The 68,276-nt window shown below is 41.9% G+C and overlaps 1 protein-coding gene across 1 annotated transcript; it reads right to left on the bottom strand.

Moving 5' to 3' along the window:
• Positions 1–26,756: 26,756 nt before the first annotated feature.
• On the bottom strand, positions 26,757–57,595 carry CYYR1 (cysteine and tyrosine rich 1; the record flags this gene model as incomplete). The annotated part of the gene is made up of 4 exons (XM_084201065.1): positions 26,757–27,029; positions 30,955–31,112; positions 55,165–55,270; positions 57,508–57,595. 4 exons carry the CDS (start codon positions 57,593–57,595, stop codon positions 26,896–26,898), a joined length of 486 nt encoding a protein of 161 aa, XP_084057191.1. The 3' UTR covers positions 26,757–26,895.
• Between the last annotated feature and the right edge of the window lie 10,681 nt (positions 57,596–68,276).

Below are 68,276 nucleotides of genomic sequence, written 5' to 3'. Positions count from 1 at the left end.
CCAAAGATTAGTCACTCTCAACAAAGACTAGAAACAACCACTGTAGGAACAGTGCAGGTGTTTTATAGGGGTCTGTCAAGTAATGCTGCCTTATGTAAAAGTGTCCTCCAGCATCAACAGGAAACTGTGGTATGCCTTTCTGCCTGGCTTGAAGGACTAGTTTTGTAGCACTATCCTGTGCTGGTGCTTTTAAATTTAAATCACATGCAAAGCTGAGTGCTCTCTGATGATTAAGAGAATTTCCTTTCGAGTTCATAAGTTCATTTCATTCCAGAACAGGAAGCTGTTCTATTTACTTGTTTAATACAACACCAGCATGATGAGCAGAACAGCTTTCTAGCTAAAAATGGAAAGGTTCAGAGAACAGCACTTTTCCTGAATGGCTGTTATGGCTCATATACCAAACAGCCCTGCACAGAGATGCTGGAGATGGTTCAGACCTTCAAACTGTAAAACTGTGTTAGCTCAGATGGGTCTCATATTTTATTACTACAGATAAAACATACAATTTAACTAAACATGCACCTATAAAATGTAAGCTTCAGTTAACCCTCAGCTTTATTTTAATACAACCTACCCAGGTAACTATTACAAAAAACATTGTGTAAAGAATTAATAGCTTTCAAGTCTTAAGACACGTTGGAGCTGTGTAGTTTTCTCAATTTATAACAGCTCCAGTTTGGAGCTCAGTCTCTGCTCAAATCATCACTTAACCCTTCATCTTCTGTGCTCTTTGTCACTTGTCTCTGCAATGTATGTTTAGACCCTCGAATAGATCTATTACCAGAGATGTTTTCTGTATAATAAATGAAAGTGAATTTCAGCCTGTATACCTCCAAAGCCAAGGCTGAATTTTAAATAGGGGAGATACAATATTTAAAGAACACACATCAAGTGTTACAGTCAGAACATTAAGAGCAATGAAGCCAATAAAAGTAAATATTTGTCTGCTTTTTGCATAGGTGTGTATTCGAAAATAAAAGGAATTGAGCCACAGGACATTATTTTCCTGTGTGTAACTAGATGCCTCAAGGATTCATCTTTTACCTGGGAACCCAGTGATTTTTTTTAATTAATCAACAAAGTTGGAGTAGGGTGCTTTTCATCCTGATGCTGATATGACTTTCAGCTTCGATCGTCAAAATCTAAAGCATTGCTGTTTTGCAAACATATATTTGCATCCATTTAACAAGGTGAAGAGACTTGATCTTCACCTGGGATGAAAAAAAAGAAGAAAATGAAAATGCTACAGTTGTTTTGAATTAAATTAAGTGACCTGTCCAAGATACTATTCCAAACACCTGTACTATTACCCATCCACCACACATTGAAAGTACTTTTCCTGAAAACAAGAAGCATCGGCTTCCCTTCTCCAAGACATTGCTTTTCTTGGATAAGGCAGTCTTAGACTATCCTCTTTCCAGATCCTCATTCTTCTGCTTTTTCTCCTCAAAAAACCCAATATTTAAACTACAATAAATAATATTGGATGGTGGAGGTTTTTTTTCAAGTAAACAAGTTAGTCTGAATTCGTGGTTTATGGCTTTTTTGACAGTGGAATAATGCTGATTGACTTGAAGGACAGGTCCTCAAATATTTTTCTCAGCAGTAGTCCCTCAGACTTCCAGTTAATGAAGATGTTTAATTAAGTTTATCAGAATCAGACAATACAATTTCTATGATGAGAGAGATTACTGCATTAATGAAAACATTTTAATTGGCATTTGACAGATATTAAAGGAAACTCAGTCCAAGGCTGTGTTTCTATCCTGTAGAAGGACCAGGCATTAAATTATCTGACTTCAATATGACAGCAAGAAAAATCTATATGTTTACAACACAGGAACTCATCATTTCTTAACCATAACCTTGAAGGCACATAAAAATTTTTTCCCAGTCAAAATAAATGGCCAATTTTGAAAGTCCTGTCCAGAACAATTTTAAAAAAATTAAAACCCCCAAATTTTTTTCACAAGCAAAAAAGCCCCCAAAACAACAAAAAAGAGGGTTCCCACTGAATTTTGGTTAGTGAAAAAATTTTTATACAAAACCTGATTTCTTTCAGTATTTTATCAGTGTTTAATTTCAAACTCGTGAAAACAGCTTTTATTGATTTACCTTCCCTCTGGTGTGCCTTACAAACCAATCATCCACATCCAAGCACACAATCATAGTATTGGATAAAATCAGTGTTTTTCTTGCCCTCTGCTGCCATTTCTCACCAGGCCCTCCTGATCCACCACTGTCCTAGGGGATGTGGGAATTAAAACTGGCTGGGATGAAGGGCTGATATAGATTTTTCCACCCAAACAGAGAATAAATTGTTAGAATGATCCCAAAGGAGAAGAGGATTCCATGAGAGAAGCAACTTTTTCTCCCTCAGTGTTTCACATGGAGAAACAACATTTTCAGCCAGTTCAGTCCTAGCGTGTGTATATTTAGAAATAAATTCAGTTCCTAGAGGCCACCTACCCTCAAGAGCTTCAGTTTTAGGGTCAAGAGGTAGTAAGACAAAATACCTAGGGACAGGTAGAACCTGCAATGATCACAATCACTTTAATGAAAACAAATGTTTTATACAGCATTTAAATGGGCTGAAAGAATTTGTACTCCTAAATTTGGCTTAGGCTTTTGTTTGAATATCAATAATATTCTAAAGTTATTTAATTTTAACACAACTTAGGAATTTTGGTTTTTATAACTGCAGTTTGAAAATGAAAGACACATTTATGCTTCATGTGTTTAGAGAAGGACTGACACTGAAATCTTCTCCAAATCTTGCTTCTAGAATAGGGCCAAACTTTTCTGGGGTTTCTGGTGTACAAGGCCTGTGTCCATCCTTATTCATGCAACACCTGACTGACATTTTTAGTTTGTTTTGCAAAGAACAGACTAAATCCTATTTCCTTTTGGACAGAACAGAAACAGCAAGAGAAGGACTGTATTTTCTGAAAGCTATAGCATAAAGTTCACAAAGTACTGCATAAAAAAAATTTATTGTGATCTCAACAGCTCTGTATTTGCTGTAGAATTGTTTTTGCTTTTTCCTATTTTCATCTTCCTGCTTCCTCTTAGAAGAGCAACTAGGATGCTGCTTGAAGGCTACCATTTTTATCAAGATTTCCTAGAAGTTCTGCATTTATAGAAGCCCTAACAAGGTCATATTCGAGGAACCTTTCCTCTCTCTGCTATCCCTTTCACATACATATTTGGCATTTCATAGCATGAACAGAGAGATCATCAGCAAGGTATTTTAAAACTTACTCTAAGAAAATGTCCAAGAATGTAAGACCTTTCTAGCAACATCTCTCTTTTCTATTTGGCTGTGCAAAACTAGTTTTATTTTCAGTTGGACAGTGGGAGCAGCAAAAAGTTGCATGCACACATAAAGAAGATAAAATTTAAGAACTTGAAGTATTTTCTTTCTGGGAATGAAAGTCTTCCACGGTACATTTAATTTCATTCAAAATATGCTACTTGACTCTGTTGGAATCCCTAGACATCCAGGCTTGTTTCCACTGACTCTGTATTACCCAGAAGCACAGGGTTAGATCATTCAGAGGGAAATTTGTTGCACTGGAGGGAAAGGCAACACTACTATTCCCTTGAGGTCCGTTGATTTAGATCCTTTTTCTATTTCCGCCCTTCCCTCCTCCTACCCACCCTGAGCAAACTATTTTGATTTGACCATAATGCACAGCTCATTTGGGGTAACAAAAGACCAGGATTTCACCAGATGTATTCTTCTCTGGAAAATATCCAGCATCTCCTGAAGAGAGTGCCCAAGAGGGGCCTCCAAAGATGCGATGGCTTAACAGCTCAAAAATGTGAAGGCGTCAGACACAAGCAACCCTGATCTTCACTTGATCAGCCTATACCCGTGGAAGAAAAGAAGTGACATCTTTGTGTTGTTTTATGGAATTCTTCTTCTCTTCAGCCTTATGAGCACTGCTGGAAAAGCTGAATTATGATTTTGTTGTTTTCCAGTTCCTCAGTGTTTTCCCTTTTCCCCAGAGTCATATTACTTGTAATCAAAATCCATGAGAGAAGCCCCTCAGTAAAGCTTACACTGAGAACATGCAGGTTTGATTCCTGCAAGTCTTTCCATAGGCATCACTCCCTCCTGCTGAGCTCGGGAGGGAGACATAGTCAGTGGAAAGATTAATGTTCCAAGAGATTTTTTTTTTTTAAAAAAAGGAATAAGGCAAGATATTGGCACACATTTTGTATCTGTTTTGGTTTAACAATTAAGGTAAACCAAACGAAGGCTTATGGCACCATATGCTAAAAATAAAGAAATTAGCATTAACAAAACAATACCATTTCTAGTGGGAAAGCATATCCATTGCCATCACTGCATTTTATGCATGCAGATACAGACAGGTCTCATCAGTGGCTGAAGCCATGCTGTGTCAAAGACTAAAATATTACTTTTGTTCGATTCCAGGGATGCAGCAAAGGCAAGTTTTTCTGGGAAGTTATTTTATAACATCTTACAATGAAGGTAAGAGTTCCCTTTTCTGTGCTCCTACCAATAATGCTTTAGAAGGATTAAATCCTTTGTAACCCAAACACTGAGCTATGCTGTGAGTTTGATGGCAAACCTGGCTCCAAATGTGGTGGTTTTGTATCTCAGTATCACAGGGTCATATTTGTAACTCTAGCTTTAGTATTTCACTGCATTATCTTTGTTCTGACATTAAAGAGAAGCTGTGGGTTTCCAGATGTCTGACAGCCATTTAAAAGTCAATTTGCCATTGTTAATGCCTATTTCACTAGAGTTGTTCCTCACAGTATTAGCAAAAGGGACAGCAACAAATGTGAGGCAGAGCATTCTCAGTGGCCCATGAAAGGGAAGCGAAGGGAGATTCACAGGTTGTGACCAGCCATCCTGCATTTCCACTTGGCAGGATGTGGACACACACAGATGAATTCAGTTGTACATGGGGCAAAAACCACAGAGAGCTGGACTGGCTTAAGATTCCCTGGAAGAAGATAAAAATAAATTGGTGCCCTTGATTTATCCCTAAGACTTATTTAGTTGTTTTACTTACTGTATTTCAACACTTCCACATTATTCTCCAAACTGTTGTTTAGCCACTCCCATCTACTACACTTTACCTTTTAGGGATGAATTGAAACCAACATCTCTGCCTCTTCCCCTGCCAGTAAAATAAAACCACAAAGTAAAAAAAAAAAATAAAACATATATAAGCAGTTTTAACTGAGCTTTACCTATCACATCCTTTCTGTTCTGCAAAAAGACACTGCCATTGCAAAGGCTGGCATAACACTGTATTCAGTTTCTTTTATGATAAGAATTCATGTTTGTAAAATTTACCACAAGATCCATTTTGCTTCTTGCCAAAGGAATACACTCTATGATACAAGCTGGCTTTTATTTTAAGCTGTTTTTCTTGTTTACACAGTATGAAGTAAAGTTAAAATGGAAGAGTATAACTGGATGTAATGATTCTGCTGAGCTTGGTAGAGAGGCCAAAAAAGGCCTATGGTAAGAAGCAAGGATTGACCAAGTCACTTCAGGAAGTCAAACAGATCATTATGGACAAGTTATTCTAGTTTTAAATTATCCTTCAGTCTCTTTCCAGGCCATGTTTGGCTATTCAGTGTTTGATTTTCACACACAACCAAGTGCATTGTCCATATTTTGTGCCTTTTAGCATCACCCACGCAGCCCATGTAGGACACCATGTAACACCAACACAGAAGAGAAGACAAGATAATTCTGCACCTCAAGAGAAGAATGTGGGAGACAAGAAATCCTGTTCACTCTTGCTCACCAGAAAGCCCTCTGGGAAAGGTCCAGCTAACAGAGAGGTAAAAACCAGGTAATGTAACCAGAGAAGAGGTTGTATGGCTGGCATGTGCTTGCCTTGTGGGTGAGACAGTGATGGATTGAGGACTGGCTGATTGTGTAAAGGGACGCATGAACAGCGACACAGCAGTGGCAGGCAGCCAAAGAGTGCTTGTTTGGGTTAGGTTTAGAACATAAAAGGGCTCAGTTGGTTGCAACCAGTGATCTTCTTCAGAGCAAGGAAGGAGGTCCATGTGGTTTCCTTCCCCATTCCTACAAAGAACGTCTCAAAGCAGTAAGAAATACATGTACATGCATGCAGACCTCCCTGAACCCACAGGCACATGGACCCAGAGCACCTGCTGAGCTCTAGGGTTGGATGCACATCCCATTTCCATTCCATGTCCATCAGGTGCATTAGATTCCAGTGTAGATCCCTGAGAAGAGCCTAATGTGTTCATGAGGACAAAAAGATCAACCCCTCTGTGCTCTGTTCCTCATTTTCCTTGAGTGAAGCTGCAGAGTACAACTGTACCACATACTGACATAGTTCTAAATTTCCTCTAGGTAAAAATATATTAACACATGAAAGTCAGAGGATGTCCTCCTATTATCACCTCCCAATAGGTTGATCAAAATAAAATACAAAAAGCTTATAATGCTGGAGTGGTAGAAGCAAACTTTTGCAGAAAATAAGAATATGTCAAGTGGATTAATATGAAATATAAGTACATATAATGTAGCACTATGCTACACATAATAAAAGATAAGGCAAATCAGTCATTAACTAGACATATTCCATGATTATTGAGGACAGCATCTAGAGTCCAGCAAAGCCTGGGTTAATGACTCAACAGTTAATCAAAATAAGCATTACATACACCATGCTCAATTTCTGGCCTGTTCATTGAAAACTTTAAATCAGAAAAGTTGACTGGCAGTCTTTGGGAGAGGAGAGGGTTGGCTGATACAACACCAGGGGTACAAAAGGCAGAGCAGCCGTTTTGTGGATGAGCTTCTGGTGGTTGGCCACACTCCCAGCGCTGTCCCTTTTCTTTATTCAGTCACTGATGTGTTTGCTGAGGTTTAATAAACCTTTAAAATTTTACAGTGAGAGGTTGTTTCTCACAGAGAAGAAGCGTGCAGTTTGCTTTCAGAAACTGCACTTGCTCCCCCACATTTTTCCCTCTCTCTGCAACATGGACAGCAGGAGAGAGCTCTCCTTTGCTGAGGCAGAGAAGCTCCCTGGATGATGCCTTTTCTTTTTCTTGCCCCTGATTGGCCTTGCTCTGGACTGAGAACCTAGAAAAACACCAGGAACTCACACCTGTGGCCAACTGGGGCCCGGGACACAGCATTTTCCAGTGCTGGAGGGACTGCTAAGAGACTGAGCAAGCCAGGCTACACCCCATGAAAAGGACTCTGAATTTGCCATCTCTTCAGAACAATGAAAGGTTTTATTGTTCAATATTATTCATTTTTATGCTTGTGAATACTTTGCTTGTTAAATAAACAGCAAGGTAAAGATTTCTCCAAGGAAATCTTTTTCCAAACTGGTGGGGGGAGGGGCTGTTTGAATCTGCTTTCTAGTGGGACCCCTTTGGAAATTTCCTCCCAAATTTGCCTTAAGCCAGGACAAGGCAGTATTGTTCTCTTTCAAGCCAAGTATTTAAGTCAAAGAACACTGACAGGATAGGATGTCAGACATCTGATATACATAATCACTTCTGTGGCCTGGCTTCTCTTTCCATCAGTACAGTTTAGGAAACATGACAGATTTAGCTTTTATTTGTTTTCTTGTTTGTTTTCATAGCACAGAGTTGCCACCTTTATGAAGATCATTTCAGTGGCATTAAGAAAAACACACAGGCAAGAGCAAAGTCTCAAACTGAGAGCAAGGTCTCAAATTCCTGTTTCCTGAACAAAAGGCAGGAACCAATTATTGTGTTACCAAGTATCAAATTATATTTTTGGTACCATGCATCCCCAGATAACCTCAAATTTTGTGGAGAATTTCAAACAAAGAAGTGAAACAAAACTATTTATTCATTCAGTGCATAGAGATACAGATATATATATATAGAGAGAGAGATGTGACCACCACATTGATGGACAGCTGAGGAGGTGAAGAGGAGCCAACCTCAGCATTGACCCCTGGTGCTGGCAGGACCATGCCTCATGAGAGCTCCACATCTGCAACAGGAGCAAGGGAGCTCTTGCAGGAGCATCTGGAAACTGAGCAGTGAGATTTCTCCTGAGGAAAATGAGGATCCAGTTGTACCAATGGTAGAGAGCTGTATTGTGGGGAAACAGGAGGTTCTGCACAACCTGAGACTCAGACTGGCACTGCCCAAAATCTGCATCGGCGTTCCGACATCCACAACTGATGGGAAGCCAGCAAAAAACCCCCACAGATGCTGTCTGTGCTCAGAGATGACAAATTGAATGACGATTTTAGAGGGTTAAGATTTTAGCTGAGGCTTAGAACCAATTCATATTGAAGTTAGGTATACCGATGATAGGTTAATGATCATTAGATGCTTAAGCTAAAGCTAATTGTTAGATTATGAGCTCATTTGTAAAAAGAAGTGGAGCAAGTGAACCATTATAGGAACATGTTGAAACCATTAGAACAATGCCCAACACCTGGACTCTGTTTTAATCCATCACAAAGCAGGGGGCCTTGGATCATGCTAGAGGGTCACAGAGACCTGCCAAAGATGTTCCTGACTTCATCCCTGGGACCACTGACCCAATTCAAGACCACTGACCCAACTGAAGAGAAGAATTGCACACATGTGAAGGACTAATAACCTCATTTTAATACAAAGTGGGGGTGAGAGGTGCTGGGGTTATGCATACGTATTATTTTGGGAAATAAATAGAAGGCAGAGAACCTTGTGTGGTGAGGTCACACATTTTGGGGACGATTCCCCCCTGTGCTGCCCATGGAATAATAAACATACTGCTTTCTGACTTTAACTTTTTAGAGAGTCTTTGTCCACAATCCTCGGTTTTAGCAATTCAAAATAAGATTAAAAAAATTTAATTTTGAATTAAATCTGTGGCTAGTCTGAAGAAAGATTCACATTTGTCTTCAATATTTTATAGAAGTGCTCATATCTCAAGAGACCTTTGGGTTGTTTGAAGACTTTTCATTAATCTTTCTCTAGCTTCTCCTGTTTAACATTAATAATCCCAGCTCTGGCTACATGTGAGCACAAGAATACAAACCTAGCCAACAAAAGATTTTCATGGGTGGGAGCTGTACTGACTGATTTTCTCTTACTGAAATTGGGATTTGGGGGCAAATGCTGGCTATTAGATGAAAAATGCTGGATGTGTTTAGCAAATATGATGCTTTATTTAACCATGAAACAGCCAAGAAAGAGCCAGTGTTATTTTACAATAATTATCTCAGAATCCAGAGAACCACAATGTTTAAGACTGATGCCTTCTCCTATAAATGTGGAACCATTTTCAGAAAAAAGGCCCAGTTTTTTTAAAGAGACTGTACAAAGCAAAGGCTGGCCATAAGAGCTGTCGGTTCCTTGGGCTGTTTGTTTAAAACAAGGTTTACAGTATAAAGCAAAATACAAAAATACCTATGTTTGGAAAACAACTTCAGGGAGGACAGGGAACAGCAGGATTATTTCTGATATTGTTTCTTCTTTATATGTCTCTTCAAAAATATAGTAAAGAAAATCTCTAGTAAAGATATCCTATATAATTTCTTTCTTGAGCAGCCAAAGGAACAATTTTGTGTCATAACTTCCCGGATTTGTTACAACATTCCTTAGTAAGTAAGTTGAGACAAGGAGAGATATTTACCATGATCCTACTCTTTTGGGTTCCAAATAATTTGTTTATCACATAAGCATTTCTGGCTGAAAAAAACCCTAGATGTTGAAATTAAATATTTTTGAATATAGCACGGTAAATATAAATACACATTTTGATCACAAGCTGACACAATGGATTGCCTCTCTGAGAAAAATTTGGATATTAGACTTATATATGCTTGCTCACCCTCAGCCCTATAAAAAGTTAAGCTACTTAATATAATTAGCTTCCAAAATGGAATTTCCTGAATCAGACAAGACAGGAAAAAATGAGGAAACAAAGTTTTCTTTACTACTGAATGCTACAAATCCTGTGTGTCATTTTGGCTATGAGAAACTGAGTTTTGTCTAGTTTTAATTTATGGCACAAACAGAAGTCACATAAACACTGTCTTTCTCTTCAGATGACAGTTCAAGTGACAGAGTTTAAGCAGCTCAGGTTTAGGTCTGGTTTATGGGAAAATATTTCATCAGCTCTACCACAGGCATTGTACAGAGACTGAAAGCTGTCAGTCAAGGTTCCTGAGCTGCTCTAACCAGGTCTGTGTCCTCTGGATCCACAGAGATAAATCTGAGACCTGGCTTTTAGACCTGGTTTAGTGTGAGCCAGGATCTTCTTGTCTGCCTGCCTTTCCATACAGAGGTCAAGAGCCTGGCTCTCCCTGTGTCCCCATGAAAGCAATCTTCTCTTCACAAAAAGACTGACAAATTATAGTGTAAGGTTCATCAATTTCAGAGAGTCCAGACATGACATTTTTTAATGTAAAGAAACCTAAAAGTCTTTCAGGACTGATAATTAAAAAACAAAAAAAAAAAAAAAAACCAAAAACAAACAAACAAACAAAAACCACCAAAAAACCAAAATAAACAAACCAAGAGGACCATCATTAACTACAGCCACTTCCATTGGCAGCACTGCTATTAATAAATGTTGCCAAAACATGAAACTGCAGTCATTAAAAAGTTGCAAATGCAGCTTCAGTGCAGGCAGGCAATGCCCCGCTCAGCTGAGCTTTTAGTGGTTTAACCTTCATGCAGCACAAACATACAGCTGAACCATTAAGTGATGCTCAGGTTAACAAGGATCTAAAAGAGAAGGAAGAAGTTGGCTTCTTTCCTAGTTTTATGGGGAAGATAGCCTTTGGCATGGAAAGGATGGGGCAGACCTGCACTGGGAAGCAATTTAGCTGTGGGGACATCAGCTGAGCCACACAGGTCAGGGACAAGGAAGGACATTTTGTCCTCTTTTGAAGACAACTGATAAAAAACTAGCAGGAACACAAACTTCTGGAATCCCAGGAAAGAAAGATTTTTGCAAATATAAGCCATGTTTTGCTTAGAATTAAGCTGCTACAATTATTTACTCCCTGCTTAAACTGTATGAAGAATTATGCCAATAGAATAGAATCCACTGTAATGCAGTTTTCCTGTCACAGTCTTTTCTCTGGGGGCTGCTTGTGGCAGGAGCATTTCAGGTACTTGCACACTTTAAAAAAAAAAATTATTCCTTATTCAGTTGAGGGCAAATGGGAGGTCAAGGATACATGGATGCATAATGATCACAAATTTCCAGGAAGGCTTCAACTTTATCACTTTTTCTGGGGAAGGCAGAAAACAACCCTTCATTTTTACCAACCCAGATATAATTATTGCAGTTCTGTTCATACAGTTTTCATGGAAATTCCTTTGAAAATCTCAGTAGGAAGGAGAAGAAAAATGGCCTTTCACCAAAATCTAGGAGAGCCTGAAAAAACCTGCATAAAAAGGAATGCACTGTTCAAGAGAAGTCTGCAAGCTGGCCTCCCACCTCTTTGAGCCTAATTTGGTAGCAGAGAAACAGTAAAATAGTGGTCCTTGAAAACTCAAAAGAGTTCAGATGATTACACCAGTTCTGCCTACCTTCCACAACTTCAGACTTCTTGGTAAGAACATCCTCCTTGGAAATGTTCTCCCGTGGAATTTATGCCAACCTACGTGGCCAAGTGACTTCCTGTGGGTGGGACACATCTCAGCAGCATTGCCTCCCTCCAACCTCTCCACCAACCAAAAACCAGGCTGTGCAAAACCAACACACAATCTTATGGAGAAAGGTCATCCCTGCCAGGGAACTGAAGCATGGCAAGGATTAGCTGTTGAAAATCGCAGCTGTAGCAGAGTTCTGAGCAAAGGCAAATCACATCCCAGCTGATTGTCCTATTCAGTCAACTATCCTATTAACAACCACATTTTTGGTGGGGAAAATGAGGGTCAAATATTGAGGGAAGGAGATAGTAATGGAAAGAAAAGGACCATGGAAAAGAAAGATTTATCATCAATTTTACTGTGTAAAATTTTACTGTTTTTACTGTGGAACCAGGCAATTGCTTTCCATTTTACCTGCTTGAAAGTGTCCCCTGATGCACAGCTAAATTGGCATTTGGGGCACATGTTCATAATTTATTACTGCTGCAGTAAATGGGAGTTATTTGGAAATGGGAAGTGCTGCTTGAGGAGGGAGAAACACCTGACACAGAGGACAGTGAGACAAAAACCTCTGGGTATTGGTTTGGGAACCTGTCCTGTAAATAGGGCAGACACTGATCCCTGGGCAGCTGCTTCTGAACACTGTGAGCATTTGTAGCTCCAGGCACTCCTTAACTCAGACTGAGGCTCTGGGACTCAGATTTTTGTCCTGGGGAAACAGCTCACAGTTTCAGGCACTTAGGTTTCAAAAACTCAGGCCAACTCAAATAGAACACACACACAAAAAAAAAACCAAAACAGAAAAGAGGAAAAGGAGAACTGGCCATCCTGCAAAAGGAACTAGAGCCACAGTCCCTTGGGTAACTCATAAATAGGGTTATCAACAGACACCTTTGAAACCCTAAAAAAAAAAAAAAAAGCAAGCTGTGTTTAAATAACTATATTAATTATATTTTTAATAATAATAATTAATTAGACTGTTCCTGCTCCCATTTTAACCAAGTTTTCTTTTGCAATAAACCCCAAAAATCTAGACATTTAACTACCATCTTCCAAGAGAACACTATTATTATAATATAGAAAAAGCAGATTTAGAGAGCTAATAATAATGTATAACCTATGTTTTCTTGAGCAAAAAGAAGAACTTCATAATATATTGCTCACAATAAAGAGTAAGTTTCCAATTTTGTGCTGCAGTATTAATTACTGAGGTGAGAGGATTAAAGCAATCATGTGAGATTAAGATTCTTCTGAATCACAGAGAAGATAGAACACATCTGAAAAAACAAATTATTTTACAGGCAGTAAAATGAGCAGGAAATCTTCAGTGATGCCTGCTTCTAACAGTTCTCCATATGACTCCTTGTATGCAGGCCCAGGGGAGAACAACTGATGGCAGTGTGATTATTTCAACTTCCCATATTATTATTCTGCAGCCTTTCCAGGAGCAAGGGGATATTAACTGTTCCATCTCTTCTCTGTGCTGCAGAGTAATTAGGCTTCACATCACCATGTAATACATATGTAATTAATAATTTTTTATTGCAAAAGCCTATTTGATCTGAAATGCTGAGAAATGGCATGCTGAAGAGAAAGGACTTAGTGTATTACTGCTGGGGGAATTATAATTTCAAATAATTGATGTAAAATAAAATTGCTATCAAGAAAGCAATGCAATAACCATGGATTCTCATCGATGAAAGACCAAGGTGAGAGCTCTGCCTCTTTCATTGAGAGCATTTCCACCAATTTTGGTGGATTGTGCCATTTTCCTGTGCAGATCAGGAGAGAGCACAAGCCAGTGTTACCAGAGCTGGGCCATTCTGCTCTTTGGATAATACTGCCTGTTAGGAGCCAGTTCTTTAACATACAAACGTTTTGCCCATAATGGAAACAGTTTGTGAAGGCCCTAGGCTCTGGAGGAATTTGCTGCAGGCTGCCTCAGGAAAGTTGTTTTCTCTGAGGTGGCAATAAAATTCATGTCCATAGTGCTGACACCTGTCAGTCTGCCCGTGCCTTCCCAAGCCCTTCCTAAAACCAGGAACAGCCTAGTAGTGACTCCACCTTCATGCCTCTGAATCCTCAGCCTTGACTTAACACTCTGGTCTGCTGAGGAGAGCAAAGGAATGGATCAGAAATCCTCAGAGGGGTGATGTTGCTGAGACATGGCCTGTGTAGGATGGGTAACCAGGAGGATTGCTGGTCTTGGAGCAACTGGTCTTCTCTTAGCCCAGCACCAGGGTAAGAGAAGGGGGGAGAAATGAAGGACCCCTCTGAGGATGGGGTGCCACCTGGGAGCAGAGACACCATCAGGAGTAGGAGCAGGCAGGCAGCCCCAGATCTAATGCCAGAGAGAAATGTTCACCCCAGAGCCATTACGGATCAGGAGATGAGCACCACACCACCAGCCAACTCTCATGCCAAAAACTTTTGTCCTTGTGGGCCTAGTCAAGGAAAGCTTCATTAGCAGTTAGTTTCTAAGAATCCCTGCTATCCTAGAAACATTACAAGGAATCAATATTAAAAAAAATTTTAAAAGGTTCTGAAATACTAACTTTCCTTCCAAAATGCAGGGAGGTGATAAAAGCTCATGCTTTCGTGGCATTCACAAGAAATATCTCTCTTTTTCATTAGCTGAAAAACTCTTTGTTTTGCCAGGCTCTGCAGAGATCCTGAAATGTGCCATTGTTATCAGGTGACAAGAATAGGGTCAAGCATGAGAGAAACTCTTCATCCTCTGAATTTCAGAAGTGCTATTTTTCAAGTCATGGAGCTAACTGTCCCTCCTAGAAAGATTAGTAAAATAAACATACTGGTTTTTATTCAGACCTGGGAGGTAGACTGTGCTGTACAGCATCTGTTCCCTGCCCTGCAAAAGGCACTCCTTCCATTCCCCTGTGGTGAGCAAGGCTGGCCTGTGCCCACTTAAAACACAGAGCTTCTGCTAGGAGCTTCTACTTAGCCTTGGTGTTTCTCCAAAGTTTCATACAACAGGGAAACAGCTGCTGCCTAGAGGTAACAACACAACATTTTGCTCTTTGGAAAATACCAACTAATAAGAATGTAGGTACTCCTTGAAATATGTTAAGAGAACATTCTTGTTATTAAGAAAAAATAGATATAAACTATATCATAATTATATTTAAATTCTTATATTATGCTTGCTGCGGTGCCTAAAGTTGTGTTTGGGGACAAGATCTCATCTGTCATATCAAATCAAAGCCACTGGAGGCTGAGCTGTCTCTGGAAGAAAAGATCATAAAATCAGAGAATAGCCTGGGTTGGAATGGACCTTAAAGATCATCTAGTTCCAATAACCGTGTGAATTTGAGCTGCAAACAAGACACGTACCTCTCCAGAGGAACAGAGGGATTCTACCCACTCTGGTACTTGGCTTTTGCCCTGGCACTACTGACCCTCACCAACCTCCCCACAGCACTGGGAATGGGGAGCTTACACATTAAAAAAAGCAGGAACAAATTGCTTTTAGTGACAACAAATACAGTCCTTTGTTTCTGAAATTCTGTGAGAGTTCCTAGTTATTTCTTTACTGTTTTCACTAGAAGAGCTAAACAATGTTTAAGGCAATGAATCATAGAATAACCTGGGTTGGAAGTGACGTTAAAGCTCATCTTGTTCCAACCCCCCTGCCATGGGTAGGGGCACTTTCCACCAGACTAGGTTGCTCCTAATATCTGATCTAAACCTTCTGTTTGTCAGTTCAAAGCCATTCCCCCTTGCCTTGTCACCCCAGGCCCTTGTAAATAATAGTGTCTCCACCTTTCTTGTCAGCTCCCTTCAGGTACTGGAAGGTCACAATCAGGTCACCCCAAAGCCTTCTCTTCTCCAGGCTGAACAATCCAAATTCTTCCAGCCATTCCTCATAAAAGAGGTGTTCCATCCCTCTGATCTACCTGGTGGCCTCCTCTGGACTGGCTCCAACAGGTCCGTGTCCTTCCTATGCTGGGACCTCAGAGCTCTCCTTTGATTTATAACTGCTGGTGAATTAACCCCCTATGATATGAAGCAATATGCTCCACATACTCCAGTGCAATATATGATAATCCATGCTCCACATACTCCAGTGCAATATATGATAATCCATGCTCCACATACTCCAGTGCAATATATGATAATCCATGCTCCACATACTCCAGTGCAATATATGATAATCCATGCTCCACATACTCCAGTGCAATATATGATAATCCACGCTCCAGTGCAATATATGATACTCCACACTCCACAGTCCAGTGCAATATATGATGTTTGAATTAGCCTGGAGGTCTTACGCAGAAGACCAGAGACTGCAAAATTCAAGAGTCTTGCAGCAGGACCCGTGTTTTGAGGCACGGATATGCATGTGCTTCAACAGACACTGGAGGTATCTGCCAGAGGTACCTGCATGCATGAGGTACCTGCCAGATGTGTCCATCCTACCCTACGTCCTGCCCAGGAGCACAAGCAGCATCCTCCTGATAGCTCCTCAGTGGTCATGGTAGGACCATGTGTGAACAGAGATAGAGGCAATCCATCAAGGGCAGCTGGCACGGGCATCCAGGGTGTTTGCCAGCAGTGCAGACTGGCACTACCATCTCCCAATGGCCCAGAGTCCCTCACCAAATGCCAGTGACACCTTCACAGGGTGTGAGGCACTCAGCACTGTGCCGTGCTGCTACAGTGCAGCCATCAGGATCCATCCCGTTCACTGCATAAAAATTGAAATTGCAGCTTCAGGTTTAGATGCAAAAGGAGCTCTTCCTTTCTTCAGCTCAGCTGATTTTAAAAGACTGTGTCTTCATTCTGTGAAAAATGGGAATTTGCCTATGTTTTTAATCTGTGAGATCCCTAATTATTCCACTGAAAAATTTTGTGTGTGGGAGTAAATGCAGTGGCAAAGTGTGGTTCAGGAAAGGGAAGCTGCTGTCAATATTATAACAAACAATTCTGACTTTAATTTCAACTTCGTTTTGCACTAGGACCGGTTATTAGCTTAGTCTGTGGTAAAATAAATTATTTTTTTCATCAACCTTTACTTTAGCCTGGTGATTTCCCAAACAGATGTATTATACAATAAATCTGAATTTTCTGGAAAGCTCTGCAAAGATGAAGTAAATCTCCTTCAAATGCAGGCACAGCACTGGCCTTCCAAATTAATTTACCACAAGGAGCAATCTCCTCTGAGCTGACGACCCCTCTGCCCCCTTCCCAGACCCATCAGTTCTGTGGATGTAAAGGCAGACACAAGGCAGGATTTCAAGCCTCGGACTCTTGCATGGTGCCTCAACAGGCCTGCTGCAAATTCCCAGGAAAACTCTAGAAGATCCTCAAAATCTGCCTTGGAAAAACCTTCTGGGTGAGTGAGGAAGATAATAGGAAAAAACTATGAAAGCTTGGCAGGCCTCAGAAACAGCAGAACTGCAAAGAGAGCTAAGTGGTAGCCATAAGATTTGTCAGCAGAAAAGTTACATGAGATGTAGAAAGCAAGGACAAATAAATAAAACAATGGTCTGTGTATTAATTCTTGTCTAGAATAACTCCCTAAGCTACAGAAGAGTTTATCTAGTGAGATATTAGGAAGTTCTAAGCTTTATAATGGAGCTCTGTGCATTGTATCTTAAGGCTTACAAGCAGGTATTGTATTTGAAATAAGCAATTTGAAATAATTTTAACTGAAGGTACGTGTAGTTATAGTTGTTGGATAAACTACTGCCAATATGCTTTTGCTTTGTGTGATTGGTTAAAAAACTTTTGAAGTAAATTGTAACACTGAGTTCTGCAGCTGCTGCTGAGGACATGAGCTGCTGGCATCTTCCCATTGTCATAACCATGTAATGAGACTGATGCTGGAAAATAAACAAGATGCATTCCACAGCAGTCCTGTCTCATTCATGATTTTGTACATAAATCCATGGCTGGCATTAAATGGTGCTCCTCATTTTTGAGGAATTATAGATTAGAGGAATATAAAAAATAAAAAAAAGAAAACCGTGGACAGTTCCAGTGTCAGAGACCCAGACTGCTAAAAGGAGGAATGGACTATCCCCTCTCTTGTCTGTAGCTGATAAAAGTAGAAAATAGCAACTTTTAGGGGCTCCTGGGTAACAATATATCTAAAGATGGGATGGGAGACAATATATCTAAAGCAGGATGGGACATCTTTTGTCAGCTTGAGACAATTTCACAGGATAAAGGACATTCAGACATCGCAAATCATGAACTAAAAGAATCTGGGTAAAAGTGAATTCTCAAAATACAGACTAGAAGTCTGCTTTCACCTCTGATTTCTGGGACAAGATAAACTGGAAAATTTACATTCTAGTCTCTCTTAAAAAGGAAGAGACTTCAGTCAAACAAATGCCTCCAGAGCTTTAATGGAGAGCTTTAAACAGACTGATGGCAACAGAGACTTTCTCAAACAGTGAAACAAACTACCTACTTCTGGGTGGTGCTGAGCCTTTGTCCTCCTCTGAGGGGCTCTCGGATCTTGCTCAGGGTTCCTTCACTTCTCCTGGCATGCCCAAGGTTTCCCCAGGCAGTGCAAACGATGCCCTGATCCCCAAAAAGAGGGAATCAAATCAGCTTCCATCTTCGGTTGTGTCCTCTGTTTCTTCCTGGGTCCCCTGTGTCACTGGTGCTGCGAGTCCTCCTCTTCCTCCGTGGAATCGTCCACCCCAGACTTTTTGGGAATGTGTTCGGGATTTTCATTGCGTTCCAAGAATTTGGGGGGTCAGCAGTCATGTTCTGGGGAGGTTGGCAGTTGAACAGATCCGGGAGATGAGAGTTTGGAAAACCTTTGGAAAATAGGGGTTGTTCCTGTGTCCTGCTCCTTTTCTCCTGCCGGTGATGTGGCCAGATCTTGTTCTGAAGTTGTGCAGGTGGGATCTACTGAGGGGGCTCTGGATCCGCTCAACCTGGCCGAGGGGCTGTGGGGATCACCCCTACCACTGTCTCCCCTTCCCACTGGTTCAGAGCAGACTCAGACTGGCAGTTTACTTTGCAGTACACTGAGGACTTCTTCTGTACAAATATTCCTCTGCCAAGCCTCTTTCAGGGTTTTCACCACTTCTAGTTCCCCGGCCGCTGATGGGGGGGGCTTTGGATTTGGCTCTGCCTGCAGGGAAGTGGGCAGGGGGGTGGACAGAGGCAGCATTTGGCAGTCAGGGTCAAGAAGGGCTGAGATGGTTCTGCCCAGAGAGTTGGATAGGGTGCAGGCAGGAGAGCTCAGGAGAGTTTCTGTGGAGACACAGTTCATTTAGAAGCCTGTCTCATTCACTGTTGGGGGGAAAAAAGCATGCTGAGATTGCAGCTCAGAGCTGAGAGTTTTCCAGCTGAGTCCCCGCAGGCAGGGGCACAGTGGGGAACCTGTAACAGTCCATTGGAAAGTGCCACAGATTTGGGATTTGCAGTGCGCAGGCAGCCCAAACTGACCAGATTGCGAGGGGGAAAAGTTGATCCCAAAAAGATCCAGTGTAGCAAACTGAGACACAAACTAGCAGGCTCTGGCTTTCTTCCCGTTTCCAAGGCAACACATTCCTCAGGTGCTCCCTCCAGCAAGGGAGGCTATGAGGAATGTGGAGTTCTGCTCTCCCACCCTTCTTGGCAGGGCTCCTGGGACAGCTGGTTACTGTGACAGCACTCCTTTTCCCTCTGTCAGATGCAGCAGTGGTGAGAGAGAAAAGCAAAACACAACCTAAAGCAGAGGTAAATCCTCCGTTTCCACTAATTAATTGGTCTAACATTGATCAAAATTTAGAAAACAATTTGGAGTCAAATGAACAATTCCTTGCCTTACCTGTATGATATGGTCGTAATGATGTAAATCCACGATATGAAACTCACTCTCACCATGATACACCCAAGCAAAACAACTTTCCAGATATCTCAATCATGTCTGTGCCATTTGGAACCTCAGATCCTGAGGTCTTTTGGGTGCAATTTTTAGACTGCAACCAACCAAAATTGACTTGCAGCCTGAATCACTGTGGTAAAACGATTTACATTACAGTCATGCTGGATACTGGTGCAGATGTCACACTAATTTCTTACATGCTTTGGCCCAGTGATTGGGATTTGGTAGCTCCTGCAGGTTCCCTCACAGGGACTGGAGGTGCTACTGTGTGTTTGCAAAGTGCATCCATGATTAACATGGCAAGTCTTGAAGGAAGGACAGCAATGTTGCGTCCTTTTGTTGTTCAGAAGCCTCTCACCGTCTGGGGGAGAGATGTCCTGTCACAATGGGGAGCAAAACTGGAAGTGGGCCTGTGATGGAAACCACATCAAAACCTACCACTTTAAAGCTGAACTGCAAAACTGATCATCCTGAATGGATTGATCAACAGCCTTTAACAGAAAAAATTAAATATCCTTAAAAGATTGGTAAAGGAGCAATTACAGCAAGGTCACAGCACACGCATGAACAGTCCCTGGAATTCACCAGGGTTCATTATCCACAACCACAGCTGTCCAAAACCAGCTGCCTTTGCTGGCAGCAGGCCAACTTGCCTCTCTGAAGGAACCAGCTCCATATGCAAGTTTGACCAAAAAAAAAGACACAATCTTCAGAACTGCTTGTCTTTGGCTTTCCTTTTGTTTCTGTTGGCTTTAGTCCCCTCTTAGCCATCATTGTGGTAGCAATGGCATCCAAAGCCTACTCTCTTCTACTCTTTGCTAAGGATGTAAATACTAACGGTGAGTAGTATGGCAACAAAAATAATTAATGTTTTCCATTTCCAGAGCTGTGTAAATATTGACTGTCTAATCTTCACAGCAGACCAGACAGACAAATGTTTGTGCTCTAGTTATTGCCTCCAGAACCTTAAGTGACATGGTCCTGAAGCTGGAGCTCCCCAGATCCTTCTCTCAGCTATTTCCTGTGCGGCAGCTCTTTAACACAATTCTGTCTCATTGCTCCCTTCATACAGTGACAGTGAGCTGTCCTATGAAATTCATACAGAACAAGAAAGATCTTGACCATTTTATTTTTCTGCATTTCTTTTTCTCTTTTTGAAGTAATGGACCACCACATCACTTTTTTTCAGTCCTCTGCTTGCTGTACACCAGTGTCTCGACAGGGTGGGAAAAAGATTTAAAATGGGTGTACCACAAGTCAGGCTTGGGCAAGGGCTCTGCTTTTTGGATCTCATACATTGCTGCAATATAAAAGCTACAACCACTTTTCTGGGTGTAATCATAGAAGCCACTTGATGTGAAGTCCGGGTCATTATTTTGTCAAGGTTTTTTGTCCAAACATTGATATCTTAGGGAAGTACAAGAAATAAATTAAACTTCCATTAATTATTTTGTGCAATTTTTGCCTCAGGGTGTTAGATGCCATTACTGTGTGCTGGTAAATACCTGTCGTGTTTTATTCCATGGTGTCTAAAAAAATTACTTTTAGAGTTACTAAAGCATTTGGAGAATTCCCAGATGTCAGAGACTGAAATGTTTTAATTTATGGCTTAAACATCTTCAAGAATGACTTTTGTGTATTACAGCAAAACTGTGTAAAGGCTGCAGAGAAGACTACCACCCCCTAAGGCCTTCCATCACATTGATGGAGATAAGATAAAGTCACTCAGCTCTGGGCTGGGGGAAAAAGCAAAAGCACCTTTGGGGTGGAGACTACAGCCCCAGGCTTATCTGCTGCCAGGCTTGCACAGAGCCTCACACCAAAGGGTGGAGGGAGGAGAGCTTTCTGGGGGAGTAGTGAAATAGCCTCTGGTCTGAGACAGCAAACACCCATCCTCCACTGTGCAGACCAGCTCAGATCTGGGCCCCTTCGCTCCAGGAAAAGCCACATCCATGTGAAGGACAGCTGAGGGGGTGTCATGGCCCATCAAAGGCCCCCCCAGACCCTGCACCAGAGCACTGCAACATGATGCAACAGATCCACAGTGCTGCGAGGGACAGTGCCAAACTCACCCTCCTCAACAGAGGCACCTAGGAATTCCCACCTGACCCAAACCTATATTAATCCATGGGATTCTAACCTTTTTGGTGTTGTTATTACATTGCAAATGTTCTATTGTCATTATATTGCAAAGACTCCATATTGCTAGAGCTTCATACCTCCTTGATGTTTCTCATAGGCAGCTCCTCCAAGCACTGACTCTTCCTTCTCACAGTAGCCAGCTGACTCCAGTTCCGTCTCAACCAACCAATCCACTCTTTTATAACACTCTGCTTCTAATTGGATACAGCCTGTTAAAGTCAGGCCTGTTCCTAAACTCTAATAATTGGCTCAGCTGCAACTCCTTAAGAGTTAAGATTACTTTCTATACTACCTTTAATTTCCAATATTGTATCCCCCTACAATTCCCCCTTTTAATTACAGAGTTGCAGCATTTCTAGAAGGACGTATTCAAATAAATTAACATTATGGCATATTTATATAGTTCCTTTAGAACTAACAGTTATATAAATGTTGGGACAACATATTACAGTACAAATATATATATTTCTAAGTGTTGGTCCAGTTTTGCAGCTTTTCTCAGTTTACAAAGTACTTATCTTCAAAATCTTTTATACCGGTGCTTAACAGACATTAATAGCTCCACTAATCAATATACACATTGTACTAAATAACAGAACTATTCTTTCTCCAGTTCTTACAGTTACTTTAGTAAATTCTCCCCTGATCCTTTTTTTCCAAAATGACAGGGTCATATAGTTTAGTATTTGAGTCCTTTTTCCCAAAGTCATGTCAGGGTCATCATTTGTTGTTATTATATTACAAAGATTCTATTGTTATTATGTTGCAATGGTTCCATATTGCTAGTGCCATACCTCCTTGATGTTTCTGGTAGGCAGCTCCTCCAAGCACTGACTCTTCCTTCTCACAGCAGCCAACTGACTCCAATTCCCTCTCAACCAACCAATCCACTCTTTTATAGCACTCTTCTTCTAAATACATACAGCTGCAGCCTGTTAAAGTCAGGCCTGTTCCTAATCTCTAATAATTGGCTCAGCTGCAACTCCTTAAGGGGTAAGATTCCTTTCTATACTACCTTTAATTTCTTCTATGGTATCCCCCTACAGTTTGGTGGTGGGAGATCCTTACTGCTAAGAAGACCAGATGGAGGGAAGCAACTGGACATCACTGGAACCCTCAGAAAGGTGATATATTTCTATCCTGTAATTCTCTCCCTGTTCCCCCACCCACACCTTTATTTCTGTCTTTTTTTTTTTTCTTTGCCTCTTTCACTATTAAATAAAACACAGCAAGTTTTTTTGGGACCAACAGGTAACCTAATTTGGTTTTAATTTTTGTTTGTTTTTTTGTTTTAATCATTTTGCACCTTTCTGGGTTCAATCACTTTTATTCACAGAGGCTTAGTTTCCTTTGGTCTTCTGTATTAAACTGGCTCGTAACACCAAGATCAAAGTGAATATAGAAATGCCAAATGTTTACTATTCAAGCAGACAGCCATCAGTGCTTTAAGAACTATCCCCTTACATCCAAAAAAATATCACTGTGATTTCACAAATGGTCTTGAGACTATTTGCTTTAAATTGAAAGACTCTATTTCTGCTATATCAAGAACACTGTTAGTATCGATCCAGGTGCTCTGTGGAGCAAACTCATCTTTTTGTTTTGGCACTACTGAAAATCCAGTCTACTGTACTATAATGGTAAACTGCATCTTTTGAAGTTACCAACATTAAAAAAGCAAATTGTTACATTTTTCATTAAGTAAAACTAGCTCATAATAACATTAATCATCATATGTAGTTTAGGCAATGGCAGCCTACCACATTAACTTCCCCTGGCTTTTCCTTGGCCTTCTAACTCCTCCAACTGATAATTTCCTAATTTATTAAGTTTCCCAAATGGGTCATCAGCTCTTTAACTAGGTATCTCCTGCTGTTTGGTATATACCCTAGAAACAGTAGGCTGTCTGAGAGAGAACTAGTTTTGAATTAGCTCTTGCTGGGGGAGAAAAAAGTTAAAGAAATGCAGATTAAATCAAGTTTGTGAAATGCATCATGACTTGAAATATCCCTCATACATGAATAAATAAGACATCACACAGATTTTTTTTCTCCACAAAACAGGACTAGCGTCAAAGCATGTGCCTTTTGTAAGCACCTGCAACTCCTGCTGCTTCTAGTCCCTGCAACAGAAATCCTGCACCAGGCAGACATCTAATGTGATAAACTAGGAAACCAAGGATAAAGGCTCCCAGGATTGGGGCCTTTACTCTTCACATGGAGACCTTTGCTTTCTGCTTCCCCAGTGCAGTCTAGAAATCATGAATAAAAGGCAGGGCAACCTGAGACCACAAGAAAACCAGTGGCATTTGGTCCAAGTCCAGGAACTGCCCAGGACAATGATACATTCACCAACCAAATTTCTGCTAATATCCACAGCCAAGTGAGAGAAGCACAGGATCCTCTGGCCTTCTCAGCTATAGGTTACATTTTCAGGTTTGGTTTTTGTTTGGTTTTTTTTCTCCTTACTTTACAGTACAACAAGACTGAAAAAAGCCAGTGTGACTAAGTGAAAACTCTTTGTACTAATGCACTCATCTGCAAGGTATTCATGTGAAACAGAATAAATGACCACTGGCCAGCAGTTCGCTGCAAGAACCTTGAATACGGAGATGTTCTTTGCGTGCAAACAATCATGGCATCATAGAGTGGTTTGGGCTGGAAGGGACTTTAGAAATCATCCTGTTCCATCCTTCTGCCAGGGACAGAGACACCTTCCACTAGCCCAGGTTGCTCTAAGCCCTGTCCAACCTGGCCTTGGACACTTCCAAGGATGGGGCATCCACATCTTCTATGGGCAACCTGTGCCAGTGTCTGACCATTCTCACAGGGAGGAATTTCTTCCTAGTATCTAATCTAGCTCTATCCTCTGGAATCATTTGCTCTTGTAAATACAAGTGCCACTCCAGCCTTCTTGCAGCACCTTTCAGGCACAGGAACACTTCAAATTTTTCAACTAAACTCAAATAATAGAACTTTACAGAAGACTGAATTACTCAAATACAAACTGCTCTTTGATTTGTGTGTCTCCATGTTCAGCACAAAGAAATGAAATACAGAAATGGGAAAGTGACAATACTCATTATCTATCTTTTTGGCACTAAAACATTATTCACAACTAGAAAGTGCTGAGGTACTAGCACAGAATGATGCAGTCAGAACACGGTTCTCTGCAGGAAAAGCTATGTTTATTCTGTTCTTCATGCTGGTCACCATGTTGGCAGGCACATCAACACCCCAGCATATGGTTTTGAGTAGGGAATACCCAAACACCACACACAGAGGGGTACTCTTTATGGGAGGATTTCAATTGGGATCTCTTGAAAGGTCAGGTAACAGCTGAAATGTCACAGGACATACCCAGAGCAGAAGTAATTGTAAGGATAAGCCAGTTCAGGACTTGTCACCTCTGAACAGCAAAACAGAAATGAGAATGCAAGTCTCCTTTCTCGGAGAAGACTCCAAGGAGTAACCAAACAGCAACCAAACACCTGAGACACTGCTCAGTTTTCCTCTAACTAGGTCACAAGTACCTTGGGGACTCAGTGTGGCCAATAGCCACAACACTGATCTTCTGAACTTACACTGGCAGGGACTGAGGCCATTTGCACTTTTAAGTGGAGTTTCAAGGGGTAAGTTTAGTCAGCCTGGAAAGGACAAATACAATTGCAAAATCTGAGCAAGAACAGACAGTAAGGTCTTGTTTCAAGAATGCCTCTGAAAAAATTTTATGTTTAGTTAAATATGCTTCAGTTCTTCCCTGAATCAGGACTGAATACCAAAACCACCAGACTTCAGGGATTATGAGAGGTTGATTTCAATGGGATACAGTATCTTCTTTTTGCAAGTTGCTTTTTAATTTGTTAATACATAATACACTTGAAAAGAAAAGAAAGGCTACACTGGAAAACATTTAAATACATTCTGATCTCTGTGAACCAGCAGCAACCTGCAGTTGATGCCACAGCTGTAGCATTCTCAAGCTGCTCAGACACCCAACCCAAACCAAGAGCATTCAGCACTTTTAAATTCTTGAAGAGACCTGCTCTTTGTGGCTTACATATAAACCTGAGAAAAATAATAGTCTTAATGCTGAAAGATGATGCTTTAGATAATGGAAAATGCTATTCTGAAGTCAAATAGCTGCTGCAGAATTACAGTTACCTGCATAAGTACATGGAACATTTTAAATCATGAAGATCTAGACTGCATATAGCAGAGAATAAGTAAGTTTGAACAACATGCACGGCAAATGTAAAAATATTACTTGATGACCTACAGTTTTAAATTGCCCAAGACACATTCAAAAGTAACCAGATGCTCACAGTCTCCACCCTCATCTCTTTGCTAAGGCTGGATATCCTCATTACTGGTAAATAAAATTTTAAAACCCTGGCTTTATGCAATTAAACTGATGTCAAATCTAGGACATTTTAATATTTGTTTTGCATTTTTTTTCTCCCATTTGTGAGTTCTGCTGATTCAGTATTTTTATACGAAAATCAAGATATCATTTGCTGGTATAAAAGGTATTTTAGCATATTTTCAATGTATAGAGGTTTTCAGTCCAGGTAAAAATAGATCAGCTATAAATTAGTGTATTTCACATACAAAAATTCTCCTCATGTTAACATTTCAGTTCATAAACTAGACACAAACTGCTTAAAAAGAGGCACTTGAAAAATCTGCACTTGGCCAAAAATAATACCCATCATTTTTTAATTACTAGAAAACTCTACCAGCACTTCTCCTTGTAACATGGTTATCAGAACCAATATGCATAGTGATCATTGGGCATTAGCAGCTGGAAGTAGAAACAGAAAACAGTTTCAGTCTTTCTTGTTGCTTATTCTCCTTGTTTCAAGGAAAGGCATAGCAGTTACCTCAAGACAACAGTTGATGCTTTCCTCCAGAATAAGCCCCAGCACCCTCTTGTGCTTTTGAAACAAACTGTTTGCACCACTTGCACATTCCTACATGGGAAAACCCCCACTCCCACGTGCTGTAGGTGAAGCTAAGAACTGGTGTTAAGCACTACTCATCAGACACTAACTTTTAGGAACTGTTTCTTTGGTCACATGTTGTTTAATCATGAAATGTGATGATCCAGAGTGGACAGTATTTTTATTCATCCTGAGCCTTGGCAACCATTCCAGTCTATTTCAACACCTGGCCACATGTGTTGATGCAAAACCCAATCCTATTTGTCCCTGAGTAGTAGCATTGTCCCAGCAGTGCTGGCTGTTTCAAGAGGCAGTCAATATCCATGTGAAGCCATGTTAATTATTTCCTTGAATATCCAGGGTATGGAGGGGGTGGGGGATACTGTATCACAGTCTGTGGGGCTGGAGTATAACGTGGAGGTAGGTCAGCTGGGTACTCCATTTCATGTTCATAACTGTATGGTGGTGGAATCCCTGAAATGGGAGAAAAAAACACAGAGTTAAAAAACTGTTTTTCATATGCAGCCTTCAAGTATTTTCTTGCTGATATCCAGACTTGCATGCAACTGATATAAAACCTCCTGGCAATTCATTCATTTTTTTGCAGGCTGCCATTATACAGTCAATTTATATCAATGTGAGTCATTGTTTATTGCCCTTTACTTCCCTCCTTAGCTGTGTGCCTACCTACAGGCTGTGCCAGTAACAGTGTTTAAGTGCCTGTATGGCAGATGATACCAGGCAAATGTGGTAGAGCTAAACATTTTGGGGGGAGAAAGGCTGAGTTTATCAGCTCCATTCCCTTCTACCTCCTTCAGCAGCAACAGGGATTTATGTCATGCCAAAATTACAACAGTCAGGGTTCTTGATCTCCACAGACACTCAAACACCCTCTGGATCGCCAGGTGGCTGTTTGCCACAGCACAGCATCACACTTCCCAGGGCAAGACATCTTAGCATAGCTTGGGCTGAGGAAGAACAAAGCTTTCACCTTGTTCACACCAATGGGGACATCTCAGGAGAGCCCAGCATTCATAAACTGGATTAGGCATTTAGGAGGCAACAAAAATATTCAGAAAAAACTTTCGCAATTACTTCTAATAGCTTTAAAGAAAAAGGATTCATTCACTGACAAAAAAGACAGTGAATGCTGCAGAATGGTAGCAGGTAAGAACTAAAGGCTCTGTATCAGCATCCAAATATGTATCAGCATATATGTATCAGCATTCTCTACAAATTTTAAGGTCCAGAGTCTGCTCATGTCTCCATTTATGTCACCACAGATCCTCTCCTGTCTCCTCCATAGATGTCTCAGGCAGACTGGCAACAGAACAGTTCTAGCAAAGAGTGGAAAGAGAAACCTAGGATGTTTGTGATGGGGGGAAGAGACTCAAATCCCACTGTGCCATGAAAAGCATGCTCTGCTCTCTTGAACACTATGCTGCTGCTGTGGCTGAGGCAGAAGCAAGAGCATCCTCACACTTGCTTGTCCTGTCCAAAACAGGTAATGGCAGGGGCAGCGTTGGCCACAAGCCATGCAGCCAAACCAGGTCAGTCATTATTCCAGAAGTGTTCATGTCAGCAGGGAACACAGAAAACATTTCCAAGCTTCCCCATCCTCCAAAACCTGCTGCTGCTGAGAGGAAGAACTGCTCAAACTGAGGCTTGAACTACAGACCTTGAGATGTAGAGTCAAACTGCCTAGAGATTGAGAGATAAGGGGGTGTCATTGCAGGAGAAGACTTGGGGAGGAAAAGGTTACAGCCCTGGAGTTTTCATTTTGCTCTTGTTTTTACAGCTTGCAGAAACTATTTATTTTTGAAGTAGCTCTTCAGCAATTCATGGTTGAAAATACTGCCATTTTCTTTCATACTCATCTCTGTACACAAAATATTGTTGAAATTATAAGGATGATTACAGATGCTTTCAGTCTAACTGGAACCTAATACTGTGAGAGAGAAAACAGACATTAGAGCTGGTATAATAAAGGAATACATAAAAAGTATTGTATAGCTTGTTGATAAGTATATATAATGCACCTGAGGTTCTCTGCAACCTCTGCAACAAGAGGGAATATAAAAGTAGGGATCTCTAGGAGTGGGATGACAAGACTTCATGCATGGAACACCTCTGCATTTTATTACAATGAACTCCCAAAGTCATCCCAAGGCAATTGCTCCTGAATTTGTAATTAACCATGTCACTGAATTGCATTATGCTGCATCCAGGGTCTGCTTTTCTCTTCACCAGTGTGGCCATTTTCATATGGTAGATGTGGAATCGAGGCAAATGTGCCTTGCAGACCCCAGCTGGCTCAGTGCCACCTCCTTTGGTGTTCCTAGACTGGTGCAAGTTGACAAGTGTGGTGCAGTGGGTGACTCTACACCAAGGTGGCTCATACACAGCCGTATGTACCAGCTCACACTCACTCTGGACACAACTGCACTGTCCCAGAGGCACAAGGGGTCCCTACTGTCCCCTGGGATGCTGCAGACCCTGTGACACCTCTGGCTTAGACCCTGTGCCTTCCTGCTGCTGCCTGCACCTAAAAAAAATTACATCAAAACAATTTTAATTCACAGAGAAGCCTGCACTGAGCATGTCCAACACTTGGCTAACTTTGACTAAGGCACAAACATGTACCTCAGCACCATGTCCCCACCTGGGACTGTGGGGGTGGGTAGAACTAGGTGATCTCTAAGCTCCATCCCAACCCAAGGCATTCTAAGATTTTACAACCATTCCCCAAATTTGTATTCCAAATTCCAGTTCAGGCATGATGCCAGATGGATGCAGAGATCGAGCACTGCATCCTAGCCAGCAGTGCCTCCTGGGACATGCACCTGCAGAGATGCCCATGTGCTTTTGTAGAAGTCACCTGGGATCCTGCAGCACCCAGCAGTGCTTGTGAGCTCTGGGCAGAAAACAGTCAGCTCAGGTTGCATTAGACTCCACATCACCTCTCAAAGCCTTTGCACTATGATCCACAGACCTTATTGTCCAGGTTTTCCCCCTTCTGTGATATGCCTGCCCTCTATTATACTGGACAATGCGAAGGAGCCAGCTGCACAGAACAACAACAAATACAAAAACCAGAACACTAAAGAAGAACAAGTGATCTATTGCCAGAGAGCCTCTGGCATAGGGAGACAGTTTGTCCTGTAAAATGCAGCACTGCCCTGAGCAAGGGCTTGACACACTCCTGCAGGCACCATGAGCCACCCATCTGTGAAGTGGCCCCCCTGGCCAGATCTCCTTAGCCCACTCAGCAGCTGAATGAACCCTCCGAGAGAGAGCTGTGCTGCCAGACACTGCATCCTGAGCTGTCCTGCCTTTCTCAGCAGGAGCTGTGCTCTTCAGCTCCAGACTGAGAAGAGCCTCCTGCTGTAGTCACATTCCCCATTCACTTTGTGTCAGAGACTGAAATAGTTCATGCCTCAAACACTGATATAAAAGAGTTTTGCCCATTGTAACAAAAACTGTATGAAGAAGCTGTAACCAAAGAAGCCTCCCTGAACATACCCGATTGGAACTTTGGACTGTAAGTTAAACCACCTAGATAAGATGATTTCCTTCAATCATTTCAGGCCTAGGGAAAAACAAACAAGGCTAAGGGAATGTATCCACAAGAAAGCCAAACCCAGTAGAGATTCTTCCCTGGCTGAGTTTGGTGTTGAGGAGACCATAGCCCACTAAAGCCAGGTTTCCTCTCCCCTCAAAACGAGGAGAGGCAGGAGGTTTTGGCTGTAACCACTGGTCAGAGGCACTGAACACCCATCCTCCCTTACACAAACTGGCCCAGCTGTGAAAAGCCCAACCCCACAGGTGAGATCCATGGGACATTCATGTGAGAGGCAGCTGAGGGAATGCCATAATCCATCAAAGACCCCCTCCCCACCAAAGTGCCCTCACTGTCATTCCTAAAGCCTTTCACCACAGGACTGCATGTGATGCAACAAACCCAGAGTCTGTTGTAAGGGACAATGGCAAACTCCCCCTGCCCCAGGGAGGTGCCTGGGTTTTCCTACTCAGACTGAGCCATATAAGCCCATTGTATTCTATACTTTTCAGGGGGACCATCAGCACCAAGAAGACCAGCTGGAGAGGATCAATGAATGGAACATCGTTGGGATCCACAGAGTGGTGATATTTTCCTTATTCTCTCTCTGTCACTCACCTTTCTTTCCCCCCACTTATTTTCTATCTTTCTCTCTCTCATGTCAGACCAAACCCATACTATTCTCACAGGCCTATGGTCTCGTTTGCATCTTAATTTGGGCAGAGGCATTTCTAAGAATTTTAATAATCAGATCATGAGTGTGGAGCTGTAACTATGCAAGGATTACACTCCTGCCATGACCCCAGACACCCTTGCAGGGCTGTCACTTTGGTTCCTTACCTGGGTACGTGTTGATGGTGTTGATGTGTGTTGCTCGGATGACCCCTACTCGAGTCTCACGGCTGCTTTTCATGCACATGCAGATACAGATGGCAATCCCAGCAATCACTCCCATGATAAATACTATGCCAAAAACAATTCCAGCTATCGCTGTGCCTCTGCAAAGGGGAATGGAAACATGCAGTCAGACTCAGACAAATAATGTTTACAAAACAAAATTATTTTCTCAAGGGCAGCCTCTATGTGAGAAAAAAATGCATATTAATTACTGAAAATTCCTCAAATTTTGATCCATCAAGGCATGTTAGCAGAAAAAAATGAAAGACATCTGAAAAGAAAACGAGAAATTATTTCAAAGTCACCTTAGCAATTGTGCCAGATCACTCTGCTGATTTACCATATATTAAATCCTCCCATTTTAGGGCCATCTAAATTTATCTACTTTTAAACATTATGAGGAATAATTCCTTCCTTTTCCCCTCATCACGTAAGATCTCTTCTTTTCTGAAAAGCATTGGTGTGGTGTTGTGAGGTCCCCAGGACAAGGTGAGAGCTAAGAATTTGACTCCATGTTCTCAGAAGGCCAATTTATTATTTTATGATATTATATTAAAAAATTATATACTAAAACTATGCTAAACAAAGAGAAAGGATACATCAGAAGGTTAGAAAAGAATGGTAATGAAAGCTCGTGACTGACTCCTCAGAGTCTGACACAGCTGATGGTGATTGGTTATTAATTAAAAACAATCCACATGGAAGCAATCAAAGATGCACCTGTTGGTAAACAACCTCCAGACCCCATTCCAAAGCAATCACCATAATTATTATTTACTTTTATTTTCTGAGGCTTCTCAGGAGAAAAATCCTGGCAAAGGGATTTTTCAGAAAATATCACAGTGACACATTGGTATGATTTTCTTTTGAAAAGAAAGCCTAAGTTATCCCCAGCAATATATTTCAGAAGCATCCATGTGCATGATATATTGTCATTGTTTTATTCTAGGTCAAAAAGTCCTTCTGCAGTGCTTCTGATCCCACAGATTAAGAACAGCATCCTCTTCTCAAGGATGAGCAGCATAAAGCAAAGCAACACCACCATTTCACACATTTGCTGCTTTAGCCAGCACACATATTTGAGGCATAAACACTTTCTTTTAAAATGATCCAGAGGAAACAACTCAGCTCCTGAAATAATGAATCAGAATTTCCTTGAAATTTTAATATAGGGAAAGGAAAGAAAGCTTTATTGTACCCACACATTGGAGAAAAACCTCGGAAAACCTCAAAAAAAAAAAAAAAAACAACAAAACAACCTCAACTAAGAGACACTGAAGAGCTCCCAGTAATACTGAGAGCAAAATCAGCCTTTCTGATGAACCCTACTTCACTCAGGTTAGTTGCCAGCTACAGGCAGTTAAGCATGTTATATGAAAGATGGTATTTATAGCCTACCCTTTCATGAAAAAAAAAAACAGTGACTTGACAGAAATATTCTTACTATGTGCATCTCTTCATCTTTCAGCAAAGACTTCAAATTGCCACCTTGCTGGCAACCTTTCAACTGAATATTTTAATCAATCCAAATTGATAGTTTGTCAGCATGAATAAGCCTCACTAGGAATTATTGCAATGTAGAGAATACAACAGGCACTGCAATACCACAAATATTAACAGGAGTCTAAACCATAGTTTAGATTCCCCACAGAAGCATGGGAAAACATAGCAGGCCTGTTTTTCGAAATGCTGATAGTCTGCTTGCTTCAAAAAACTCAGCAAGAGTCAGGATGGACTCAATACTTGAAAATGAGACCTTCTATTTGGGAACCTAAATATGAATTTAAGATCTTGTTTTTAGGCTCCAGCTGTTCAGGAACTTGGCCATGATTTGCAGTACAATCACTTAATTGTACAGCATAAGTAAACACAGAACATATGGTGGTGTAATAAATACACTGCCAGAGAGCTAAATTGTTTTCTGCTGTTCTATAGCAATGAATGAAGAGTGTGCAGGGAGAACAAATCTGTTAATGTTTTGCAGAATTTATGAAGACCTAATTAACAAAAGCCTAACTCATGACAGCAAACACCTGGCTGTAAAACCAGTAGCTCAAAATGCCGACAAGATCAAGTGCTTTGTATTAATGACCACGAGTAACTGAGAAACACAACCACTGTAACTGGCATCTAAGAAAAAAGAAGTATTTTCCTTTCAAAGATGCTCTTGGAAGATGTGACCAACATGATCACTGCCTTGAGAGAAACTGTCATAGGAGACAATAGTTTGATTCAGAAGACGCTTCAAAAACTATACTCTCTTCATTCCAGAAGATTCTCTATTAATGTCACAATTAAAAAGCTATGGTACCCCTTTTACAAACAAGGGATTTGCTACTGCTTTTGCTACATTCACTTAGTGGATGAAGCACTGTGAGCACTGCATCAGAGTTGCAGGGAACTCCCTAATGCAGAAATAATCCCTCTCCCAGCTGGATTCCCAGCAGCAGAACCAGTCACTGCTGACCACTGCCCTCCAGTCCTGCATTGCTTTGTTCATGGTCCACTGCTGCCCAGCTCCTGCATCCCTGGTACACTCTGCCTGGCTGATCTGCTCAAACCCCAGAAACCACAACAGTTTCTTGCGCTTCCAACAAGCTGCACCCTGAGGAAAACTCAACCTCCATCCTAGAAGCATGGAACACACAGCACATGTTACCTTCCTAGTGCTAAATTAAAAGTCCTGTATTAATAAAGCTGATTGTATAACACAGTTTAAATAGTTTGCCTCCACTGTTTTTGAAGGCAAAGGCATCCCATTTGCTCCAGAAGTGTTCAGCCAGATTCCATACTCCATTTGTGCTGAGAAATGGCCTGCACTCTTTATTGGCAAGACACAGCTGTAGAAAGCCTCTCTGCACCTGCCTCCACCTGAAAAAATGGGCTGAAGTCCACTGTTGGAAAAGGCCTCTGAACCTAAGCACAACTACACTGATTGAGAGGACTTAAGGAGATTTACTCTTTCAAATGTATGTAGTAGAATACATGTAACTCCATACCACCAGCTAATAGTGAGTCAGAATGCAAACTCACTCTGGCTCAGAGACCCGCCCTTAAAGCCCCTCACAATGGCCCCAGTGAAACCAGGGGCACATTGCCTCACTTATCAGGCTGCATCTTCTCAGCATCAAATCCTGGCAAGACAGTGGTCATGTAGCAGCTTTTCTGGGCACACAGCACAAAATGAAATGTTTGTTCTTTTTGTGGAAAGCCCATGACTAGAATATATGTGTTGGGAAATCCCAGCTTTACAGAGACAGGGCAACAGAGAGGCATTTTAAAAGATTTTATTCCAGTATCAGTCTCGTTGAAGGGTGAGACATAAGAGATGTAAAACTCAATGCCATTCTATCAGAAGCCAACCTATTTCCTGGTTACAACACCTTAGAAATTTTTCAGCCTATTAGCTTTTGCCACACAATGCTACTAATACTTCTAACACCAATCATCTATTATTTACCCCATGTGGTCTTACTACATTGCATCTTTCACAGTTCTAATTCTCCAAAATATCTGGTCTTTTTGCAAGGTCATTGTTTTAAAGTCGTTTCTAGTTCAATCTCTTTCTCAACAATGTCATCTCTATTCCATGGCCTTTCTAAGTCAGCACAGCTTATCTCAGAGTTTGCACACAAATGTAGAAAAAACGTACAAAAGCTTTGTGAGCTTTCAGTCAGGTTTTGAGAATCCTTTACAACTCCATTTCTGACATATAAGAAAAATAAGCATGTATTTTTTCTGAAATGTTAAGGTTTCTCTTTGCCCTATTACAGAATTTCTGAAAATAAATATCCTATAAGCAAATATGCCTTTTTCTTAAAGCCTACTTGCTTTATCCCTCTTTCTCTCATTTTTTATTTATTGATATTTTAGACTTCTGTATAGAAGCACAGAGGGATATGGTGGGGTTTAAAGCTGTTCAAGGGCAAGTGCCCAATAGAAAAGTGGCACTTTTTGCAAAAGAAGACTAAAGCAAAAGAAGACTTGGAAACTACACAACAGAGCCACAGAGCAACTAGGAAGTTTCAAAAAAAAATTTTTGAAATGGAACAGCAGGAAGGAAAACATTATGCAAAGTCCTAACAGGGAGGTAAAACTTACACTGAAGAAGACTTCAAGCATGAGCTCTGTATTGTTCTTAAGTACAACCTTTTCTACCCTTCATCTAACATGCACTACACCTGTGTGCCCCCTGTACCCTTTTGTGGCTGGTCAGTGCACCTTGGCACTCCATGTCTCATTACCTTCAACACTGTTCACCTGTCCTGCACAGTGGTAGCCCATTAGGGATGAGGCTTGGCTGCAGCTCCACTCCCCATTTTCACAAACTGTGCCTACAAAGTCCATCACAGAAACAAAGCCAATGAAGAGGAGAGGACTACCACAGAAAAATAATGCATAGGAAAGTAAAGATTGAGAGGGGAAAAATAATTTTAAAGCTGTAGAAATGTCAAGAGACACTGTCAAGATAAAAATCAGCTATTTAAAGAAGAAGCTTTCCTCCTGTTTTTAGCAACATCCCACTGGAAAGAATATAAATCTCATTCCCAGCTTAACATTTCTGGCCCAGACAGGTTGGTTAATTTTTTGCTGTATCACTTGATGGATTTCTTTTCTGCAAACCTGTCCAGCCTTAACCTAAGCTCAGGTAAATTTTAGGACCCACAGCCTCAGGTGGCAAAGAATTTCCCAGCTGAACTATAGAAGAGTCATATAGTCACAGCATGGTTTATGTTGGAAGGGACCTCAAAGACCATCTAGTTCCAACCTCCCTGCCATTGGTGGGGATGTCTTGTACTAGACCAGGTAGCTCCAAGCCTATCCAAGTTGGCTTTGAACACCTCCAGGGATGAGACTTCTCTGGACAACTTATTCTATTACTTTGCCATCCTCTCAGTAAAGAATTGCTCCTTAATATCTAATCTAAACCTGCCTTCTTTCAGTTTAAAAACATTATGTGTCTGACAAACTGTGCCCTCTGTAACTATTCTAAACTGAATACCCAATAGTTTTCTCTGGGGATCCTAGCCCTCAGCTCATCACCTACCAGCTACCCCTTTCTTCTGCACTGCGTGCAATTTTACAGACATTTAGAATCATGCCAGCCAGCCAACTCTTCCCCTGCAGAAACCTGGTCCCTCTTGGCTATTCTGCCTACAGGGACTGCTTCGTGCCTTGAAGCCCTGGCCACTCCTCACTGCATTTTTTCTCAACCTCTTTTGTTGTTTTCTGAGAGCATGGTATTAGATTTGTTTTTTCTTGACTGTCAAACAGTCAGGAAATAAATAAGTTTTTTTGGCACTATTTACCATAGTACCAAGTCTCATTTCTGAGAGTAACATCAGTCCAGAGCCCACCAAGTCTTCTGGGAGCTTGGGCTGCTTCCCCCTGGACACAGCATGTAGTGTTTATGGGCCCTGGATTTTCTGCCTCAGTGCCTGGACTCCTGTCCTCTGCTGCAGGACACAGGCTCAAGCACAGGTGAGCTTGAGCTACCAGTTTTGCCAAAGCCCAGCTCACTTTATAGTACTGTATCAATTTAGAAACTCTCATTGTAGAGGGGACAGTGCTCTGCACCAGAGATGCATTTATACTGGCATAAAGGTCTTTTCGTCCCATAATTGCTATCATTAGCAATTTTACAACAATTTGATAAAGTATGGCATGTTGTTAGAAACATGTGAGGATCAGTATTCCCACTCTGTCTTCACAATATTCTTTACCATGTTACTGCAAGAAAGATGTGCCATTCTCAGACTTTGCTCAGCTGATCTCTTCCATCTCATCATCTTTCCTAATTCCAGTACTTTATTAGTTCTCCAATTAATTTATTGCCAACTCTCTGTATTTATGATTTGTTGGCACTGCATCTCTAGAATAATATTAGTAAAAATTCATGCAATACACTTCGAAAAACTACTGCTAATATTAATAAAAGCCCTTCAATTTCTCACCCTTCAATTTGAAAGGAAGCATTGTGCCAGTGTCAAACTGCAACACAGCTGGTGATTTTTTTAAAACTCACTCTCTAAGATAAAATAAAACCAAAAAATCAATGATCTTTGGCACTCTGATCTAGATATTTTGGAATATTCTTTGGAAAAAAATACTCTTTGGACTCTTAATCAGACACAATGTGATTCAGAGGGAGGCAGTGTTGGACTATTTATCCAATTTGGTTGGCAAACCCCTTGGTTACTTGGACCAGTAACAGAACTGCAGCAGCATCACATGCCATTTTCTCCAGCCTCCACCAGAGCAGACAGACCTGTTCTGAGGCATTTGCCCCTCCCCACCCTTATTTTCATAGGGACAAAACCACACAGTGAGTGATCCTCTAAGAGACTGATTTTGCTGTCCAGTGTATTTTGACTGGGGTACCTTGAAAACCTCAGAGCAAAAGCTGGTGGAGGAGAGACTGATTCAGCTGGGGTACTCCATGGCTGAGCCAGCAGCCTTCTCAGCAGAGTTCTACAGCCCTAGAAAAAGGGATACACCAGGGTAACACAGGCAGAAAAAACATCCAACCCAGAAATTAGTTCAGCAGTCAAGCCAGCTACTTCCTCTTTTAAATTAAAAAATTAGTTTACAGAGTGGCAACACAAATGGACCAGGCTTGCCTTTGATGCTTTGCAAGGTGCATTTACACAAAATTCCATCTAGTATTTCTTTTAAACACACTTTTTACCACAGGGTGGAAGGTGATGACTGTCTGCTTCCATAAACAAATCCTGTATATCTACGTTAAAACTGGGTACAGAGTGCACTTGAACACTATTTCCCTTCTTTTGCTCCTACTTGGTTGTATTTAAGGTGTGTTGTTAATGTTTAATTCCTTTCAGATAGTTTCCTCCATGCCATTCCCTCTCTACCATGCTATATTTGCTGGACTCAAGCACCAAAATACCCTCAGCAGGAGCTGTACAATGAAAAGATAATGAGCAATCATCCTAGTTCCTCACCTTTCTCCTCCAGCTCCATGTGGATAGATCACCACTCTGAGACAGTTCCATAAGCTACATAACCTTAGAAAAGGTTAAAAGACATGCTGCCCACCAGTACTGCCAGACCTGAGCAACTTATATAGCTTGTTAAAGGGCTGCTGAGTGACTGAAGTGTAACTGTGGCACACTTGCAAAAAAGAAAACAGAAAAATCAGATAATGTGTAAACCAAAAGGATATGTATTTACAGCTTGTTCTGGTTTGGGCTATTGTCAGGCAGACTTTTCAGAAAATTTGCCTTTTGCAAGATATGCAGACATTTTATGCTTACTTCCTTTATGTTGAAGCATATGCTCTTCTCTCCAGCACGCTGCCAGATGTTCTGCTTGCCAGCAGCGCTGCAATGTGCTTCAAATAAGCAGCCCTGGAAAAGCCATAGTAGCTACCACAGTAAAGGGAGTAGAAACTTCCTCTAGCTGGCTCCCAGGCTGTTTCCCCTGCCTGAGATCTTCCTGCACCCCCAGTCAGAGGGGTTAGAGGGAGGGATGCCATCGATTCCATTCTGCTTATGACTCAATGCAGGACTGGCCCAGAAATAACTTTATGGATAGAGGGAATGATGCATGAGGAGCATGATGCAATACAGCAGGCACAATACTTACTATACAGAAATGTTCTTAACTGAACATGGTTAAGCAAATATATTTTAATTAGCCCACCCTATCTAGCATTTTTATCAGACCAACATGTGCACACATTCAGATGCTGTCTTGGAAACACAGACTCTGTCTTGGCACTTCCAAAATCTCAAAACATTGCTGGAATAAGGAAAAAACCAAGCCAAAAATTTGAACTAAAACAAGAGATTAAAAAAGGGCAGAGGTACACAAGTAAGTACACAAGAAGAAACCTTCCCTTTTTTACCTTTTCTGTGAAATAATTCTGATTAGACTATTGCAAGATTTCCAGTTAACACTTTTCACCTCATGCTCTCCTCTGTCCACTTGCAGCAGCAACTGTTGCCCCACTTTTCCCTCTCAGACATCCTGTTCCCTGCAGTCATGACCTCCCCTTGCTCTTTAATGTGCTTTACATGCTTCCCTCCAAAGGAAATAGAAGCCATAACACAATTCTCATTTTCCAAAACATTCTTTGCTGTGTTTACAAATTCAAGGCCCAACATAATGTTTACCTAAATAGAAAAATATGGCTCAAGTATTTGCTTTAATTTAGAGATTTTTATTTGTTATGATTACAGTTTGAATTGCTGGCTGACCCTTCCATATAAAATACTCTCTGAATCAATGGCAACAAGACAGTCCGAAATTATTCCACTTTCACCCCTCTAAGCATGAAAGCACGAGAGAAGTCATGATGACAAAGTGGGCTTCCAAAAAGTTATTAATCCCCAGTTACAGTTTACTTCTGGCAGCTGGGTTACTGAGTATAGACACCTAAGAGAATCACAGGGTAATGGTATTTCTAGTAATTCTTAACATATCCTTTCTAATACTGGTTTTAATTACAGTAGCTTCTGCAAACTCCATGAGCTCCATGCAGGTGAATCCTGCAGCTCCCCTTCTGAGGAGCTCTTGCTGGAGCAGCCTAAGTTACTATTTTGACTTCTGGACATCTTACCAGTTAGATCCTGAAATCTCTGACCTATCAACAGTCAAACCTGCATTGTTTTACCCAGGAGTGTATCTTAAAAGGTATTTTTGCCCAGCCTGAAGCTAAACCTGTAGAGTCACAGTTGCCAGAAAGAATGATAGTTCAGCACCTTTTGGCGTATCTGCTGTCTGCCTTATGCCTGTAACAAATCCCCAAAAGAGCCACACATGATGTGATTTTGATGTGCCAGGGAACATTCTGCACAAAGACACAGTGAGACAGTGGTCAGTGAGACAACTGTGCAGACACTGAGGGAAAGGGTCAAAAGATGGGGCTTTTAACACTTTCACCAACAGGATGCAAGTGACACATGGATTAAGTGATTTTTAAAAAAGGAAGAACTGCAACTGCTGTAATAAAAAGTAGCAATTTCTCAAGATTTCCAAGTCAATGGGCTATAAAAGAGAAGTAAATATTAGATATGAAAACTAATAGAGAACTCTGCCATGCTTCAAGGCATCTTCAGAGATGCCCTTCATAATCTTGCTGTTTCAACAAGCAAGCTATCTTGTCTTCATTGTTTCACAGCTGTCTATTTGTTGTCTTAGCAGGAATTCTAGGGTTGTTATAGCACAAGGAATTTTATATCTCCAGGGCCTCCTACCTCCTTGAAGTTATTTCACAACGCAGCTCCTCTATGTGCTGCCTGTCCCTGGTCCTTGCAGCAGTCATCTGACTCCACTTCCTCACAGCCAGCATATCCATCTCACTTCACAGTGCGGCCAACAAATGCCAGCTCTCTTCTCAGCACAGCCAACAAACACCATCTCTCCTCACAGCTAGCTAGCAAACTGCAGCTCTCCTCACAGCTAACCACCCTGCTCTTTTGTAGCACTTGCCCTTATTGGCTACAGGTATGGCTTGTTAAGAGCTGGGCCTGTTTCTAATCTTTAGTAATTGGCTCTGCAGCAACTCCTCAGGTGTGAGATTACCTGCTGCACTATTTTCTTACATTCCATCTCCCCACATCTATCCATTCCAATCAACTTCAGCTGCAAAGTTTTGCATAAAAAAGGCTGGCCCTTCTTGTATTTCATTTTCTCCACATAAAACCAATTCCTTGACAGCCTTTTGCCATCCAGCCATTACTATAAGCATTGTGGCATGAGCTGTTGGTGCAGGTGATGCCACATAATTTTTGTCTTTTCCTTTTATATATTTCCTGTATTCTTTACACATGTATTCGTATCTCTGTAGCCTATTGTTGTATCTGTGGCTAGTTTTCCCAGGACTTTTCCCTACCTTTTCCCTAGGCAGAAAGATAAAACATATTTCAGAGCTCCAAGCCCCAGGGAGTACAAGGCCCCATATCCTATCTTGGTTCTTTCTGGGAACTAAGGCTGAAAACCAGCTCTTCAAGACACATTTTCATGAACAAAGTTTAGTTTCCATCTGAGGCAGGAGGATTCAGAGAAGGTTGAACTGGGGAAAATTGCATCAGCACTTATGTCTCTAATTGGTGATTTTTGTCAATTATGCTAATTTGCTAAACTTACAAAACTGTATTCAACCCACATGGGGGTGGGCATTTTGTGAAAACTTCCATATCTGCCGCTGCAGGCCTCTAAAAAAGACCAACCTTTGTATCACCTCCTATACTGATATTATCTTGAAAGTGTATTGTTTTATTTCTAGGTTTGTTAAGTCATCACTGAGAGTTAAGTCACTAAGAGGTTAAGTCATAACTGAGAGTTCACCATCCTCTGCTGCCCGATTTCCTTCACCGGGAACATCTTTATTTAATTCGTTCCTTAGCCAATGAAAGAGAATTAAATGGTAGCTTGCAGAAAAGCCTACCGCTCCTAACATGATAATCCTACCTATTTATTGCAGTTTCTGAAAAATAACAAAAAAATAACAAAACAAAAAACAAACAAACAAACAAAAAAAACACCCCAGCACTCTCCTCTCCATTTCATTTAGGGGGCAAAGTGAAAAAATCTAGACTTTATGTGGCTGTTTAGAGCTGGGACCTAATCCCCAGACAGGCATTTCACAGAAGGGCCTGTGTTAGCACAGCAGAGGCCAGGTGGCTCAAAAGCACAGTGACACCTAAAGTTTTTAGCTTTCACATTTTTCAGATGCTGTACTGCATTAGTGTCTAACTCTGAACTTCATACAGAGTGTTAGTTGTCAGAGCTTTGGAGACAGGCATGCAATAAGAACACAGTGAGCTCACACAGCAACAGCTGAGGTTTATTGTCCAGTGTCCTTTATTAGGGCTTCCAATTTCCTGCATTTAAACATCTGATTGGTTGGAGTCTTAGCACCGCCCAGCTCACTGGCCAATGATATGTCTGCATCCAGGTTTCAATGGGATTGGCTGAGGTCCCCTGTTTGAGTTTATTAACATGAATTATCATATCCAGGGGCTTGTTTACTTCTATTCTTTAGTGAGCTAGGCTGGTCAAGTTCGTGTCTGTTATGGCCAATTTGTCTGCGCAGCTACAGACCAGCTGTAGCTGTCACAGTTAGTAAGCTCTCATCAGAGTTTGGTCAGACAAAACAATCCTTCCAGGCCTGAGAAGCAAGGTTATCATCACAGCCTCAGGCTTGAAAAGTATACTCAAAAGTAAATTGGGGAGAACGAACTGGAGGAATGTGACTTAACGATCTGAAGCTGTAATTGGACAATTAACCCCGATATGAAAACAGACCAAACTTATATCTGCCTGAAAATCCCATGCCAGTCATCCGTCTTGGGTGTAGGCTGCGGGAATCCTAAAAAATCAGAGGTAAAATTGTATCTTAAGGCTTACAAGCAGGTATTGTATTCGAAATAAGCAAGCACTGCTTTAACCGGAGGTACATGTGCTTATAGTGGTTGCATAAATCTACTGTCAGTATGCTTTTGCTTTGTGTGATTGGTTGAAAAACTTTTAAATTAAGTTGTAACATTGAGTTCTGCGGCTGCTGCGGAGGATGAGAGCTGCTGGCATCTTCCCACTGTCCTAACCATGTAATGAGACTGATGCTGGAAAATAAACAGCTCGAGGTGTGTTCCACAGCAGTCCTGTCCGGTTTGTGATTTTGTATATACTGTCACAGACATATGTTATGAAAAATCCTTTCGTTAGGATCTCTTCTCCTGCGAAGCTGAGAAGCTTCAGCTTCTCCATGCTTTGCTGCTTTGGAATGTGATTTGGAGAATTGTTTTTACTTGATGATCAATGTGAAATTGTTTTTACTTGATGATCAATGTCAGCCACCTGTGTCAAGGCTGTGAGCAGTCACAAGATTTTATTATTCATTCCTTTCCATTCCTTTTCTTTGCTAGCTTTCTGATGAAATCTTTTCTTCTATTCTTTTGGTGTAGTTTTAGCATACCATTTTCTTTTAATATAATATATATCATAAAATAATAAATCAGCCTTCTGAAACATGGAGTCAAGATTCTCATCTCTTCCCTCGTCCTGGAACCCTGCGAACACCCCCACATTATACACCTGTATTAAAGCCTCTGAGAGGCTCCTGCACTGCCCACATCACTGGAAAAGCATTCAAGGAGTATAACCAAAGTGGAGGCTTTAGCTCATCTTGCACCTTCTGGAAAGTCCAGCAATGCTCCTGCTCATTGTAATGGAATGTTGTGTGGAGATCATCATGGTGAGGGAGGGAGCACAGGGACCCACTTGCTGAAGTAGTGTCAGAGCTGTTTCCAGTTCCCTGGTGGCAGCACCTGCACGTGGAAAACAGCTTTGACTGCCAAGGAGCCAAGCCATTTCCAATTCTACAAAGCTAAACACACATGGCATGCATTGAGCTTTGCAGGAACTGGAATTCACGGTCCTTTCCTAACTGTATGCATTGCTTCAGTTAGACTCTTTCATTGACATTAATGAGTGATGAATCACTCCTGAAGCAGAAGCGCTTATTGACTTTTCTTCCTTTTTTTTTTTTTTTTAAAGTTATGGGAGAATGAGGGAAGATAGAGGAGAGAATTTTGCCATTTAATGCAACAAAGGAGAGGAAAATTGTAACCAAAAATCCTTTTCACAACAACAAAGTGAAAATAACATTGAATAAAGAAAAGTAATAAAATATCTGAATACGAACAAATAACACTACCTTAAGGACCAGAAAAAAATGCCTTTTGACCTTTTTATAAATCTGATTCTGAGAATATAAACTTTTCCTCAAAAATGCATTAAATAAATGCATTTATTAAATTTCAACTCAGATTAGAATATTTTACTGCTTTTAGAATTCAATGTGTTAGACAAATGAAAAATATTTAGGGGTTTTTTGACATTGAATAATCTGGAGTGGTTCTTGGGTGATCTGTCAGGAAAAGTGGGAATTAGGACATTAGAAACCTAACATCATAAATTATTTTATTCCATTTTAAAATCATAAAATATGTGCATTGCTTGAGCAACCATGCAATAGCTTTTTAAAATGGCAGTACTAGCTAGAAACATGTATTTTGATTCTAAATAAATCTATCTGAATTACCCAGCAAAGGGATTTTTCCCTCATTTCTTCATATGAAAATAATAAGACACTGATAGTTTAATTTTAGAAATTCTAAAGCAGATTAAATGAAAAAAATGTTTTTAATCTTTTCTTTTTCTAATGTACTTTAATACTCAAATCTTACCCCTGTGAAAGCTATAAAAGAGCCTCTTCTGCATTCTTTTCTTTCTGTCAGATTTACAGCACCAATTCCATTTTTATTTCTCATTCTCTTCCCAAGTGCTGTGTGAGAGCTTATACGGGGCACAAAGACCCAGTGAGACTAAGCCAGAGGACATTCTGATTCTAAATCATCATTTCCAAAAACCTACAATGAGCTTGAAAGTATTAGCATAAGTCTTTGCAGGATTCAAACCTTATTACGAAGCATAAGCAAATTATGGTTTTAGTGGTTTGGAATATCCTCATTAAGCATGCATGAAATGCCATTTACAAATGGAAACGGTGTTAAGTGCTTGGGTATATGAATCATTTTATGCTTCTGGAGAAGAGGACTATGAGTCAGAAAACTAAAAAAAACTGAAAATTAAACTATACTTAGAGAAACATGCTGTGGCTTCTACATGTTCCGTAAAATGATGAAAGCTGCTTTATCTGAGTGCAGCTATGCTGAGGATGCAGAAGTCGCCACACAGTAAAGACATGCACACACATTAAGCAATGTTGAGCTAGGTTTGACCTCCTCCACCTCAGCTGATCACTGGGGCCTGGAGAAGAGCCAGTTACTGATAAGTCAGCAATAACTTCCCTTGGAAATGCATGACATGCTGGCTCAGCTACCTGCATGGCCCAGGTGAAGGATAGAGAAACCCCAGGCAGTGGGGTAATGCAAACAGAGGATCCAGTCTCTTCCTCCCCTTTCCCAGGAGATGGGACACTTCTTACTCCTGTAGAGCTGTGCAGAAGAGACACCCCCTGCACCCTGGTTCCTTCCTCACAGTTTTGGTGACATGTTACCTTGTTTTTATGCTAATGAGATAAAGCAAAAAAGAAATGCTTTTCTCCCTCCTTGCTGAAGCACAAGGAAGCCTGGCAGAAGGCTCTTATTACATCTGACAGTAGTTAAACACAACCAGGAACACCGAAGTGCAACCAGCCTTCAGCTGTCCTTTGCCATCCTGTGTGCTCCAGTAAGTCCATGCAGTTTACCAGAGCTGGTGTTTCTCAAGGGAAGAAACAACAGGATCCACAAGCCAGGAGACCTGGCTATCCTATTTAATGGATCCTATCCATGAAAATATCTCTGGTAGCAAAATCAGATGGAGTGACAACCTGAGCTATTTTGACAGAATGATCTATAAACACAACATTTTGTGACGTTTCTTCCCTTGAGGTAAATCCTGCTGTTATGCCACAACCTGTAAGTAATCTAAACTTGACACCATTTTGCAACAGCATGAAGGAGTTGACTGAACGCTGCTACATGGCTTGCAAAATATTCAAAGCATCAAAAGCATCCACAACCACTAAACAACATATTAATACCGTTTTCATTAAGATATATGCTCAAGATGTCCAATTATTTCCCCCAAGAATCACAGTCCATTATAGTCACTTCAGAAAAATGTGCAACTGTTGGAAAGAGCAGACAGGTTGTTCAACAGCACAGTCAAGTAACACAAAGAAATGTTTACCCAGGAAAGCAGACTCTTTTCCTTCTATGTATTCTTTTCCTTCTATGTATGTGCATACCACCATACCCCACTGACTAAATGAGAGTTATACTTTTGAATCCAGACATACATTTAAATGTACACAGTTAACTAATACAGTGAATGGGAATCACAGAATCACAGAATGTGATGAGTTGGAAGGGATCCATCAGGATCATCAAGTCCAACTCCTGGCCCTGCACAGGACACCCAAAGAATCACATGTGATACATAAAATGGATGAATACTCTGCCATATAGCAGCTCCCCAAAACAAACCCAGTCCACAATCCATCACTTAGAGAAAGGATGAAAAAGGTTATTACACAATTTCATATCAAAATGAAGGGTGAATTTAAAAAATATTACAAGAATTAGCAGACTTGTAGTAAAAGCTTGTGAAAGAAAAGATTCTCGATGACCAGAAAAATATGGCTCTGGAAGAGCTTTCCAGTAGATGCAGCAGCGGTGAGCTACTGAGAACTGTGAACATTAAGCTTGGCATATTTATGGGCTGCCTGTGATAGTGGGAGCCTGGTTGCACTGACCTAGCAGTGCGACACAAGCAAAAGCTCCGAATTCAGAGCTAAGCTGCAGTAGGTATGAAAAAAAATACACAGACATCAAAAGGACTCACGTCTCTCTGAGTCAGTGCTAAATCACCAAAGCTCTGGGAAAGCTTTGCGTGTGGGGAAAGGAAACAAAGAGCTTCTAGTAAGAAAAGAAAGGACTATGCAGTCAAGGTGGGAGACATGTAACAAGGTTTCTAAAATGTAACAAGTAGCAGAAGCATAGTAGTTTTGCAGAAGAAATTGTTATACAAATGCTTGTCTTGGGGGGAAAAAAGCAGATGTTGCTCTTAGGGAATTGATCATGTATATTATTGGTTACCAGTCATCAGAACACTTATACTATTGACTATCCAGACCCACGCTATTCTAGCCTGATAGTAAAAATATTATAAAAGCTATGTACACTTTTAATAAATGTTTCCAGACACACCACATCTAGTGACCGTGCCTCACATGTTGTATCTGGGCTCACAATTGAGAGAGGGATTAGCAGCCTCCATTCCAAACTTCTCTAAATTAATTTTTTTTTCTTTTTTTTCCAAAGCAACTGCATTAATCAGCTAGTCCCATAGAAAACACAGGAACACTCTTGTCTTAAGCAAATATTTACTCCAGTACAGATATTTTTGTCCCATCAGGACCAATGGAGATGAGATATTACCCTTAGACCTGTCTCATGGCATAGGAGTGGCATTCTTGGCGGTACCAGAAGTGTGTCACAGATCAGGCAGTCTGAACTGCCAACTCAACAAGATTAATTGGACTGTACAACAAATTTTCTGAGGGATGAAGTAGAATTACGCTTTCCCACTCTGGGGAAGGCAAGTGATAAATGAAAGAATAGAATGATGTGACGCAAAATAGGCAAATGGTACAATAAGTACACAAATGGTACAATAAGTGCAAAGTAAAAAAGGGGATCCTAAGAGCAAGTATGTTGAAGAACCAAAGAGGCTAATATAAGAAAGAATTAATTGGGCCTCTCTGTGCTGCTGAAGATTTCTCCTTGTGCTTCTTAAACTTCAAAGGCTAGTCACACTCAAAAGCCAAGCTGAATGCAAATGTCCTGATTCAAAAAAACACTTCATCACTAAGAGTGGAACATGTTTAAATGTGGCATGGGGTTTCCAGCACTGTCTTGGGATGCTTTTCTATTCCCTTACCATCTGCTCTATGCCCAAAAATGGTTGCTGTAGCTTTAAGGTTGGTCTGGGGGAAGAAGGGAGCCCTGGGGCTCTTGTGCAGGCTTTTTCAAAGCCTCACTCTCCAGGTGAGGATGTGGTTGAGGTGTGCATCCCAGGTGTGGATGCAGTGAGGATGGTGGTTACTTTGCTGCTTAGCCAGCTTGGGTTATTTTTAGCTTAGGCAAGAGGTTGGGTTTTTATCCCTTTCCCTGGCCTTGGAGACTATGGCAGCAATAATTCCTTTGTTTTTGGGTTTTTTTTCCTGAACTGTTTGGTCTGGTTTGGTCCAAGGCCAGAGGGAACTATCAACTATAACTTTGTTTTGATTTTCTTCTTATATATGTTATCACAGAGGCATTACAACCTCTCAAATTGGCCCAGTTTTGGCCAGCAGCATGTCGGTCTTCAGAGCCATCAGGGACTGCCTCTGCTGGACATGGTAGAAGCGTCCAACACCTTCTCACAGAAGTCACCTCTGTGGCCATTCCACTACCAAAAAAACAGGCCATGCAATACCAATATAAGAGGAAATAGTCATTATAAAGTGATTTTCTCATAAACTTGTCTCTAAACTAAGGGGAACAAGCAAAGCAGGAAAAGAAAAAATGGTGATAGTATGTCAGACCTGGCAGAAGCAGCAGAACACCCTGAGTCTGGTATGTGACATATGTGAAACAGAAGGAGCTGGGGAGAGAGGCAAGAATTAACAGGATTTTAGGAACCAACAGTCTAGATGCCACAATCAGGTCTAATCCTGATGTCAAGCTAATGAGGCTCACTGATATCTCTATAGCAATCAGTTTTATGAGCAGTGGTGCCCCACCTCTGTAGGAAAGGCATTTTGTGCTGTTCTTGTGAGCCAGCAAAGGCTTCCTGAAGATAAGGAAAGCCCTGTATCTCTCTTAAGGAAGGTACCAATACTATCACCATGACAACATGAAGAAAGAGAGAAAGTTAAAAGATAAGGACTTGGCTCACAGAGTGACGTGGCTCCTTTTCACCTATTGAGAGTTTTGTTTCTTTTTCATGACCAATGGGCAGTGTATGTGTTTGTTAAGCAAATGTAAATATCCTGTAAAACTATAAAGGCAACATATTGCTTTAATAAATAGCCCTACACAGCCTTCTGATTTGAGTGTCGCACTCTACAGCAACACACCTCTTGATTGTACCTCACTTTTCAAGAAATAGCCTCACTGTTTCTCATCCTTTATATGAATAGTTGTCCTGGTTTAGGGCAAATTTGGGGAAAAACCTCTAAAGGGGTTTCCTCCAGAAAGAAAATTCAAGTGGCCCCTCCCCTGACTAGTTTGGGAAAAAGATTTCCTTGGAGAAAAGTGAAAAAACCTGTTTTTTAACAGGCAAAGCATTTGGCCAGCACAAAAAATGAACAATATTAAACAATAGTAAAACCCCTTGCCACTCCAAAAGAGATTACAAACTCCGAAAATCCCTCTGTGGGCTGTAGCTCAGCTTACTCAGTCTCTTATCAGTTCCTCTGGTGCTGGAAATGCCGCGGCCCAGGCCTGTGAGCTGACAGCGCTGTTCTGGGTTGTAATGTCATGATCTGCTAGTACAAGCCGGGGTCATGATGATTTGTTAACTGATCTCAGAGTGCAAAAACAACACAGAGGGGATTTCAGTATTAATCGAAATAAAAAGTGCATTTGTTGAGTGCTCACAGCAAATGTGATAGAAGGATTAGAAAGGAGATAAAGGATAGAGAGAGAAAGAGGGGGGGATGTAGCTACCAATGGAGAGATGAAATCCTTGTGATCCAGCCAATAGATCTGTCTTGTCACATAAGGGAGAATCTCATAGTCTTTGGTTAACTCAGGGGTCTTTTATAGTCCTCTTCCGGGAGGGGAACAGGTACAGGACAGTGGAGAATAAGTCCATTGAGAACAAGTGCAGACAGTCCAGTTCTGAAACAGGACAAACCAGTCTCAGCAGTGAGCAGGAACCATTGTTTCAGGACATTGTTTCTATGGGAAACCAGTCTTGGTCCAGCGAACACATCTGCAGGTAACACTTGGCAGACATCCCGCTTCAGCCAGCCCAGTGCCCCTGTGTCAGAATTTTAAGTCTCAGTCCTTGGGAAGGGCCTTCAATCTCTGTCCGTCACGGTGGTCGTGAAGCAAGTGAGGGAAACTTCAGACCATCTCTTACATGGGTGTTCAGTGCAGAGCAGGTTTAAACAGCTCCAAGAAAAAGAAAAACCATGGTGCAGGGAGCTTCTCTGCCTCAGCTAGCTGAAAACTAACTAAAAGCAAAGGAGAGCACTCTATCGTTGTCTGTGCTGCAGACATCACAGTCCAGGAGAAGGATGTTGGGGAGCAAGTGCAGATTCTGATAACAAACTGCACTTGTTCTCTCCCTCCCTTGGCTCTTGGAACCATGCAAAACTTATTTTGGGGCTAAACAGACAAAGGTGCAAAATTTATTTCTGGAGCAGACAAATGGGGATGTGAGCATCATAAAGTCACCCTAGGACAATAGTGAACATTCCAAACAGGAAATTTGGGACAGGCACACTTTAGGAATAGGACAAGCAATGTGGGCGTGATGGGAGTCAGTTCCAGACACCCATCAAGAGCATGCAGAATGCCATGGTTTTATCACCTGGCACACACATATTACCCCCACAGAATGAGATTCCCATTATGGGAAGCCACGATATTTTGGCCATGTGACAAAGACACATCCAGGCACAGACTGAAAAAGACTGATGGAGAGTAGGAACACCAGCTGAGTACGGCATCAGTTGTCTTAATTAGCAAATAAGTCACTCACATATATGAGGAATTATAATCATTGCACAAGAGCAAAGTACCACCAGGAACACTAAAAAAAATTTAAGACTTCAAAAGAATGGAGGAAAGCAAAACATTACTGTGTGTAATGAAGAAACTGGAGAAAACAGGGAAAACTATGAAGGTGCTTCATCATACAGTTCGATTTTTAAACTTCTTGGACAATTGGATCCAATGGACAGCCTACACTCTGAGTGGCTTTTTTTGCAGTTTTGCTATTACACACTTCAGCTACATTTGTCTGTCTGAACAAAAAACCCCATGATTTATCAGCCATGGAAAGGCATTTTTACCTGTTTCCAATGGCATCCTCTTGTCTATAGCACTGAATAGAAGGTAAAATCAATACAAAACCCATAGAGAAGGAGAATACAATGACTGGTGTAGATGGATTAATGGAGTAATTTAATGGATGTATTTCCTGTCATAAAGAGGCTCTTGCACATTTCTTATGACTTGCCAGCTTGTGAGTAATGAAGTATGCGATCTTCTAGCTACTTAATTATTGTAATGTTTCAATAGTTGGGTTTTGCTTAGGAGTTATTTAATAATCCTTTTTTTCATATTCTATTTCTACCCTCCTTTATCATATAGATAATTAAAAAGAAAGAGATTTACTGCTTCTCTTTTTTCTGATCAGACAACTCATGTGGATAAAGCAACATACATGCCTTCATGTTTTCTAAACCCTTAATTTCAAACAACAAACACCTGTTCAGAAACTGAAGGTTATGCTAGACTCATTACCAGATTATGTGTGGTATGAAGAAAGACCCTGTTGTATACAACAACTTTTGAGATACAGAGAAACAGATAAATTAAATCCTTCCATTTCAAAGGAGCAATTTAATTAAGTTCTTTTTCCTATTTTTATCCCTTCAAAATCAAGGTTCAATAGATTTCAGAGGAAAAGGTTTTCATTAGTAATGGGCATCTTATCAGAAAGCTCATAGATTTAAAGCACATAGGTCCTTTGTTCCTATTTAATTGTCAAAGGAAACAACCATGTTTTAATTTTGCCTTTTCCTCATTTATTAATTGCACAGAGAACTGTTTCATTTAGCATATTTAGTTCCTTACAGAATCAAACTCAACAAAATCAAAATGTAAATCCTGCTCAAGCTGTGACAGCTCAGACTACTGGCAAGCAGTTAAGTCTGAGTTTAAATTCATATCTAACACAGGAGTCATGACCACATAATCTGCTTTTCCTAGCCTTATAGCTGTGCTGGATTTCCTCATAGGAACACCAAGGCTGCATTTTGGACTGCCTTGGACTGGCATTCTGCAGTGTGCTCGTGCTCAGCCTCAGTGGACACGGGCAGAGAAAGAGATGATCTCTTTCCCAGATTGCTAAAGAGCTTCACATCTTTTTAATTAATCAACACCACACATATGTGACAACATTCACAATACAGAAAACAGCTTCTTCTTTCTTCCCAGGGGACAAAAAGTTGTTTTGGATCCCCAGCTGGCTTGAGAGAATGTAAGTCTATGAAAGTTGACAATTATTAACCCAGATATTTTCCAGCCAAGGATCTCCCTTAGAGAGTTTCAAAATAATTTCTCCTCTCCATAGCATTCAAATGACCCTTACTGTACTTTGTCCATGTAAAACTACAGTAAGTCAGAGAAGACATAATTTCTCCAACTCCTACAGCACTGCACCAAGGAGACAGCCACACTGAACCAAGGGAAAGCATGAGGAGCAGCATAGATGGGCTGTGATGGACTGACCATACCCACATTCCCCACTCCCTGCGCCACTCAGAGTGGGGAAGAAGAGGAGCTGGGGATGGAGGAGTGAAATTGAGCCTGGGATAAAGCCTGAGAGAAGAGGAGAGGGAAGGGGAAAGTTTTCAAAATGAGATTACATGCATAAAGAAGACATGTCCTGACCTGCTTTTACGGAAAAAAAAAAAATTGTGACTTAATCATGCAAAATTTCGGGTCAAAGGAATACAACAACTGCTGACTGATCTTCAAGTCTATGCATTGGAGTATTTAGCCATAAAAAATTTGAAGGATCAAATGTCTTCTTCAAGATGTGTTGTGGCAAACAGCACTTGCAAGAGCCTCCTCTAATATTCAAATCCACCCAGATATACACAAACCCTTCCAAATGTGTCAGAGCCACTCACACTCAGCTCTAATTCAATACCTATTTACATTTGTTAAAGAAACATATGAAAGAAAAGGTGTCAACTTGCTGCTAAAGGCATGGTTTCAGCATTTCAGCAGTCCCTCTAAAGAACCCCTTGGTCAAGGCCTTCACAAAGCACAGCTCTAACATAAGGCTAGACAAATGCTAGCTATGCACTCACAGAAATGAGAGATTAAATCCACGTGTTCTACAGGAAGCCTCCTTCTTATAATGTGATGCCCTGTGCTCTTGTGTCCATCATTCCTAACCACACGTGGTCTGGAACAAGGTATTCAGAATGCAAAACTCCTTTTTGCTTGTAAATGGAAAAACAATTTTGAAATGAAAAAATAGAAAAAACAAATGAAAGCAAACATTCACTCAGTAATCAGGAAAAAAAAATCACTTATCATTGTACAACATCCATCTTAAATACATGCTTTGTCATTTCCAGATGAATGAAGGATTCTGGTGTTCTACCATAATTTTATTTACTTAAGGCCAGGAAGCATGTGATCTGTTTTAAAAACTGTGGATCAATTCTGTATTAAAATACCATCACTCTGCCTACTCCTTCTAAGTGCTATAAAATATACTGATGGGAACTGGAATATTCCCCAGGTACCATGGCTGAAACAAAACTTGCATTAGAGGAGTCTTTCTAAAAAAAAACAACCACCACCTTCCCACTCAGTCTTCCCCAAGTACCAGGCAGTCCATATGCCATGTCATTTTTATCCTCTCTGGTTTTAGTCAAGAATATAAACCTGTGATAGATGAGTAATGCACTGATTGACTCTCACAATGAACAGACAAGTATCATGTATATATGTTAAGAAAGTTTTATAGATTTATAGTTGTGTTGTACCCCCTTGCGTTGTTATCAAGAGACAGCCAGGCTGGCACATCTGGGAGGGGTGGCTTGTCACTATGGTGACATCTGACCTCCAATCAGGGTCTGAGGAAGTCATCTCCACCACTGGACAGCAAAGAAGGGGTTAGATGGACAGAACTTTGGGAGGGGTTAAAGGGTTAAAAAGGGAAAACCTCCATTGTGTGGGTGAGCACATGGTGGGAAAAATCCTTTGCTTCTGGCACCATAATATTTTCTCTATTCAGTCTTCTGTTCTATTTTTTGATAAGGTTTAATAAACCTTTCTAAAATTATTAAAAGTGAGTAGCCATTTCTCACAAACCTAAATCAAGTCACAGACTGTATGCTAAAGGCTAAGGAAATTACTAGTGTAATTGGTACAACAGAAAATAAGATGCCCTATCATGAAGAACCACATTTTATGTTTCATTTAGGTTTGCCCTAGCACATGAATGTACGACTTGTGAGATGTGATGTGAAAAATGCATATTTTGTGACTGGCTTTTTGCAAATATTAAAATGAGTATTATATGTGTTATGTTAGAAAGTTATGCTGTATTAATTCTCTTAAGTAGTATGCTAAATATAGTTTTAGGTTACAACAAAATGTTAAAATAGAAACTATGCTATGTAAGATACTTTTTTTCTAAAGAAAGGACTCGCACTGAGATAGCAGCCACAGGACACCTAAATCTTTCAGAGAAAAAGAATTTATTGTTCTCTTATCAGAAGAAGCTGACTTCTTCCTGCCTCGACACTAGGATTAAGAGGAAGAAGTTGACACTGACCAGACAGAATCCTGTGTTTGAATGGAATTTATGCATTATGTATGAGGTGTATGAATATGCAACAAGCTGTTGTTTTTACGGGTTAATTCTTCGTTAACCTCGGGCTTGTGCTGCCCAGAAAAATGTACCCGGACATCTGTAACTCTTTGTTTCTATTGTCTCATATTATCCTAATTCAAATTGTCCTAATTATTATTACTCTAATTGTATTACCATTTTTATAACCATTTTATTATTAATAAACTTTTAGAATTTTAAAAACAAGTGACTGGCATTTTTCACATGTGACCTTAGTTAAGGCCAGAGTCAGGTCCATTAGCAGGCAAGCTTCTTTTCTTCCTCACCAATGCAAAGACAAACAGCAGCACTAGAGCCTATGTTTTTTAATCAAAAGTTTATTCCTGTATTTTTCCCTAGATAGAAAATATTTGTAACCACTTCATTTCATCTGCCCTGTTTTTTAAAGCATTGTGAAACATGCTATTCATACAACATTGCTAAAGGGTCAGCTTGTTCTCACCTAGAATCTGTTCAATAAATTCCACCAACAGGCAAAACACTATTTAACAAAAGCAAACAAGTAAATAAAAGTGAAAATGAAAAGAAAAAGTACTCAAAGCAATATGAATTTCAAATCCAAGTAATTTGAATTACTATTCAATCACTATCCACTCAGTGTGAGAAACCATTTCAACAAAACACACAAGATTTCTATTCAGAGATCGTTTCAGCTCGAGCTTGAAACAAAGTTCTCACTATCTCTAAAGCTTAGCTCCAGAAATTATACTATTGTACACAAACTAAGGACAGAACCCACAATCTTAGCAAGCTTTCTGGTATGTTTCAATAATTCATGTAACACAAGACCTCAAAGGAATACCAAAGATTGTTACCAGCAAGGAAAAAAACAAGCCAAACTGAAACCAAAAAACCAAAACACTGCCTCAGTTTATTGCCAAAACATAGTTTTGCCACAGCAAATTTACACCGACTTCATAAACACAGCACACCTTTTCTTTTAAGTGCAAATATACTCACGAAAAGACATTCCCAATGTAGGCATAATATGAACAGCAGTAGGGAGTAGTCCCATCACAGCAGTAAGCCTTGCAGTCATTATCACACTGAGCCAAACAATCTTCTGCTGAATAAAAATAACACTCATGATGTCAAACATCAAAATCGTACAGCACAGCTTTGAAGAAAATGCAGTCAAACAATTTCATGCAATCATAGAACTGCCTTTGAAGTGTGATCTGACTGTAATCCTAATGGCAGCCCATTCCCACTCATGCTGCATTTCAGACTTAGGTGCTTTCCACATATGGGTATTCTATAGCTGGCCATATCAGTTCCTCCTTGTACTTAATCCTTTAAAGTGAAAAAGAACATTTTGAAATACCAAGACACCACAGACCAACTTTTTCCATCCCAGCAAGGAGTCCAGAAGAAACCTGAGTCTGGGCTGCCTTTCTTGTTGATCTAGAGGGTGGCAGGAGAGAAGGAAGCTGTCTGAGAACAGGCTATTTCTCCCAATCCCAGCCTGGGGCTCCCTTATCCCTTCCCATCTGGCAGCAGCTCCCCTCACTGTGCTCCAACACCAGGGCCATGGTCAGTGTGGCAGGGCAGTGCCCTCTCTGCCCCGCTGAGGAGGACGCTTGAGGCCACAAGTGCTCCCCGCCACAATGCTCTGCTGGACAAAGCAATCTGTCAAACAACAATAAGAGAGCTCTTTACAATTAAGAAACACGGGAGAGCATACATCTTTTTATTCCTATGAAAAGCTATTTTAACAGTATCTACCTCTTGGGCTGTCATGGCATTTAGTGTTTTTAAAGTCCTAAGTCAGGTTCCCCCAAGAAGACAACACTGTACTGCCACTGCACTGTAAAAACATTCTTGGGGATCACCGTCCCCATAGTCAAGGCTTCAGCTGCAGCCTGGATAAATTCAGAGGGACTCCATGTTCCATACACCATCACCCTTGGTGACCTATTTGGTCACATACTGCAGTGGCAGAGACTTGAAATCAAAGATGGCAAACCATGCTTCTGCATTCCCAGTGCACTGTAGCTCCCCATTCCCCATGCGACTCACCCGAGAGGTTCTAATTCTCCCATTGCCATTAATGCCTTTCATCTGTGCTGACCCTTTTGGTTGGTGTGCTGGGATCTGGGCAACCCTACCTCACCTCAGGTTCTGCCATGCTCCCATTCCTGCCCCAGGTAGGTTAAAGTTCCCACTTTGCCCTGAGACTCCTTTGCTCACTGACTCATGCTGCTGACCCATCTCACAGCCTGACTGCTCACAGGATTTTAGCAGGTCAGCTCTCTGAACCTGCTCACACTTGGTCTCTGCTTGAAAATGAGCACCAAGCGAGGGCTGGAGAGGGCTGCGCAACACAGCACAAGGGTCAGCCCAGGCAGACACACCCTAACCCTGTGAGATGACCCCTGTTAAAGAAACACATGAAAAAAACAGAACAATCAACCCACCATCCTGCCAACCAGCCCCGCCGACAATCAGGGCAGCCAGCAGGACACCCCTCTCCAGAAGGAGAACAGCAGGGCCTGGGTAGTACAGACACTTCTATAGGAAGCAGCAATGGAGGACTGCCACACAGGACACCCCACACCATGGCTTTGGCAGGGCTGCCATCTCAGGACACCCCATACCAGGGCTTTAGCACTGTGCCAGCAGCTCCAGGCCTTTGCAATGTCACCTCTTTTTTGGCATGTGTACTCATGGCTGTGCCATGCCAGTACACCTCCAGGCTCTGCCCTGACGGGAGAGCACCAAGGCGCCTTCACAGGCACCCTGCACATCACAGGTCTATCCTTCGCAGGTGGGCTCACAGAATCATGGAACAGATCAGGTGGGAAGGGACCACAGTGGATCATCTGGTCCAACCTGACTGCTCAAGCTGAATCCTCCTAGAGCACATGTGGCACGGGACTGCATCCAGATGGTTCCTGAGTATCTCTATTCAGGGAGACTCCACAACCACTCTGGGCCATCTGTTCCAGTGTGTGGACATCCTCACAGTAAAGTTATTCCTCATGACTTCCTGCACGTTGCCCCCCGCTTCACTGCTCAATACCACCGAGCCTCTGCTCCATCCTCTTGGCACACCCCCTTCATATATTTATACAGGCTAATGAGGCCCTTTCTCAATCCCGTCTTCTTGAGGTTTACTCTCCCTGCAGCCAGACAGTGGCTCCCGCTCTGCTGGGACACCCCGGGGACCCCCTTCCAACTCCTTAAGCCAATTCAATCGCCGACGAGGAAAAGCTTCCACATCGGACCTAAACCGCCGGCCCCGCTCACACCCGCTGCCCGCAGCTCCGCGCCCGTCCCCCGCCCCATGCCGGTCCCGCTGACCTGCCAGAAGGAGGAGGAGGAGGAGGAAGACAGGGGGAAACAACACCCCCCCGGCGGGGTACCTCTCCGTCCGGCCGCGCCGCTCCATGCCGGCTGCCGCACGGAGCCGCCGTCCGCCTCATGGCGGGGGCGGGCCAGCCCTCACGGCGGGGAGGAGGGCAGGCGGAGCCGGGCGGATCAGCCCTCACGGCGGGGAGGAGGGCAGGCGGGCAGGCGGAGCCGGGCGGATCAGCCCTCATGGCGGGGAGGAGGGCAGGCGCAGCCGGGCGGGGCCCCCCGAACCCTGCGACCGTCCCCGAGCGGGGCCGGCGGCTCCCGGAGCGGCGGCGGCCCGTGTCTTACTCCGGTCTTCTCTTCTCTGCCTTCCCGCCGCCTCTGTCCTGCCCCGGGTGAGCCGAGGGGTGTGAAAGGCGGTGCCGGTGTTGTTTGCGCCGCCTTAGTCATGCGGTCTTCGAGGGGGCTCCTGCCGTGGTTAAAGTCGAGATTGTCTTTAAAGTGGGATTGGAACTGTGGTTGTGTGAAAAACGCCACTTGTTTTTAAAATTTTAAAAGTTTGATGGTAACAAAATGGTTATAAAAATGGTAATACAATTAGAGTAATAATAATTTGGACAATTTGGATTAGGACCATATGAGACGACAGAAACAAAGAGTTACGGACAGTCCGGGTACCTTTTTCTGGGCAGCACAAGCTCAAAAAAGGACACCCGTTAACAGAGGATTAACCCTTAAAAGTAATAGCCCGTTGAATATTCATACACCTCATACATGATGCATAAATTCCGTTCAATCAAAGGATTCTGTCTGGTCCTCATCAGCTTCTTCCTCTTAATCCTAACGGTGTCTTGGATCCTGAGTGAGGCAGGAAGAAGTCAGCTTCTTCTGATAAGACAACAATAAATTCTTTTTCTCTGAAAGATTTAGGTGTCCTGTGGCTGCTATCTGGTGCGAGTACCTCGCTCCTTTCTTTTAAAAATATCCCACTTACATTATTCCTATTTAACTACAAAAGTTACCTTTTAACTGCAAAACTACATTAATCATACTATTAAAATGTTAATACAGCACTCCTAATCAACACAACAAAACACATACAGTAAATATCTGCATAGAGCCATATCATATGCACTTTTCACAGGCTGTTTGTGACCTGAGATCAGAGGCATGGCCTGTCTGTAAAGGCAGGCGAGCAGCAGTACCCGGCTGGGTCCGTGCTGCTGAAGGTGCTGCCAGCCCGGCTTGGGAGCACTCGGCTGCTGTGGGGCTGCGGCATCTTCCCAAACCTCAGATGGGCTCGTCCAAACTGCCCAGCAATGAATATGTTCCGTGACCGGGCCAGAACAATGCTCCTAAGTACTCTTCAGGAGTGATTTTTGATAACTATTTAAATGCTGCATAACTCAGCCCATGTAAAAATTTCCACAGATGGGGCCAAAATAATTGCTTTGTGGTCTCACAAAGCAGAAGAGTTAGCTCTGACTTCGCATGAAGAGCTGCAGGTCGAAGAATGTGGAAGGCTGAAATATGCACACAAACAATGAAAAACATCCACAGGTTTTTTCGCTCATAAAAGGTTTCCTGCTGTTGGCTGCTCTGAGGGGAAGGCTGACACAGAAACATACAATGAATCTTCTTTCCCAGACAGACCTGCCGTCACATTTTTTCACTCTCGTGTCTTTGTTGCAAGCATCCAGCAGCTATTCTAATAGAAAAAGGCTCTGCAAGTAAAAGCCAGTACAGGGCTGCACCTTCCACCTGCCTCACACTACACCAAACTCACCTGCCCTTCCCTTCTCCACTGCATTTACCATTGTGTTCTCTGGATCTCGGAACCTAAAGGTAGGCACAATTGTTTCCACAGAGGGGTTGGAAGAGGCATAGGTTGCAGCACAAGTACCTCTTGCTGAATTTTAATCCTTATGACTGCCACGGTGAATTCGGTTGTTAGACCTGGTGCCTTGGGGTTTAGCTTTTATATTTTTCAGATTCTGTACTGCTTTAGTGTGTATTTCTGAGCTTCATATTAGGGGATAGTAAGCTCTCTTCATAGTGTAGGCAGACAAAACAATTCCTTCTCTAGCTGGGGACCAAGGAAAAACAACCCAAATCTCAGGCCAAAGGGCAGTTACAAAAGCAGAAATGTTCAGCAGCTGGTCCCACAGAAAAATGTCCTAGAAAAAAATGAGCTGAGCTAGAATTCCCTTTTTTTTTTGCAGCCTCCCAGCTGCACAGCCAACAATAAAATGATTCGTTTTCAATCCCAGCGCTACATGCGGTCACGTTCTTTCAATCTCAAAGAGCCAGGATCCACAACAGAGATCTTACCCTAACTGCTCCCACACTAACGGGACAGAAAAACACTTGGCTTTTTCCTGGGCACCGTGAACACTCATAAAAACAACCACACGATGACGCTGTCGATTAGAAAAGAAAAAAAAAAATTTAAAAAGGACATGCACCTCTCCTAGCTCTAATCCACGCCCAGTGCAGATCCAGCTTGAAAACGTCACTGTTCTCCAATCAACTATGTCAGGACAAAAAGAGCTCGCTGATCTTCCCCTTCCAAGTGCAGACTCGTATTTGCACCACAGCAAACAGCAATGTGAACTCCTTTGGGCTAATCAATCTTTTCATTCTCACAGAGTCAGTTACAAACTTGAACCTATCGGGCAAAAAGCACAGCTCACAACTATGTCAGCTGAAACAGCTCTTGCCACCTACAACTTCAACCAAACCCATCCAACTGCATGCATCAAAGAGAGGAACTTCTCAAAGCCCTTCTCAAAAGAAATGGCATAACCTCCTCCTAAATAGTCAACCTCCCAGGACTGATCCCAGGCAGAGGTGCCAGAACACTTGTTACTGAACATTCCCTGCCCCTGGGTCTGTATCAGCTGCTTACCAAGACCGAGCATGGAGAGTGCTTACCTTGTCCAAAGTAAGGGCACTGCCAGAATTTCAGAAGACCACTTCTGAGGAGTGGAAAGCATATGCCGAATTCAATCTCTCAAGAGACTTTCCCCCACCTTGACCTTCCTAGCCCTTTGTGCCCTGGCCTTGCCTTGCCTGCACCTCCTTAGGTTTGTCTAGATTTGTTTATCCCAACCCTGCATTCCCTTACTAAACCCTCAGTGTCTTTCCTGTGCTCTTTGTTGCACTCCATTGATTTGCATTGACTTGCTCACCTATCCCCCACCCTGGCTTGTCTATCACTTTTTTCCTCATCCCACTGTGCATTGCCTCTTCCTCCTAGGACACTCACTGCCTTGCTTATCTAGCACGTCCCTTACCTTGCATACTTACATTTTTCCTCCCCTTGCAGTGCCTAACATTCCCCCAGTTGGCTTCCTCACCTGGCCCCCACCTTGACTTCCCTACCTCTTTTTGCCTGGCCCTGCCTTGCCTTGCTTGCTCCTCCTTTGACCTGCTGGCCCCAACTTTGAATTGCCTTACTGACATTGAGACATCCTTCCCTCACCTCTCCTGCCACTCCTTTGCCTTGCATTGCCTTGCTCACTTATCTCCCACCTGTGCTTTCTTACTGTTTTTATTCTCATTTGACTTGCTTTCCTTGCCTCCCTTGTCTTGCCTTCCATTCCTTTCCCTTTGTCAAAGTGGACTTGAATGCTAAACTTCCCCTTTTGTCAAATAAACCTGGGGCTTTCTGGGGTAAAAATCTGCATTATTGGAAATTGCCTGCCTGGCTGGGAGCACACAAATAGCTTCCTGGGCACAGGGGTGAAATCTGGCTGTGCAGCTCAAAGATTGGTCTCATCTCTGACTTGGAGGAGGTCAGGAATTTCTCTGTGAGAAAGAAAAAGTGGGGAAAAGAATTCTACTTCAGCTTGTCACAATACAACTCAAATAGGAAACTGAGGCACATAGCCTCAGAATTAAAACATTTTCTCCAGTTCTCAAAAATCTTAAAGAGCTCCAAAATCCACTTATCAAAGCATCTTGATGTGCCACACAAATGCTGACAAGCTCTACTTGGCCCATGATATGTTTGTGCAGCAGACAGGGGGCTGTGGAATCCAGCTGGCCACTAAGAACACCCCATGAAAGCCCTAGATAGACTCAAATGTGTAGCCTTATGGGTTTAACTTCTGCTTGGGTCCCCCTGTGCCTTGGTCCAGTTTGTTCCCTGATCTGGAAAAGCAGCTTTTGACATTCCCATGCATATAAAAATCTCCCCAGGCTCATATATTACAGCTGTTACTGATGGAAGTATTTACAGAGTGATTAGGTGATTTTGGTTAAAAGGGGCCTTAAAGACCTTTTTCTACCTCCCTGCCATGGGCAGGGACACCTTCTACTAGACAAAGTTGCCCAAATATTGTCCCTCTTGATGTTTTTTAATGGTTTGTTCTTTTCCCCTACTTTTTTTTTCTAAATCATGCACAAGCAGTTACTTGTTCTCTCCTTGCTTATAGCCTTTCTGGGGCAGGAATCCCTATTTTGTACTAGGGGGTCACCATCTACCCCCATTGGACAGTGTGAGGACCATTGTTCCTGCCTAGGTGTTTTAAATGTTCCACTGAATTTAAAAAAAAAGAAAAAAGAAAATTAAAATAAGATAAAATGAAATAAAATGAAATGAAATAAAATGAAATAAAATAAAATAAAATAAAATAAAATAAAATAAAATAAAATAAAATAAAATAAAATAAAATAAAATAAAATAAAATAAAATAAAATAAAAATCACTACAAAACCACCATGAACATCTCTGAAGATGGAAGGGATAGGCCGTTCCAGACCAGACACAGGCTGAAATTACACCTGCATTCACTTTTTAAAAAGAATTTATTTTGATGTTCCAGTTAAATCTGGTATCTTTTAAGGGCAGTTTGCACATTTAAGGTTATTCCTGGCCTGGTGGCCCGAACACCTTAGCTGCAGTCTTGCTCCACACCACTGGGTGTCATCTTAAAACCACCAGTCCTGGACTCTGTAGCTTTATCCAGGCTGTATGTCAGGCTATTCTTGCTGTGCTTTCCAATAGGAATTTCTTGAAAAGGTGCTGTCCTCTTTTCCCTACTGCTATGCGTATCCTTAAAACTGCAAATGCAGGCAGAGGTCCAGCAGTCTGAGTTTGTACATTTGCTCACTGTCTGACATTTACAAGATGTTGGATGAACAAACAAGTCACCAGCAGCTCCCAACTTGGGGTTGCCCCAAGGGCCAAGTTCACTTTTGGGAAAATCCTGCCCTGCTTTGTCATAACTATGTTTCTTCTGGAAAAATTTAGGTATTAGATTCTTGGTTTTCCCTAAGCCTCTACTGGGTCAATGCTTCCTTTTAGCCTTCTCTTGTGGTGGTAGAAGCAACTTGGACTCTCCTTCAAAGGGAGAGGAAATCCTGGCTGTAAAAGCAATGACCATTTCAGTCATTAAAGCTGTGAGTGACCAATTTGCAAAAAGCATCATAAAGGTGTCAGCTGTGCTTAATAGCATTTGGATGGCTTTATGACTCTGTTCTGACACATCATGCATGAAATTACCCTAGAAATAAGCAGATGTGAGCAGAAGTGTCTCATGTGGTAAAGCACAGGCTCTGCTGCACTGATCCAGTGTTAACCTGTGGTCAATAGACCACTAGTGAGCTATAAAACCATGAGGTGTTTCACAGAACAGAAACCCCATGTGTTGTGTATTAATTCATTGCTGAATTCTGAAGACATCATCAACATCTGGTCCTGGCTATCATCAGTATCTGAAAGCTGGTGCAGAATTGTACCAATTATCCTTATTTAATTAACTTTTAATAGTCATCACTGTGTAATTGTGCTTTTCTAGAGCAATAAGCTTATTTCCACCAAGAGGGAATATTCTGTTTATTCTCCCTAAATTCATCCAGACTATTTCATTGATTGCCAAACAGCAGATACAAATTGCAGTGTATCTCCAAATTGCTTGGATGCTCAGGTTTCCCCACTGAGTGATGCAGTCTTGTGGGTTTGCCCCAAGAATTTGCCAGTGTCATGATAGCTTTGCCCTGTGGAGACTAGTGATTGTAGTTGCAAAATTTTAGTACTGAAATTAGAGCTGCATGTTGAAATATTGATGTGCAAGGAAGAGAGAGGAAAGCAGCTCAGGAAACAGAGATTGAAGTGTAAGGCAGTAAAACAGGGTGTTTTCCTGGCCTCGTCCTGGGGAATGGGTTGAAATTCATAGCAAAAATAAAGACAATTAAAGGTCTTGGAAGTCTCAGCTAAGGATTTAAATGTAATAAATAAATAATGCCTTAAGAGAGGAGTAACTGAGAGTTCTTGCTGCACAGGATCTGGCTGGGTGCATGAGAACCCTGAGGAGTCAGGAAGGCCAATTTTTGAGTATGTCAAGTTCTAAACAGCCCAGGGTTTTCATTCAAGCTTCTCCATAAGCAAAGAAGAAGAAAAATCTCATTGTTGCAGAGAGTCTTGCTAATGGAAATATTGAATAACCATAATTTGAGCTTGGCTTCCTCATAAATTCAAAGCAATTTCCCCATCATATCAGGAGAATATATGGCCTTTCTTGAAGCAGCAGAAACACCACATAAATCAAATTTTTAATTCACGTGAAAATATTTGCCAGCATTTCAGATTTAATTTGTCTGATGAGATGGAGTCAGACTGAAAGCAGTGATGCAGGGAAGCAGGAAGAAAATCAGAACACAAAACCAAGCAGATATTAGACCATGAATTTGCATTAGTGAACCATAACAACAAAGAGGAAAGGAGTCGAATGCCCTAAGAAGCAGTCTACCCAGAACGCAGTTTGAAGGACCAAATCTTTGACTTTTGTGGGTTTTCCCCAAAAATATACATTTTAATAAATGGGTAATATATGACTACCTCTAAGCTTGTTGTTGTAAATGGGTTAAGAAATGCACAGAAGTCAGCTACTTGGTCACACAACATCCTTTCCATCTCAGGGCTGGTCCAATTCACCTCTTGAGCATCCTAGGAAAAGTGTTTTTCCTAACTCTGACAGGTGGGAGCTGAAGCAGTGGGGAATGTTTCTGAAAGTGACTCCTCTCAAAACCCCTTTTCATACATGGGGAAACTGAGGCAGGCAGTAAAATGACTTTCCCAAAATTAAATTTCAAGCTGAGTAAGCCCTTTTGCAGACTTATAAAATTGCAGTTGAACCATTCTGGCAGTCTCTGTACTTGCTGACCACCCCCAGTAACACCACTGGAGTAGAAAGTGCCTTTTTTGGAATGGAAGCCACCAAGATCAAGCTGAAACTGAGCACCCAGCAGTGAGCAGATCTGTGACATGTTGTGCTGAACACCCTAAGCCATAGAATCACAGAATGGTTTGGGTTGGAAGGGACCTTAAAAAACATCATCTTCCACACCCCTGCCATGGGCAGGGACACCTTTCACTATCAGAGATTACTTCAAGCCCTATCCAGTTTGCCTGGAACACTTCCAGAGATGGGGCAGCCACAGCTCCTCTGGGAAATCTGTGCCAGGGCCTCACCACCATGACAGACAGGAATTTCTTCGCAGTATCCCATCTAACCCTGACTTCTGTCAGTGTGAAGCCATTCCCCCTTGTCTTGTCACTCCATGCCCTTGTCCAAAGTGCTTCTCCAGGTCTCTTGGAGCCCCTTTAGGCACTGGAAGGGCCTCTAAGTTGTCCCCAGAGCCTCCTCTTCTCCAGGCTGAACAATTCCACCTCTCACAGTCTATCCCCAGAGTAGAGAGGCTCAGGTCCTCCTCATACTGTGCACCTTGGGATGGCTCCTCTCCACCCCCTACAGAAAACCCTTCAGCAGAAGCTGCTTTGGGGATCTCCATGGCACTATGACACTGCTAGAGCTGGGATTTGACCTCAGCACCTTCCCTCTCCACCCCACTGGCATCCCCTAGGGCAGTGCATTCATTTGCAGAGGCACTGACCAAGCAATTCAGCCCAGGAAGGTTAAGGCTGATGGTTCCTGAGTGGCAGCTCATGCTGGGAGATGCATGATGATGTCAGATCCCCTGGTGGAGAGAGAGGCTAAAAAAAATGGAATGAATTACTCTTCCCAGTTTTTATTCCCTGCTGCTGCCTGTTCCTGGACAACTTGCTGTTGCTGCATTTCAATTTAAAAGACTTATTAAAAAAATCACTGTAAAGGGGCAAATTTGACGGACTTTTCTTTGTTTTCAGCAGAGGAGATGAGATTTCTTTTTATTCTACCTGTGTCTCTGCAATCATTATCTGCTTTCCAGCTGTGTTGCTAATGAGTGTCAGGACCATCATTTTACTAATGGAGAAACTGAGGCATGGGCAGTGACTGTGACATCCCCCAGGACATGGGTAGGATTATTCCTGGGATCTGAAATCCCTTTATCTGGTTCCTGTGGTGCAGCCCCAAGCCAGTCACATGGAAATTGCACTTCATAGATGGCAGTCTTACCGACTGCTTTTGCACACTTCTCTGTATATGATTTTTCTTATGGGTAATTATTATGGAAAAACAATTGCAGAAGCGGGGAAGAGAGGCAATGGTCCATGTGGCAAATGAGCATGAGCAGTAGACCTCCAGCCTGACTGGTAAAGGAGAAAAACAGCGTGTTTTAGATTGGTTTAGTAAGGAAGCAGGCTAAAAAACTCCAACCAACATTTATGGATGCAGATAACAGGAGGGTTTTCAGAAAAAACAATTGTAAAATACATTTCCACATGTTGGAAACTGGAATCAGAGCTGCTTGAGCTAGGGTGGCTGGTTTTGCATAGACTGAGTTGCAGTCCTGGACCTCTTAAGCATAAATAAAACTACAAGAAAGAAGAAGAGAAATATTTACATGGCAGTGTAGTGACAGAACAAGGGGGAATGGCTTCACACTGACAGAGGGCTGAGTTAGACGACATATTGGGAAGAAATTCTTGGCTGTGAGGCTGGTGAGACCCTGGCAGAGATTTCCCAGAGAAGCTGTTGCTTGGAAGTGTTCCAGGCCAAAATGGATGGGGCTTGGAGCCACCTGGTCTAGTGGAAAGAGCTGTAACAAGATAATTTTTAAGGTCCACTTCAATCCTGGTCATTCTATGAATTTATGTTTCTAAAATCTTTCCAAATGGGTTCAGTGAAATTGTGCAGTCCTACCTCCAGTAAGTAAAATCCATAAATTCCAGAAGGAATTTCCCTTCCGAGCAGTGAGCTAGAAGAGGTGCCAACTGCCCCTTCAATTCTCTGTCAGTCATGTCATTGCCCTCCAATGTACAGAGCCGAGGCTGTGGGCTGGCAGTGGCTCCTTGGTCAGGACTTACCAGCTGTGCTTACCCAGGCAGGTCCAGGTAAGGAAGGCTGGGGTAGGAAGGTAAGGCCAGGCTGGGAACATCCTCTCCACACATCCACCCCAAGATGGGGGCTTTCTCGGAATCAGGGAGCACATAAAACTTGCCAGGACAATTGTTTCAGTTCTCTAGTGAAACTTGTTAGAGTAGGTAAGGTGGGTGGATGTGTGAACATGCTGAAGAGAAGTGGGGTTTTTCTCTCTTTCAAAGAAGAGAAGGAACTTGGAAATGACATGTGATTTTAAGAGATACTACTTTAGGTTGCAAATGCTTGTGTCTGAAATCTAGAAAAATGCTAAATTGAGATTTAAGAGCTTATGCAACTATAGTTTTGCCAGTGGTGTGCCCAGCCCAACACTTCAGTCACACCGCCTTCTCCACAATGCTTCTTTCTCATTTAATGCCCAGAAATTACTGGGGACAACCCAAGGATCAGGGGAATTGCACAGGCTGACCATCCCAGCATGTCCATCCTTGGCTGCAACATAAAAAATGTTGACTTAGCACCAAGCTTTCACTAACAAAACTAGAGAGCCAGCCAGTGACAGCGAGAGGCAGCAGGACATGGGTGCGAGGTGCTGCAGTGGTACATTACCATCATTCACAGGCAGCAGTGCGTGGGTTGTGCTGAGGTGCTGCTGCTCTGCTCATCTCTGACAAATATTGATATATTTAAACATGATCTGGACTAGAAAAACACAACCAGATGTTGCTGGCTCTTGGGTGACGGGATACCTGATAGCCATTCCCCCTTGTCCAAGGACTGACATTTACCTTGTGACACCACCACATCTGCACCCCAGGGGCTTTTCAGAACAGACCATGCTCTCCACAGCATGTTTATTAACCACCTCTCCACCCTGTGCTCCAGCTGCACCAGGGATGACGCTGCCTCTTGGAAACTGGACCCACAGTGGGAGGCATGGCAAACACAGGGACTGGGGGAGGCATGGCAAACGCAGGGTCTGGGGAAGATACATCCCACTTGACCAGAAACAAGTAGACTCTGATCTCCTCAGAAAAGTTCAAATTGGTGTGGTGTGGGGTAATAAGTGGAGTAAAAGGCCTTTAAGACGCCCCCTTGTAGTTGCCCATCTGAGGTTCTGTTTCATTTTTCTCAAAATAAAGTGTAGGTGTGCTGTGGGGCCAGGCTGGACTGGGTTTGGAGCAGCCTGGTCTAGTGGAAGGTGTGCCATGGCAGGGGCTTGGAATGAGATGAGCTTTAAGGTCTCTTCCAACCCAAACTATCCCATGATTCTATGATTCTCTTCCCCACCTTTTCTTCCCTATCTCTTCTATCTCCTTTCCACAGGAACCCTCTGCTTAATCTGTTTAGGAGCAGGAAGATGTTCCTAACTAGATCTTCTCACAGAATGAGAATGAGAGAAACTTCCCAGAGCTCTGGCAGTTGGATTTGCAGTGGGTAGGCTGAAACCCAAACAAGCGCCTAGGCATGACAGCTCTTTGTCACACCCACAGCAAACTAGCTCAGCAA

This window comes from Fringilla coelebs, assembly GCF_963513975.1.
Source record: "Fringilla coelebs genome assembly, chromosome: 2".
NCBI classification, from domain to species: domain Eukaryota; kingdom Metazoa; phylum Chordata; class Aves; order Passeriformes; family Fringillidae; genus Fringilla; species Fringilla coelebs.
The sequence above is the reverse complement of the archived record's forward strand: the minus strand, read 5'-3'. Positions and strand labels throughout refer to the sequence as shown.